Below are 68,078 nucleotides of genomic sequence, written 5' to 3'. Positions count from 1 at the left end.
TCGCATGCGCAAGGCTGGGCAAGATCCTTGGGTCTCATAAACTGCTTGAGAAGCAATAGTAGACTTCCCAGGCGACCAAGGCATCTCCCATGTCCTATAGTCCCAAGGCACCAGCACTGAGGAGGAGAGGGCCACTCCCAGGTGTCACTGCAACCCTGTTATTGGCCCCTGCAGCTTTGCCTTCCTTGTCTGAGATGATACACCCTAGAGGGAGACGACCTCTCCCTCTAGGGTCTGGTCTGAGATGATACACCCTAGAAGGAGAAGACCATATACTCTCAGACTCAGTTAAACCATATGGCCTGCCTTGTTGCGCCGTTTAGAAATAGTCATTTTCCATTCTAAAGTTTCGATGAATAAAACCAATTTTGCACAACGGAGATGCCTGCAGCCGGTTTTAGCTGGCGCTTGGTCCTCGCATTGACGATGAGTTTAGAGTGCCGCCTAGTGGGAACAATGAGAGGCAGCAGTGACAACATTTTGTAGAGGAAAAAACTATGAAGGGGGACGTCGGGAACGTTATAAATAGAAAGTCCCAAGGTCCTGGTGATGGGCGGCTGTTTTATGCGCTTGCTTGACCTAAATGAGCCATATCCCAAGGTGACTAGCTCATCTAAAAAGGCGTCCTAGCTGCATCAGGGTATTCACCTTATCTAGGTCTCAAACATCCTAAATAGTAGTGTATTTCATTTACTGTAGAATATTTCGGTAAATTTTCCCCTTTATTTTCATAAGGCAGAAATATGAAATTGACCTTTTCCTTAGAAATTTTCATATTCGAAATATTAAAGGTTATTACTGAGAATGTTGAATTTTAATAAACTTTCAGTTTATTCATTTCTATTGTTTTATCTGTTTTTCACTAGGAATCCAGCTACACACCATTGAGATATGTTTGTTTCAAACAGATTTTAATAATTCTATAGCAGAACTATTCCCTATATTACCCTTTTCTATTTTCTCGCATTCTGTTTAATTTCTGAAAATTTTCCTTATTCTTTAGCTCAATATTTTTTACTTCAACTAGTTTTCTGAAAGGGTTATATTTAATAACTTTTTGTCACCTTATTTTGGAAAAATAAAATCTCTCTTATTTACTCCGTACCTTTCTTTAGAGGAAGAGTATATTGAAAGAAGTGGTTTTGCTCAAAGAATTTTAAATATAGAAAGCTGCTACTTGACTAGCTGAAAACTGGACATTTTTCTATAATGTCAAAACACATCATAGAAACTGAGAAACTTGCTGGATTTTATACTATTTATCCAACTTCTCTTCCTTGGTTGCAATTTCCAGTAACTGGATGTTAGCCATCCCCCTCCACTCTATCCTCTTCTCTACACAGAAATAATTTGCTGACTCCAAACCCTGTCTGTTCTACAGATTATCCCCTGAGTGCCAGCCCTACATTAATAAACTGGCATTAAACATCTCCACTTCAATGTTGAAAACCAAACGGATCCTCTTCCTCCCACCTACATCTGCTCCTCCTATTAAAATCCTTTATCTCATAGAAAATGGTACCACCATCTGCTGCACCACCCAAGCCGGAATTGGGGGATAACTATAATTCCTCCCTCCGCATTGACCTCCCCCAAATCCTATTGCCACTCTCAGTTCACCCTTTCCTCATTTTCTGCCATGATGATTTCTACATCATGTTTCTCAGTGGTTCTCCCTGTTGTCCCTTTCCAGTAAATTCTGTTTTTCGGTGATAGATTGAGCTCTGTACAATGCAAATCGATCACTACCTAAAAATCCATCGTTGACTCCCCAGTGCTTTCAACCTCAATCCAAACTTCTACACGAGGATATCAAGACCTTTATCATCTGGCTCCTAGAACCTCCCGGCTTCATCTCTTCCCACTCGCCATTGTTCACCCAAGCTTCCAGCCATCCTAGACATCAACATTCCTTTCCACACCTCCCTGCCTTAGCTACTGCTCACCACTTCCTCAGGCTAGTTCCTTCAGTCCTCAGCTTAGGCAACAGGTCATCCAGGAGGTCAGCTTAAGGCATGCGGGCAACATTAGAACAGGGATTACATTGCATTCCATTGTCTTTATGTGTCTGCCTCTTCCCCTACTAGATTTCTTGAGGGCGGAAACTGTTGATGTTCATTTCTGAAAACCTAATGTCCTGCAGAGAGATTGTTATATTTGTTGGAGAAGTTGAGAAAATATGATAATGGAGAACACTTCTTACCCTCTGCTAAGCACTACAAAGATGTTACATGTATGGCTATATTTAATCTTCATAGCGACCCTGTGAAGATATTTTTAACGTTTGTTTTATAAATGAAGAAAATGAGGGCCAACAAAGTCAACAAAGGATCAACAAAGTTAAATTATCTGAGGTCACCATGGCGGAAGCTGTAACGTACCTTCCAAATCCTCCTTCAAGAAAAGACCAGACAGGCACGGTAGCTCACGCCCATTATCCCAGCAGTGTGGGAGGCCGAGGTGGACAGATCACATGAAGTCAGTAGTTTGAGGCAGCCTGGCCAACGTGGTGAAACCGCATTTCTACTAAAAATACCAAAATTAGCTGGGAGTTTGCTGGGCACCTGTAATCCTAGCTACTTGGGAGGCTGAGGCAGAAAAATTGCTTGACCCTGAGAGGCGGAGGTTGCAGTGACCCGAGATCACGCCATAGCACTCCAGCCTGGGCGACAAGAGCAAGACCTCATCTCACAGAAAGAAAGAAAGAAAGAAAGAAAGAAAGAAGGAAGGAAGGAAGGAAGGAAGGAAGGAAGGAAGGAAGGAAGGAAAGAAAGAAAGAAAGAAAGAAAGAAAGAAAAAGAAAGAAAGAAAGAAAGAAAGAAAGAAAGAAAGAGGGAAAGGGAAAGGGAAAGGAAAGGAAAGGAAAGGAACAGAAAGGAAAAGAAAAGAAAAGAAAAGAAGCCTTACTGCCTCATCTGTGTGGACTGTTGTCCATGGTACTCTTTACCCAAGGCTATGCCCTCTAGGCGAGTTCAATGACTGACCCCATGAGAGATTACCTCAATTGGGTTGTCAATTCAGAGCATCTCATGAAGTCAGCTCAGAGGCCTCCTTTGAGACACAACTTTTCCTCTATCCAGTCTCAGTTTCTTCTCTTTCTTTAAAAGATACCAATGCTAAAAGCACTCTTTAAGCTACTCCCAAGTAGCTAGGATTACTAGCTTTTATTTTAAGTTCAAGGGTACATGTGCAGGTTTGTTACATGGGTAAACATGTGTCATAGGGGTTTGTCATACAGATTATATCATCACCTAGGTATTAAGCCTAGTATCCATTAGTTATTTTTCCTAATCCTCTCCCTCCTCCAACCCTCTACCCTTCAATAGGCCCCACTGTGTGTTGTTCCCCTCTCTGTGCCCATGTGTTCTCATCATTTAGCTCACACTTATAAATGAGAACATACGGTATTTAGTTTTCTGTTCTTGTGTTAGTTTGCTAAGGATAATGGCCTCCAGCTTCATCCATGTGCCTGCAAAGGATATAATCTCACTCTTTTTTTATGTCTGCATAGTTTTCCATGGTATATATACCACATTTTCTTTATCATGTCTATCATTGATGGGCATTTATGTTGATTCTATATCTTTGCTATTGTGAATAGTGTTGCAATGAACACACACGTGTATGTATATTTATAACAGAATGATTTTTATTCCTTTGGGTATATACCCACTAATGGGATTTCTGGGTAAAATGGTATTTCTCTCTTTAGGTCTTTGAGGAATTGCCACATTGTCTTCCACAATGGTTGACCTAATTTACACTCCCACCAAGAGTGAATAAGCGTTCTTTTTTCTCCACAACCTCACCATCATCTGCTATTTTTTGACTTTTTAATAATAGTCATTCTGACTAGTGTAAGATAGTATCTCATTGTGGTTTTGATTTGCATTTTTCTAATGATCAGTGATGTCATGCTGTTTTTTCATATGATTATTGGCCACATGTATGTCTTCTTTTGAAAAGTGTCTGTTCATGTCCTTTTATCACTTTTTTATGGAGTTTTTTTTTTCTTGTAAATTTAAGTTCTTTTTTTTTTTTTTTTTGAGACGGAGTCTCGCTCTGTCGCCTGGGCTGGAGTGCAGTGGCCGGATCTCAGCTCACTGCAAGCTCCGCCTCCCGGGTTTACGCCATTCTCCTGCCTCAGCCTCCCGAGTAGCTGGGACTACAGGCGCCCACCACCTCGCCTGGCTAGTTTTTTGTATTTTTTAGTAGAGACGGGGTTTCACAGTGTTAGCCAGGATGGTCTCGATCTCCTGACCTCGTGATCCGCCCATCTCGGCCTCCCAAAGTGCTGGGATTACAGGCTTGAGCCACCGCACCCGGCCAAGTTCTTTATAGATGCTGGATATTAGACCTTTGCCAGATGCGTAGTTTGTGAAAATTTTCTCCCATCCTGTAGGCTGTTTACTCTGTTTACAATATCATTGCTAAACTTTTGGGTTTCTAAAAGTGTTGTTAAATAAAACAAAGCTTAAACTTAAAGAATGTTTGTGTCCTGTTTGAAGTAATTAACCTTAGATTTATTGACTTAATCTTAAAACCATGCACTTTAGAATATAATTTTCCTGCCTCTTCATGGCCAATAGACTAGATTGTGAGGTTTTTGAGGGCAGGTACTATAAAAAAAATGGCACCAACCAACTAAACAAAAAAACAGATGAAACAGTGACTTGACAAATATTTGTTGAGTGTCTGTGCTCAGTGCCTATGTTTTCCTAGCTGTGTGAGTGTCACAGGATTCCCTGGGGAGCAGAGTCTGAGATGGAGAGAAGAGTGCATGAGGCTTGTTAAGGAGTGCTTTTGCAATTGCAACAACAGCAAAAATTGACAAATGGGACCTAAATAAACATAAGAGCTTCTGCACAGCAAAAGAAACTATCAACATTCTGCATAGCAAAAGAAACTATCAACAGAGTAAACAGACAGCCTATAGAATAGGAGAAAATATTTGCAAACTACACACCTGACAAAGGTCTAATATCCAGCATCTATAAGCAACTTACACAAATTTAAAAGATAAAAACAAACAACCCCACTAAAAACTGATCAAAGAACATGAACAGACACTTTTAAAAAGAAGACATGCATGTGACCAACAAGCATATGAAGAAAAGCCCAATATCAATGATAATTAGAGAAATGCCAATCAAAACAACGGTAAGATACTATGTCACACCAGTCAGAATGGCTATTACTAAAAAGTAAAAAAAAAAAAAAAATGCTGATGTGGTTGTGGAGAAAAGGGAGCACTTATACACTGCTGGTGGAAATTAATTCAACCATTGTGGAAAGTAGTAAAGAACTAAAAGAACTTAAAGAACTAAAAGCAGAACTACCATTTGACCCAGCAATCCCATTACTAGGCATATACTCAGAAGAATATAAATCATTCTATCATATAGACACATGCAAGCAAATGTTCAATGCAACACTATTCACAATAGCAAAGACATGGAATCAACCTAAATGCCCATCAATGACAGATTGGATAAAAAAAATGTGGCACATATGCACCATGCTATACTATGAAGCCATAAAAAAGAATGAGATAATGTCTTTTGTGTAAACATGGATGGAGCTGGAGGCTATTATCCTTAGCAAACTAATGTAAGAACAGAAAACCAAATACTGCATCCTCTCACTTATAAGTGAGAGCTAAATGATAAGAACTTATGGGCCCATAGAGCAGAACAACAGACACTGGGGTCTACTTAAGGATAGAAGGCAGAAGGAAGTAAAGGATCAGAAAAGATAACTATTGGATACTGAGTGTAATACCTGGGTGATGAAATAATCTGTACAACAAACCCCCGTGATACTAGTTTACCTGTGTAACAAACCTCACATGTACCCCGGAAGGTAAATAAAAATTATATAAATGTACGTACATACATACATACAAACATACATAAATATTTCTGATCTTGAACTCTCAACTTTGATTAAGAACTAAGCTACAGAAGGGCTGACTTTTCAAATAGGTGCTACAGGGAGTATTCTTTACCAGTGTTTGAACTGTTAATGGCATAATTTTTTTGGTTGACTTTTGCTTTCTGTCTTTGCAAAATTGAGGAATGTTCTTTGAAAAAGTCTGTCAGAAAAATTAACTAGTTAATCAAAATGTCAAGAGCCTGTCAGTCTGACTCAGTGTCCTAGAAGCTTATTGCACAGTGTTAAACCTATATAATTTTTCATTGTACAAATTAAAATAAACTTCTAGGAGAAATGTTAGCAGAGAGACTAGAATCTAAGCTGACACTATGACGTACTCACTCTTTTCATATTCCACCTCTCTGCCATGCTGACCCTTCTGGCTTTCTGTTGTCCTCTGCAACCAAAGAAAGGCAAGAAAAGGTCTTTCTTTCCATAGGTTCTATGGAACTACTACTCTGGAACTATTACTTCCTTAAGAATTTTATGTTTGTGTCATTTTGTGAGGAAAGCACTCGTACCAACAAAAATGTAGGGAAGAGGTTAAGAATGTAGATATTGGACTCAAAGAGACTTGAATTCAAACTCTTAATCTTAATCTATCAGTTGCATGGCCTCAGGAAGTTGTTTAATGTCTTTGAGCCACTTTCACTCGTTCTTTTAATGACTACTTATGTTAATCAATTAATAACTATTATATTAACACCTACTTCATTGTTATTTTTAAATAAACTGAATAAAATATTGAATGAGACCCCTTGCACTCAGTTGGCATATAAATAACACATGACAGATGATGATAGTCGCTACTTAAAGTGCCTCTGTTGCATTGAGAATAGACAAGTGCAGGGAGAAAACATTTATTAAGCATTAACTTGATATTGGATGCAGCACTATCTTTACATACATATTCCCGTTGAATTCTCATAACAATCCAATGAGATTGACAATAATATTCCTACTATGTCATGGAAGGATTGAAGCCTCGGCGAGATTAAGGAACCTTCCCAGAGTCACACAACTAGATTGTGATCTGTCTAAGAGCAGGATCCGTGTCTTGTTTAAATTCACAACACCTGTCATCAAGTAGTATTTGTTGATGGATACATGAACAGCTGAATGCATAAATCAAATATAAGCTTTATTTCCCACGTAGTGCAGACTTTGTATGTCACATTCAAGGCAACAAGAGTCTCTCTGAAATGTTAAGGAATCATTTAGATTATCATTGGGAACTGATAAAAGGTGCAGAGAGTGTTACTCACCACTTTATACAGATTTTGTTTTATACAATATATTTTAGTTCCAGGTATTTAAGAAAATCTTTGTCAATTATTAGCTGATCACTAATGGAAGAGAGACTTCTGGGGAACATACAACAAAGAATACAGACATCATAAAACTAGTTCAGAAAATTTGCTGAACGAACAACTACAAAAGAAGCAACAAAAACAAGCACTAAGAGATAGGTTATAAAATTCAAATACATAATATTCAAAATATCCCCTTTTCAACAAAAAGTATGAGCCACACCAAGAAATAAGAAAGCATATGGTCCATACATATGAAAAAAAGCAATGAATAGAAACTGCTCCTGAGGAAGACCAGATGTTGGACATATTAGACAAAGATTTTAATTAATTGATTTCAAATATATTCAGAGCTAAAACGATTTCTAAAGAACTAAAGGAAAACGTGAGAAAAACTTCTTACCTAGCAGAAAATTCCAATGAAGAGAAAGAAATTTTTTGAAAAGCACTAAATAGAAATTCCAAAGTTGAAAAATATAATAAGTGAAATGAAAAATTTGCAGAGGGATTCAATGGAAAATTTGAGCCAGCAGAGAAAGAATCAGTGAATTTGAAGACAGGACAATTAAGATTTTCCAGTGTAAGGAGCATAAAGAAGGAAAATGAAGAAAAAGTGAACAGAGCCTAAGAGCCCCATGTGACACCATCAAGCTTACCAATGTATACATAATGAGAAACCCAAAAAGAGGGGAGAAAGGAACAGAAAGAAGAAATAATGATCACACTCCTTCCAAATTAAAGACATGAAAATAAATATCTCACATGCTCAACAAACTGTAAATAAGATGAACTCAAAGAGACTCAGATACATTGTAATCGAACAGTCAAAAGCCAATGACAAAGACAATCTTGAAAGCAGCAAGAGAAAAAAGACTCATCATGTACAAGAGATACTTAAAGATGAACCGATTACTCATCAGAAACTCATCAACCAAAACAGCAAAACTGTTCTTCAAAAAAATGAAGGAGAAATTAAGGCATTCCCAGATAAACAAAAGCTGAGGCAGTTTATTGCTAGCAGACTTTCCCTACAGGAAATGTTAAAGGGAGTTCTTCACCCTGAAATAAATGGACACTAGACAGTAATTTGAATCCATACAAAGTAATAAAGAACACTGGCAAAGGTAACTACGTAAGTAACTATAAAAGACAGTATTAATGCATTTTTTTGTTTATAACTCCTTTTAAAATTTTTTTTAAAAACAAGTGCATAATGTAGTAATTATAAATCTTAGTTGATGGGCACATAATGTATAAATCTGTAATTTACACAGCATAAAAGAGGGAAAGAATGGAGTTCTACAGGAATAAAATTTTTGTATGCTATTGAAATTATTTTTATTAATCTAAACTAGTGTTTTACAAATTAAGGTGTTAATTGTAATCTTCAAGGGAACCACTAAGAAAATAACCCAAAAATATGTAGTAAAGAAAAAAATTAAATAGTACTTTTACCTGTGGAATATATTTTCTGTGCCCAAGCCATATTTTCTTGGGTTTCTTTCTGTGTCTCATATTTTTTTGCTGAAAGCAATATTAGGAATAATATATATTTGAATATTATAACTCATTCCATAGTGTTTGTTGTTGCTTCTTGTTGTAGTTGTTTATTTAATTACTTTTCTAAACTAATTTTGTAAGTCTTTACTCTTCATTGTGTGTACCCCTTGAAGTCTCTGTTCCATTAGTGGTCAGCTAAATTAAATAAAAATTAAAATGTAATTTCAGAATATATTTAACACAAAAGAAGGAACAAATGGAGGAATTAATGAACAAAACAGACATATCACTCTAGTCCATTTCTGCTGCTATAACAAAAAAACTCAGACTGGATAATTTATAAACAATAGAAATTTATTTCTCACAATTCTGAGGGCTGGGAAGTCCAAGATCATGGCACCAGCAGATTCAGTGTCTGGGGAGGGCATCTACTCACAGTGTCCTCACATGGCAGAAGAACAAAAGAGGAAACTGGGACAAATGCTGTGTCATCACATGGCAGAAGAGTTGAAGAGCCAGGCAGCTCCTTGAAGCCTCTTCTATAAGGATATTAATCTCATTCACAAGGGCAGAGCCCTCACAACTTAATCACTTTCCAAAATACCATACGTCTTAATCATACCACAATGGGGATTAAATTTCAACATGAATTTTGGAGGAACTCAAACATTCAAACCACAGTAAGCACACAGAAAACAAAAAGGAAAATAGCAGATATAGTACTTTCATTAAATATCAGTGCATTAAACTCCCTAATTAAAAGGTAGAAATTGGCCAGGCAAAGTGGCTTACACCGCAATCCCAGCACTTTGAAAGGCTAAGGTGGGTGGATCATCTGAGGTAGGCAGTTCGAGATCAGCCTGGCCAACATGGTGAAACCCCATTTCTACTAAAAATACAAAAATTAGCCGGGTATGGTGGCAGGCGCCTGTAATCCCAGCTACTTGGGAGGCTGAGGCAGGATAATCACTTGAACCCAGGAGGCAGAGGTTGCAGTGAGCCGAGGTTGCGCCACTGCACTCCAGCCTGGGCAAAAAGAGTGAAACTGCATCTCACAAAAAAAAAAAAAAGAGAGAGAGAGAGAAAAAAGAAAATAAACGAAAAAGAAATTGATGAATAGATTAAAAAACCATGATACATTACAAGATGTGTACAAGATACTTAAGATTAAAGCACAGATATATGTTAAGAGTAAAAATATGAAAAAAGTTTTCATGCAAACTGTAACCAATAGAGAACTAAAGAAGCTCTACTAATATCAGACAAAATAGATTTTAAGACAAAGATACTGCTATTGAAGAGATGGTGGGAAAACTAGAAGATACCTCTAAGTTCTAAGTTCTAATTGACTGGAGCTTGAGACAGAGATCATGGCTATAAATATACATGATGACAGGGACCATGTTTTATTAAACTTTAATCCTCATACTTAGCTTGGATCTCAGGGTATAACAGATATTTAATAAATATTGATTGAGTGAATGAAATTATGTATGAACTCTAAATCATTCCCATAGAAGTGATAGTTTAAGCTATAATTTAAAATAAGATCTACAGAGACTATAGAAGGCAGAGACCACAAATAACTAAATCATGGAAAATGTGGGAAAGATTTGCATTTATGAGGAAAATGAAAGAAAAGCAAGTGTTGGAGTAAGGAAGTACAAGAAAACAATTGAAGACAAAGAGCAGCAGACTATCAAAAGACCACAGGACACATACATATTGTATCAATATATACAGAGTATATGAAATTTGCATCTAAGCATACATTACATACATACATATTTATGCATGTGTGTATATGTGTGTATTTATATAATGAAAATAATCAATTACATACATGTCACTCTTCCAGTGCACCACAGAGAAGCCTAAACTGGAGTGTTTTCTGACTTTTGAGAGGCAACACTTAATTCCTCTGATATCATAATTAAATAAGGTAGATATTGCCTCCAATAGACTGTGAGTACTAGACATGTTCAGAAGAATAGTTCGTAATCAGAAGCATTGCCTACTTGCTTATAGTTTGTACATCTCTCTTCTAAATAACAACTCTATTGCTTTGCCATCTGTACTCCTTTTATGTATACTGAGTGTTTTTCTTCTGAAAAAATAGCTCAAGTATCCTGTATATAGTGCAATAAAACTTCTGGTAAACAAATGATACAAAGTGAATTTGAAGTTAGAAGAGGATTTTAGCTATTTTAACAAACACTTTCTCCAATGGAAACATTAATGTCCATTTTAAATTCAGGAGATGGGAGAAAGGAAGTGGAGAGATGAACTAGAAATTGACTAACACTTTATCAATTTATTCCCTAAGGATGTAATGTAATGGTACTAAGATATCTTTATTAGTCCTAGCTTCTTTGGGTGTTTCCTTTTTTTCTTCTTTCTTTTTGCTAGGCTTGCTAACTTTAATACATTGTCCATCTTGTTTTAGTAAGACACATACAATTGCAGTGTATAAATTATCTGCTACCCCAGTTTCTGCTAAAGAAGTCTTTGCTCAGATTCTATGTTTGCCAAGAATGAGGAAACACTGCAATTCAGATGTAATTATTCTCCGTTATTGCATGGACACCTATTGTTGTAAGTGGTGTTTTTAGGTTTTAGGTGGCCAACACCATTCCCCTTTCTTCAGGTGGGATCATCTTCACTATACTTTAGTCACCCTCCTTCCTGCTTCTCAGTTTATAAGAGTTCAGATGACTGACTTCAGAGGCAGTTACATAAACCAAGCTTGGCCAACCAAATGTTCTGCATCTGGAATTTGACTCTTGAGTAGAACAGCTTACTCACAATGGTGATAGCTTACTTTCCCTACAGTTGAATACTCAAAAGAAGTAACTCCAGAGATACCCTGACCTCCAGAGCCTCCCTGGTTTGTGACCCTCCTCAGATTCGCATTTTAAACATTGTTTTCATTTCTGGAATATCCAAATCCCTTCCGATAAATGCAACTTTTTCTCTTAAGTTATATTGAATGCACTTCTACAACCAAAAAGGAAAAAAAACAAAACAAAAAACCTTCCTTATCAGAAAACATTTTATTTAAAAAGGCAGAATACCAACAGATTAGTTATCCAGCACTGCCCAAACTGAGGTCTACCACTGAGGTGCCCCTGTAAGAAGTAGGATCAGTTGTTAGCAAACATACCAGAATTTATAACTTCCAAACAAGTCTACCCATTCTAAGGATGCTTTACCAAAAATACTCTTAGATGTCTGATTAATATCTTTATTCTTTTTCATAACTTTCAGTCCAAAGATGATCTACTTTTACAACTTTCTCTCATGTTTCAATTCTTTCGTATTGTCAACAGAGGAGCAGCACTATGATTTATGTCAAAGTATTTTCATTCCATTTCATGGTAAAATATCATGTTTTATAAACATTTCTTTTTAATATTTTAGCATCTTAGTATTTCAAGTCACACATTATCTGTATACTCTCTGGTATCCAGGATTTTGTCTTGGCCAGGAATACTCAATAGAAAAATAATGTAAGCCACTTATGTAATTTTAAATTTCCCATGAGCCACATTAAAGTTTTAAAAACCAGGTGAAATAGATTTTAACAATATTTTTTTTAACCTAAAACATCTAAAATAATATTTTAACATGTAACCAATATAAAATTATTTGAGACATTTTATATTCTTTTTTATATATTAAGTCTTTGAAATCCAATATGTATTTCACACTTAGAGTGCATTTTAAATGAGATGCAAATTTCCATTTGAAGTATTTGGTTTGTATAAAGACTTCATAAATTTTACAGTTAACAAAGTAGATTTAGCCGGGCGCAGTGGCTCATGCCTGTAATCTCAGGACTTTGGGAGGCCAAGTCGGGCAGATCACAAAGTCAAGAGATCGAGACCATCCTGGCCAACATGGTGAAACCCCATCTCTACTAAAAATACAAAAATTAGCTGGGTGTGGTGGCATGCGCCTGTAGTCCCAGCTACGCAGGAGGCTGAGGCAAGAGAATCTCTTGAACCCAGAAGGCAGAGGCTGCAGTGAGCCGAGATCAGGCCACTGCACTCCAGCCTGGTAACAAAGCGAGACTCCATCTCAAAAAAAAAAAAAAAAGTAGATTCAATGGTACATGCCTATATTCTCAGCTACCTGGGAGGTTGAGGCTGGAAGATTGCTTGAGCCCAGGAGTTTGAGTTCAGCCTGGGCAATACAGTGAAACCTCATATCAAAAATTAAAAAAAAAAAAAAGAAAAGAAAAAAGAAAGAAAGAAAGAAAATAAAAAGTCAATTCACATACCCAAGGTGTTCTGAACATACTTAAAGTTTTTAAGAAATGAATCGTGTCAGTTTTTACATTTAAACTAATGAAAATTAAATGGAATTATAAATTCAGTTTCTTAATTGTACTAGCCTTGATTGAGTCTCATTTCACGTGGTTAATGGATTCTCTTTGGATCTCACGGGTCTAGCTAAACTGGGTAGGCATGTGTATTTTAACTAGAGTAAGGAGACACATTCAGACTTGTCCCAGACTTCACTCATGAGATCTGGACATTTTAAGATTCCACAATTACTTTTGTTATTGAAGGATACAGGGACTTCTGCTTGAGGTATGTTGAATTTCATTGGACTGTGGGTTTATAATTTTGAACATATTTGGAAATTTTTTGGCCATTATTTCTTCAAAGGTTTTTTTCTATTGTTTCCTCTGCCAAATCGCCCCTCATCCACCCAGCCCACCATCACCATTTCAGAACTCCAATTACCTGCATGTTAAGTTGATTGATATGGTCCCACAGTTCAATCTTGCTCTATTCTTCTCTGTTTTGTGTGTGTGTGTGTGTGAGTGTGTTTTTCTTTCTCTGTGTCTTAATTAGAATTGTTTCTGTTACTATGTCTTCAAGTTCACTCATCTTTTCTTCTGCAGTGTCCAATCTGCTGTTAATGCCGTCCATGATATTCTGCATTTTTCACTTCAGATCATGTATTCTTCATCTCCAGAACTTCAATTTGGGTGTTTTAAAATATTTTCCAGGTTTCTCTTCATCATGATCATATCTTTCCTCTCCTTTCTTGGACATATGGAGTATATTCATTACAGCTATCTTAATGAACATAAGGTGTATATTTGTAACAGCTGTTTTAAAATCTTGCCTTTTGTCAGTTCACAGTCTGTTCCTACTGTTTGTCTCCTAGTTCTGGATTGTGTTTCCCTGCTGCTTGGCATGTTTGAACACTGAACAAAGCAATGCTGGACTTTGTGAATTTTATGCTATTGGGTGCCGAGGTTTTATTCATTGTGTTACTGTTAATTGATAGTTTTTATATTTCTTTAAGTATTTAGGGGCTTTGTTCTGGGATGCAATTTAGTCAATTGGAATCATTTGATACTTTTGAGGTTTGCTTTCAGGCTTTGTGGGGTGTGCTCTTTAGTGTAGGGGTAATATGGCCCCACTACTGAAGCAATACCCTTCTGAGAAATGAATCTAATTCCTCCTGTATTAGGAGGTCTTTCCACTCTGGCTAATGGAGCTATTCCTGGACCTGTGTGTGCTCTGGAGATTGATCCGCCTGTCTTCCCAGCAGTTCTTCTTGATGTCAGTAGTTTCCTCACATATGTATGCAGATTGGTTCTCAGAGGAAGATTTGAAAGTGCTCTTCTGCTCAGTTCCAGAGTTCTGGCCTCTCCCTCTCTCTCTTCCCCCATCCCCCCACCACCACTTTGCCTCTTTGTCTCTCTCTCTCTCTTTGTCTCCCTCTCTCTCTCTCTCAGTCTGCTGGGATTGCCATAACAAAACACCATCAACTGGGTAGCTTATTAACAACAGATATTTATTTCTCATGGTTCTGGAGTTTGGGAAGTCCAAGATCAAGATATCAGCAAATTTGATGTCTTGTGAGGGCTCACTCTCTGGTTCATCGATGGCACCTTCTTTATTGTGTCCTACTGTGTCCTCACATGGAGGAAAATTATGAATAAGCTCTCTTGGGCCTACTTTATAAAAGCTCTAATCTCATTAATCATTCATAATATCAACTCCCAAAATGCCCCATACCTAATACTATCACTTTAGGGGTGAGAATTTCAATGCATGAATTTACGGGGTAGGGGCACAAACATTCAGACCATAGATACCTCATGCCCTCCAGCTTACAGCTTTCTCTCTCTCTTTCTCTCTCTCAATCTCAATCTCTGCAGAAACTTCCTTTCTTGCACTCTTCCCCACAAATTTTCTCAACTCAGCAAGACCACCAGGCTCTACTTGGCTTCCCTTTCCCTGTATAGGCAGGGGCTGGGGCCATGGAAGTGCTCACATTACTGGTTTCCCTTCCCAGGAAACATTGTCCAGTGCTGCCTGTTGTCCAAAGTCTGAAAAAATTTTGTTCCCTGTATTTTGTCCAGTTTTCCAGTTGTTTAAGAGTATAAGGTAAATCTAGATCCTGTTATTCTACCATGGCCCGAAAGATATAAACAGTTAATTGCCATTCATTTAATAAATACTGACTGATTGCCTGCTGATGAGAAACTGCAGAATGCTGGGAATCAACTATTGAACTAAAAGAAATGCAGTCCCTGCCCTCGTGGTTAGCACAGCTCAGCACGGAAGAGCAACAATAATTAAAGAATCATTCAAGTAAACATGTAATATAAACCATGGTAAGAAATAACAGAAGGCAGAGCACTGCAACAGCATATAATGGGAAAATCTGAGTTAGTCTGGGCAATCAAGCAAAGTTTCCCAAAACAAGGATATTTTTAACTAAGATTTAAGGAATAAGTAAGATTGGTACCTGCACTGTGCAGGGTAGGAAGACCGCCAAGGAGAACAGAATATGCAAAAGGTCTGTGGCAGGATGGAATCATTAGAAATCATCCAGTCCAATCCTTAGGTTTGCCAGTGAAGAAACAAAGACTCAGAGAGTCTATGGCTCATGTTAGTGTCAGAGCAGGGACTGAAACCCAGGACTCCTACCATCAGGTCTACTGCTCTTTCCATTCCACCATGTTGGCAAGCAAATGTAGAGAATACTAAAATATCTTATTAAATGATATTTGTCATTTGATGGTCCATGATCTATTATGGGTAATCCATAATTTTGTAATTTATTTTCATTTAAAAATAATAATGGCCAACATTTTGTTCAATATACACTTGTAATTGCCAATATTTTTATGTATTTACAAGGAATATTCTGTAAAGTGTAAATAAATATACAAGAGAGCATAAAACAGAACAGAAACAACACTCATGCATTTATACACTGAAGCCATAACAGCATCATAACGGCCTGGGAGTGTTCACGCAGATCCCTAAGTGGCTAAATTACACCCAGGAGATTCTCACTCAGCAATGTAAGCTGTTAGTGCTTTCAGACATTTTGGGAAATGCATCTATTGCCCCATTCCAAGCTTAATTGGTATAATAAATGTCAATTAAAGCTCCTTTAAGATTTCAAACTGCAAAACTCAAGTGAAACTACTTATGTAGAGACACTCATGAAAGACTCCTCTACTAGAAGTTGCTCCCAAAAGAGACACAGTATATTTACATTTACCATGGGTACATGGATACACATCATTTGCATAGGAAATAACGTTACTTTTCCCAGTTCTACTAAATGCATCTTTTTTTTTTTTTTTTTTTGAGACAGAGTCTCTCTCTGTTGCCCAGTCTGGAGTGCAGTGGCGTGATCTCAGCTCACTGCAACCTCCATCTCCTGGGCTCAAGCGATTTTCCTGCCTCAGCCTCCCAAGTAGCTGAGATTACAGGTGCCCACCACCATGTCCAGCTAATTTTTGTATTTTTAGTAGAGACGGGGGTTTCTTCATGTTGGTCAGGCTGGACTCGAACTCCTAGACTCAAGTGATCCACCTGCCTCACCCTCCCAAAGTGCTGGGATTACAGGCGTGAGACACCGTGCCCAGCCTCCATCACTGAGTACATGTATACAAATGACTCGTTTTTTACTTTTACTTAGGAGGCTTAAAACACAATTATTCATTCAGTATAATTATAAAACAGAGTCTTTGTTAACTTCTGAACTTGGCAAAAACATTTTTTGTATTTTATCTATAGCTCATTAATTTACGTATCAAAAAATGCATTTTAGTTTAGGTAGCCCAAGCTGCCAATTGTTTGATATCATCATCCTCTTCTTCTGCCCTCCGGGAAGATGCTGGAACATAAAATAGATAAAAATTAGTAATTGGTGACATTCACACTTTCAGCATAGAAAACAGGTATGAATTACATATAAAAATATGTTCAATATGAAATCAGAAACATGTGCTAAAAAGAATGGGCCTGGCTATCATTTTAGGCAACTATCTGACCACATGTAGTTGAGTTGGGTAACAGACCTGCTCGGGATCCACGTGCAGTGGAGGACATGCCTGGTTTTCTATCTGGCTGTGCTGGGAGAGAAGAGGAAGGCACATTTGGAAGGTGGATATTTGTCATCTTCTTATTTAATTCCTCCTGTTCCAATTCTTCAAGTTCTGCCATCAGCTCATCCTGAACACAGGAGAAAGGAAGAATTACGAAGTTAACGTTTCAAGACGTGGGTTTCCTCAAACACAATAACAAGAACATCTGCTACCCAATTGATATGTGAGAACCCAGTGAAATGGAATATTTATCTTAAAACTAAGTCTTTTTTGCAACACTGAACAATGATTAAAAAATGAATATTCTGAGTTGTGCAAAATTAGTAGTTAATCTTCTAATACTTCAGTAAACAGCCATTCAAGTAATTTGTGCTAGCTGAATATATAACCTCCCCACAGTTTCTGGGAAATTTACACCTTGCCTGTCATCTTTCCAATGTGTTCTTTTCTACTGTTTAGAATCCACAAAATGTTAATTGGTGGAAATAAATGTTTTTCTTCGGGCGAATGCTATAGAAAATAAAACAACAAGTATAGCAAAACCATAACTCACAGAAAGTAAAAAGAATCAAAGATACTATGGTTCTTCTATCAAATCACCAAAGCCAATATAAATTATGCTGTGCATTTGGGTTAAGAAAAGTTCAATTCAAGATAGGTATACTGTATTTCTTTCTTTTAGCAATAGTCTGAGAGAGTCTGATTTAATCTTAAATTATTCTGTGTTCCAAAAACTTTTGAGAGACAAGGCTAGTTTGAGACCTTAAAGATGTAAGTCACCTTATGCCAATTCTGAGATGACTCAGATAGTTCAGATCTCACTGGCTCCATAAGTCCTCAAGTGGAGTCCAACCCCTCTCAGAGAGCATTTGGGAGTCACAACTAAACTTGTCATTGACAGAATTATGAGGTCGTCACTATTAGAAATGACTGGGGACACCTTATATTCAAACAAGTAGATTTTTCTTTCATGGAAGAATAACAAATGAGAGAATCATTCATTCATTATTCAACAAATTTATTGAGCACTGACTCCTGGACAGGTTTTGAACTCAGTGCTGGGATGCAAAGTTGAATCAACCCTCCCTACATTCAAGAAGCCTACACTCAAATGTGGGAGGAAGGCACATAAACAAATAATTATCCAATATTAATGTGAGAGTATTGTGGGGAAAGAGTAAAGGGGAATGGGTAATATGGGGAAAGAGAGAAGATGTTTAAGCCAAACACAACATTTTATTAGGTCAGTGGGTATCAGAACTGCAGCAAACTAAAGATTGTCTGAGCTCTATTAAATTCGCCTCATAAAAAGAAAAGAAAATATGAAGGTGTATATAGCATTGGGCCGTATGAAATAGCACAGTCAATATAGTGGTGTACTTGATGGATCTCCACAGGCTATATGAACAAAATGGCATCAGAATGAATACCCTGGTGTCCTATTTCTGCTCACAAAACAATTAGGGACAAATACCATAAATATAGTAATGGCAAAACAAGCTATCCTATGCAGAATGTATGCCCAGAATTGCCAATAATACGTCATCATTATCAACAGCAGCAGAAACATATTAATATTTTCTTTAGTAATATATTAACAACAGAGCAATTGTCTCCTCCACCATTTTCATCTTTTAGGTACCAAACACTAAGACCATTGAGAAAAGAATTTTAGAACTTAAGATGTTTTGGAGATAATCCAGTGATCCAATAATCTTCATTATCATAGATAAGAAAACCAAGAGTCAGAAAAGTAAAAGGGACTTACACAAAGTTTTTAACAAATGATAGAGCCCAGGTGTCCACATAAGCCCAGAGTCCTTTCCACCATGTCATAATGTACTCATTAGATGCTTATTAGTCTATATCAGGAGTTGAAAAACTTTTTCTGTAAAGGCCCAAATAGTAATATTGCAGGCTTTGCAGGCTGCATGTTTTCTTCTGCCCCATGGTCTCCTTTGTTGTCATCGTTTTCTACAACACCTTAAAATTGTGAAGCCCATCCTGAGCTTATGGGATGTACAAAAACAGGTCATGGGAAGAATTTGGCCTGCAAGCCAAATTTTTGCCGACCCCTTGTCTACACCATGTTTAAAAGGTGTTGATACCCCATTCTCATTTCTGGGGATTCCACGGAACCAGGTCTTACTTGCTAAATGTATTATTTTTAATACCACATAGATGCAGGAAGCTGGATTCTTTGCCATGCTAATCCAAGCTTTGGAAATATTCCTAAATCTGTAGTAGTCCTACTTGTGTGTGCTTTGAGCAGAACAATTGAAATTCACAGTGCAGACATCATCATTATAATTATAGTCTGTCTGTATTATTGGACTGATTAATCTAAATGGAATGTGTGTGTTAATAATGCCACTCCATATTTATTTGGTTTCATAGTCTGAGTAATAAACAGAGGCAGCCTAACCTCTAATTTAACAGCTACAGAGCATGATACATCTGTTTCATGCAGAATGACAAAGTCTACTCTGTTTTACCCAGATGTGCGAGCACTCAGTTCCTCGTAATAGGGCTGTTTAGGCTTCAACCATTAAAAGTCACTAACTTTACATAATCACATGCTGTTCTTTCCTTAATAGCTGAAAACTTAACTAGGTGGCTGTTTGCCAAACTATATTAATCTTTCCTTTAAATCAGAGCTACTAACACTTTATTTTTCTCTTAAGAGAAGTACCTTTCTGACAAATATCACTTGTTCTTTCAGTAGGAAGGGAAGCTGCCTGCTGTATACGATGGGAACCTACTCTTTATAGCAGCCACAATCCTGCATTCTTCATATTGGCTTACGTACCTCATCAAAGTCATCACCAAATCCAACCCGTTGAGAAAATGCTTCTGAGATTTCTTGGGCGATATCCTGTTGCTCTGTGATCTCTTGCATCAAATCATCTATTTTGTTCAGATCCCTGGGAAATCATATTTTGTTGAACATTTTAGAATTTTAACTTATAATTATGAGTTTAGATATAATCCTATATAAAAAAGACAGTTTATTTAATATAAGTTCTTAGTTATTTGAGTAGGATATATATTCCTGATGATATCTATAAACTTTAAAGATAACTTATATTTTTAAAACTTAATAATCCATATATTACAAACATTAAGTTCCTATTACATTTGGAGCTCACTAAAAATAAAAGTATTTTATAACTATCAGTATTTATAGACCTATGTTGAAATTTTGTCTGGTAGGGCATATGACACATTTAAATACATGCTGCTGTGTATCAACTCTGCAGGAAACACTGCCACAGACCACCAGGACCACTGGAACCAAATGAGCTTTTGGCAGCTCTCAGGAGCCCCTATCTGACAGCAGCCCTTTGTTGAAGCTAAACGCTGGGTCTAGAGATCTATTTTCTGTAACACTTAGCAGCTCTGAGATCCTGGCTCCCTGAAGGTTTTCCCATAGCGGTGATGCCCTGAGACACTACTAAAGAGAGCAGGATTAAACTTATACAGCCCTCAGAAGAATTAGCAACTGCAGCAAATAAATCTAGGTGGCCACTGGCTCAGGATGAATAGCTGCTTTGAAGACATTTTCCAACACCTGAGCTTCACTGGCTGCTAAACACCCGCCTAAGCATCTCGGTGTCTACATGCCAGGTTCTGGAATGTTTCTATAGTAGCTTGTCTCTGAATAATTCCTCCAACTCTGAAACTAGGCCACACAGATTGGATATAAGAGAAGTGACAATGTCCCTCATTATTAAGTAGCCTAAATATCAAAAGTTTGATTCCCAGTGGAAGTAATTTTTTTGTGAGTTTCTCTGACTCCAGAAGAGCTATTTTGACATATTTTCATGCAATAATCCAAAAGAATACTTTTACCTCCCTATGACCACCCCTTATCTCTAAACCTTATTATCCTATTTATAATAAATATAAAACAAATATATTTATTTCTAAAAGGAGTATGAAAAAATGTATCGCTAAACTTTGGGCCTGGGAACACATTTTTCTCAAATGTAATACAATGGTATGATGCTGCCAAGCTGCCTGGAGAGAAAGGCTGATTTTGTAATACATTTTAGTATCCAAAAGCAATAGAGAATTTTGACTGTGATAATGAATCTAATGTCTCCCTGAAGCTGTCAAAATGAAGGCTGATTGTTAATGAATTATTCAGAAAAGAAAATGTTGGCAAGGTTGTCTTCACTGCCCCCAACTGCCACCTTTTTCACCTTTTGCCACTCTATGGAAATTTGTCTACATCTCTTAGGCACTCATTGCTCTTGTGCATCCTTGGCCCAGGTTCCACCATCATGTCCAGTATCAGGAAAGGATCAGGTCCCAGACAATTGCCCAGTGTGAATGTAAAGCAAATTGTGAATATTGATTATTGAGTGCTCACTTTGCGCCAGGAACTATACTAAGTGCATTACATTTAGTATCTCACCGAATCCCACAATAACCATGAGGTAAGTAAGTACTATTATCATCTCTAATTTACACATCAGGAAACTGAACAAGGTATGGTAATTTTCCCAAGGGATAGCCAGCAGCTGACCTGGGATTATAGCCCAGAAAATTTGACCCCAAAATCCATGCTCATGACTGTTCTTCTGTGTCAGTGGTTCTCAGACACTGGTTAGCATCAGAATCACATGGACCCAAACACTTTGCCAGTTCAAGGAGTCTGGGCATCTGTGTTCTCTTTATTTACTCTCCAGGTGATTCTGATTCCCTCCAAAGTTTGACAGCCACTATCCCATAGATCCAAAACCCTCACACAGGTTGAAATTGAAGCCTTTTTTAAACTGTAGAATTAAAATATTTACAGGTACAGTTTCCAGCAATCATAAAGTAACTGGGAAACATTACAGGCAAAAATGAATGCCCTTTTTTTTTTCATGGTCTTTCTTATTGTTGTTGCTATAACCTTTAATCTTTCTCTGAGACAGTATTTTATTCAACATGTCAAAGAGCCTCAGATGAGTAAACCCATTCCTGCCAAAATCATCATATGGTTCCAAAAGTTCTTTCCAACACTGAGGGAATTTATGATTCAGAGGAAGACTAGAGTTACTCACATGTTTTCATGAACTGATTTCATCGCTTTTGCTGCAAAGCCCATGTTCCTCAACACCTCAGTGTTGGTGTGTGAGTTCTCCAGGGCTTCTCTCTGGAACTCAATGGTAGACAGTGTGCCATCAATCTGAGTGAGCTGTTTCTCGAACCTCTTCTTTCTCTTTAGTGCCTGTAATGCAGCTAAATAAGAGAGAAGCTACATTTATTAGGAAAGAGAAAGAGACACTAACTCAAGAGATGTTTGCTTAGCACCACTATGGACTTAGACCTGCTTGTACCTAAGGCCAATGAATATACCAAAATAAACCTGAAAAATGAATGACTCACATTGTCCTCTCAATTACCTACACCAACTAGTACCGTCTCCAACATTTTATTATTCTTTTCTTCCAAAGATCTGGCAAGTGTAAGCAGATGAAAAGTCAGTTTTCCTATTCCAAAACATATGCCATAGAAATGTTTTGTCAATGTCAGATTTTAGAAAAAGGATAAAAATATGAGTAAAAATCAAACAATAGAAAAGCAAACCTTTAGAGAATGTAAAGACCTTAATGACGATTGATTCTAGCCCCATTTTCTTAAAGGCAAGTTCATTGAGACCAGAGAAGTGAAGTGACTTGCTTAAAGGAAGACAGTGGCAGCTGGAACAAGAACTTAGAATGCTGAGCTGTATGTCTTGGTCTGAAATGATTTTGAGATGGCTATTGAGGTTACTTCTAACTGTGAGCATCCATGAATTCAGCACTGCTAGAGTTGTATTCAAGGATCAGATGGCACAATGGTGAGAGAAAAGAGCAGGGCCTTCAGAGAAATGATAACCAAATAATCTTCCCATTAACATTAGTAAGATAACCTAACTTGCCTCACTCTGAAACCACAAAACAAGTAGAGCCCTCTTGACTGTGGCACCTTGGAAGGCAACCAAAAAAGGCCCTAAAATATCTGTTTTCATAATGCATTTAGGGAGAGAGTGCAAAAAGAGCAGCAGCAGAATGTTAATATGAAAATAAGTGATAATTAAATGGAATTGGCAAAAGAACTCAAACAGTTTTATGGTTTCAGTGTAAAGCAGGTAAGTTATCACAATAGAGACTTTGGAGAGAAGTCTCTCTTCTGTTTTGGCCCATTTATTCTTGTAATTGCAACAAATTTGATTGATTCATTCCAGTGCTTTTTCTACGGTGCACAAAGACTCATAGCCATTATGCTTTCTTGGTGAATTTTTACTGTAATCAAGTATTACTCGCTATCCCATTCATTCTTTTTTGCCTTGAATTCCATTTTGTTTTATTAAGTTAATATGCCAGTTTTTTATTACAATTTGTCTGTAAAAATCTTTACATAGACCACTATTTCAAAATTGTTTATATTCGATTTTATATACATATTAAAGACATCTATATTACTCTACATGGGTGTTTACTTTTAATGATTGTTTTTGACCCATTTAGATAGTCTCTGTTACTTAATGTAAGATTTTCACTCGGTCTTATTTATTGTAGTAACTGGTATGCTATCTAATACCGTCTCTTTATTGTCATCTTTTTTGTGTTTTCTGTTTGTTATGCTTTTTGTTCTCTTTCTGCTTTCTTGTATTTATATAGATTCATTAAATTTTTTGTTCATTGTTTCCCTTTAATTGTTGGACAATTATATATACTGAATTTATTCTCTTAATGGATACCTTTAAGACACATATAATTAAACAAGTGTTCTTCTATGTTGAAAATTAATCAGTATCTGTAATTTATTGTTCCCAAATAAGATTCCCTTCCCACTCCAAACTCTGGAAGGTTTGACTGAAATAATCTGCAATTTTATTAGTCCCTGATGATTCACAGAGTTTTTTTTATTATACTTTCCAATGTTAAGGAAATCTTTCTTAAACAATTGTCCTAAGCTTCGTAGACACAATTTTAACAATCATTTATAAATTTCTTACTATTGCTTCTTGTATTCTATATTGTCCTCTTTCTTGGATTGCTTCTTTATTTTACTGGAGTAAAACTTACAATATTACACTTTCCAGAAAAGGTGCATATATGTAAATTATTTGAATGCCTGTAAGTCTGAATATGTCTCTATTTTGCCTCAAACTTGAGTGACAGTTTGGATTTTTACAGAATGCTAGGTTCAAAATATTTCAAAAGATTATCTTTGAATAGCTAACTTTTCAAAAGCTTGATAATAAAATTATTCTCATCCCTTTGCAGATAATCTCTTTTCTTATTTCCTCTCCAAAAATGTTAAAGACTTTCTTTTAACTTTGGAGTTACAAAATTTAACCAGTATGCATCTAGGTATGTGTCTTTTGTTTTTTGCTTTTTCCAACTGAGCATTCAGTGAGTATTTTCAATCTGAAGACTCAAGTCTTCCTTCAGCTTGAAAAAATTGTATCCTATTTTTTTTAATCACTCCTTCCTCCCCTGTATTTCTGTCTACTCTCTTCTGAAATTTCGATTTATTTTTATTTAATTATATATACAATTACACACACACCCTGAAAACATTCTGTTTTCTCTCTTTTGAAATGCCATAATATAAGACGAACATCGTATTCTTTGGCTCTATCCTATATATTTTTTTGTTTTGACACAAGGAGTCACTCTGTCACTCGGGCTGGATGCAGTGGTACAATCACAGCTCACTGCAGCCTTGAACTCCTGGCTTAAGCAATCCTGCAACTACAGGCACATGTCACCGTACCCAGCTATTTTTTTAAATTTTTTTGTAGAGACAGGGTCTTGCTATACTGCCCAAGCTGGTCTCAAATTCCTGGCCTCAAGGAATCCTACTCCCCTTGGCCTCCCAAAGTGCTGAGATTGCAGGTGTGAGCCACCACACCCAGCCCTCCTTGTCTTTTTGATCTATGTTCTGGGAAAATTCCTTGACTTTATTTTCAGATCACTAATTTAGTCTTCAGCAATATTCATTCTACTTTTTTACCTTTTATTTAAAAAAATTATGTTTCTAACTTCTAAAAACTTGTTCTTTAGTTGCTCATTTTTTAATGGCAGCCTATTCTTGTTTTATAGATGTAATTGCCTCTTTAATCTCCCTGAAGATACTAACACTAGTTTTATTTGTAACATATTTTATTTCTGACATTACCTCTGTTCTCCTGGGTTCCATCGTTTGTGTTGCTTATCTTGATTCTTCTCTTTCATGCAATTACCTTTCCTCAAAATTCTTCTGATCTATTATAGGTTCGTATTTATAAATATTATGACAGACTGGAAGAGTTCATGTAAGTGGCTGTGCATCTTGTCGTTATGTGAGAGTGTTTCCCCACAAGGCCTCTCTCCTAAAGGGAAGGTTGCCCATAGCTCTGTGTAAGAAAAAGGTGGGGCAGGTACATAAGCAGAGGATTTCTATGGTTACCAAAGAAAGGCTTGCCTCTGGGTGTGGGACATCTTTATTTTTCTTATAAGTGGTGACAGTCCCTCCTCACCCCTTCCTGCCCACTGTGGAGGTTTGGGGATCTTCAAGCTCTGCTCCAACTCCCTCTCCAGGTACAACACCACAGTTTAAGTTCTTGATGAACAGCACTTACATTTTTTTCTTTCTTTTTTTTCATTTTTCCTTGTTATATACAAACTTTTTTATAGCAGAAAATTTGTTTAATCTGTCTTTTAGGAAATAACTGAAATAATTTTGTAAGTCAAATGGCTTAAAGTCCTTTTCACAACATCACACTCAACAGAAGCTTACCAACAAAAAGAATAAAATACTTAGGAATACAGCTAAACAGGGAGGTGAAAGATCACTACAAGAAGAATGTATTAGTCAATTCCCCTGCTGCTATAAAGACATACCTGAGATTGGGTAATTTATACAGGAAAGAGGTTTAATTGACTAGCAGTTCTGCAGGGCTGGGGAGGCCTCAGGAAACTTACAATCATGGTGGAAGGGGAAACAAACACGTCCTTCTTCACATGGCAGCCCAAAGGAGAAGAATGAGAGCCTAGCAAAGGGGGAAGCCCCTTATAAAACCATCAGATCTTGTGAGAACTAACTCACTATCATGAGAATAGGATGGGGGAAACCATTCCCATGATTCAGTTATCTCAACCTGGTCCCTCATGACACATGGGGATTGTGGGGACTAGAATTCAAGATGAGATTTGGGTGGGGACACAGCCAAACCATATCATTCCACCCCCGGCCCCTCCCAAATTTCACATCCTCACATTTCAAAACACAATCATGCCCTTCCAACAGACCCCAAAGTCTTAATTCATTCCAGCATTAACTTAAAAGTTCAAGTCCAAAGTCTCATCTGAGACAAGACAAGTCCCTTCTGCCTATGAGCCTCTAAAATCAAAAGCAAGTTCAATGGGTGTAGAAGCATTGTGTAAATACACCTGTTCCAAATGGGAGAAATTAGCCAAAACAAAGGGGCTACAGGCCCCATGCAAGTCCAAAATACAATAGTGCAGTCATTAAATCTTAAAGTTCCAAAATGACCTCTTTTGACTCCATGTCTCACATCAGGTTATGCTGATGCAAAAGGTGGTCTACCACAGCCTTGGGAAGCTCTACCCCTGGAGCTTTACAGGGTATAGCCCCATTTCTGGCTGCCTTCACACCTGGCATTGAGTGTCTGTGTCTTTTCCAGGCACACAGTGCAAGCTGTTGATGGATCTATCATTCTGGGGTGTGGAGAATGATAGCCCTGTTCTCACAGCTCCACTAGACAGTGCCCTAGTGGGGACTCTGTGTGGGAGCTCCAGCCCCACATTTCCCTTCTGCACTGCCATAGCAGAGGTTCTCCATGAGGGCTCTGCCCCTGCAGCAAACTTCTCCCTGGACATCAAGTGTTTCCATACATCCTCTGAAACCTAGGCAGAGGTTCCCAAACCTCAATTATTTACTACTATACACCTGCAGGCTCAACACCATGTGGAAGCTGCCAAGGCTTGGGGCTTGCACCCTCTGAAGCCATGGCCCAATCTGTACCTTGGGCCCTTTGATTCCCTTTCAGCCTCCTTGGCCCCTTTTAACTGGAGCAACTGGGATGCAGGGCACCAAGTCCCTAGGCTGCACACAGTAGGGGGCCCTGGGTCAGGCTCAGGAAACCATTTTTCCCTCCTAGGCCTCCAGGCCTGTGATGGGAGGGGCTGCCACAAAGGTGTCTGACATGCCCTGGAGACATTTTCACCATTGTCTTAGTGATTAACATGGGACTCCTCCTTACTTATGCACATCTCTGCAGCAAGCTTGAATTTCTCCTCAGAAAATGAGGTTTTCTTTTCTATTACATCATCAGGCTGCAAATTTTCCAAACTTTTATGCTCTGCTTCCCCTTGAACACTTTGCCACTTAGAAATTCCCTCCACCAGATACTCTAAATCATCTCTCTCAAGTTCAAAATTCCGCACATCTCTAGGGCAGGGGCAAAATGCCCCCAGTCTCTTTGCATAGCAATAGTGACCTTTACTCCAATATTCAACAAGTTCCTCATCTCCATCTGAGACCAACTCAGCCTGGACTTCATTGTCTATATCACCATCAGCATTTTGGTCAAAGCCATTCTACAAGTCTCTAGGAAGTTCCAAACTTTCCCACATTTTCTTGTCTTCTTCTGAGCCCTCCAAACTGTTCCAATCTCTCCCTGTTACCCAGTTCCAAAGACATGTCCACATTTTCAGGTATCTTTACAGCAGTGCCCTACTCCCTGTAGTACCAATTTACTGTATTAGCCCATTCTCCCACTGCTATAAGGACATACCCAAGACTGGGTAATTTATAAAGGAAAGAGGTTTAACGGACTCAGTTCTGCAGGGCTGGGGAGATCTCAGGAAGTCTCAGGAAACTTACAGTCATGGTGGAAGGGGAAGCAAACACATCGTTCTTCACATGGAGGCAGGAAGGAGAAGAATGAGAGCCCAGCAAAGAGGGAAATCCCTTATTAAACCATCAGATCTTGTGAGAACTAACTCACTATTGAGACAGGATGGGGGAACCACTCACATGATTCAATTATCTCAACCTAGTCCCTCCCATGACATGTGGAGATTATGGGAACTACAATTCAAGGTGAGATTTGGGTAGGGACGCAGCCAAACCATATCACAGAATTATGAAACACTGCTGAAAGAAATCAGAGATTCTACAAACAAATGGAAAAAATTCCATGTTCATGGATGGGAAGAATCAATATTGTTAAAAAAAATGGCCATACTGCCTAAAACAATGAACAGATTCAATACTATTCTTATTAAACTACCAACATCATTTTTCATAGAATTAGAAAAAAATATACTAAAATGCATAGGGAACCAAAAATGAGCCCAAATAGCCAAAGCAATGCTTAGCAAAAAGAACAAAGCTAAAGGTACCACACTGCCTGACTTTAAACTATATTACAAGGCTATAGTACCCAAACAGCATGGTACTGGTACAGAAACAAACACATAGACAAATGGAACAGAATAGAGAACGCAGAATTAAAAGTACACAGCTACAACCATTTGATCTTTAACAAAACCAACAATAACAAGCAATGGGAAAAGAACTCCATAATCAATAAATGATACTGTGATAACTGGCTAGTCATTCATGGAAGACTTAAACTGGACCGCTTCCTGTTATCATATACAAAAATCAACACAAAATGAATTAAAGAGTTAAATATAAGACCTAAAACTATAAAAATCCAAGAAGAAAACCTAGGAAATACCATTCTGGACATATGCCTCAGCAAAAAGCTTTCATAATAAAGTCTCCAAAACCAATTGCAACAAAAACAAAAACAGATAAGTGGGGTCTAATTAAACAGTTTCTGCATGGCAAAAGAAACCATCAACAGAGTAAGCAGAAACCTACAGAATGGGAGAAAATACTAACAAACTATGCATCTGGCAAAGGTCTAATATACAGAATCTATAAGGAATTTAAACAATTCAACAGGTAATAAACAAGTAATCTCATTTTAAAGTGGGCAAAGGACATGAACAGACACTTCTCAAAAGAAGGCATACGTGTGGCCAACAAGCATATTTAAAACAGTTCAACATCATTAATCGTAGAGAAATGTACATCAAAATCAAAATGTAAATCAAAATCATGAGAGATACCATCTCACACCAGTCAGTGACTACGATTAAAATGTCAAAAAAAAAAATCTGCCAACAGATTTTGGCAAGATTGTGGCAAAAACATAATGCTTATACGGAGCTGGTAGGAATATAAATCAATTCCTCCCCTGTGGAAAGTAGTTTGGAGGTTTCTCAAAAAACTTAAAATAGAACTACCATTCAACCCAGCACTCCCATTACTGGGTATATACCCAAAGGAATATAAATCACTCTACTAAAAGGACATATGCACCCTTATATTCATCACAGCATTATTCATAATAGCAAAGACATGGAATCAACCTAGATGCCCATCAACCATGAATTGGATAAATAAAATGTGGTATGTATATACCACAGAATACTACGCAGCCATTAAAAATGAAATTATAGTCTTTGCAGCAACATGGATACAGCTGGAGGCCATTATCCTAAGTGAAGTAATGTAGCGACAGAAAACCAAACACTGCACGTTCTCACTTATAAGTGGGAATGGTACCCGTGGACACAACGATGAGAACAGTAAACACCAGAGCTTAACTGAGAGGGCAGGGTGAGAGGAGGATAAGGATCCAAAAACTACCTATTGGGTACTATGATCACTACCTGGGTGACAAAATCATTTATACACCAAATACCAACAATGTGGATTACCCATGTAACAAACCTGCACATGTACCTACTGAACTTAAAAGCTGAAAAAAAAAAAAAGAGGCTTACCACATTAATAATCAGAGCTGTGTGAGGGTTTTCTCCACCACACAGGGAGAACGATCAACTGACCTGTGGATCCGTATCTGCTGGTGCATTTATCATACTATAGTAGAATTATTTCTAAAATCCATTCTGCCTCACCTCTCCTATGCCTAAGTATAAACTCTTGGAGAAAAGAGCATCTTATTTACCTGTTTCCCGAGCACCTTGTCCAGTTCCTGGCACCTGGCCAACAAAATACATAACAAAAATCAACACTTATGGAGCACTTGCCATATGTTAAATTGGTGATAACTGCTTTATGTGCATTATGTGATTTATCACATTTAATTCTCACAAGAGTCCCAAGAGTAGATATTGGCCATTTTACAGAAATAAAATGAATAGATAGTAAGTGAATAAATTTGATAATTTTGCACATAGGACAAGGACAGCATGGAATAATGGAAACAGTGTGGCCTTTCAACACCAGAGTGCAAATTCCTCTTCCATGACTTCACAGATGTGTGTTCTTGGGCAAGTCACATCCCTTCTCTGAGCTTTAGTTTGCTGTTCTGAAAATGGGGATTATATCAGGCTGGGTGATTACAAGAGCTAGTGATAATTTATGGAAAACATCTTATACAGTCCCTGTGAATGGCAGGGATGTAGTAAGTAAATAAATAGTAGCAATTTATGCAACATTCATAATTACTAAGGTTGCTTTTTTTTTTTTTTTAGACAGTCTCGCTCTGTCACCAGGCTAGAGTGCGGTGGTGCAATCTTGGCTCACTGCAACCTCTGACTCCCTGGTTCAAGCAATTCTCCTACCTCAGTCTCCCAAATAGCTGGGACTACAGGCATGTGCCACTATACCCAGCTACTTTTTTGTATTTTTAGTAGAGACAGGGTGTCACCGTGTTAGCCAGGATGGTCTCGATCTCCTGACCTCGTGATTCACCTGCCTCGGCCTCCCAAAGTGCTGGGATTACAGGCGTGATCCACTGTGCCCAGCCCTGAGCTTGCATATCTTATTTCTGAGACTACCACATAACAAATTACCCATTTGTTTTACCATACCTCATCACAACAGAAACATAATATTACAAAACATTTCTACATTTCAATAGGTACAGCCAACATTATTATTCAACAGAGTATCCTAAGAAGCTAAACTGCAAATATACATCTCCACCCAACATACCCGGAAGTGGAATGTTCAGAGTGCATGTCCTCCCTATCTTGTCAGGCTGGTTCAGTATCTATACATACTTGGAACCAAACTGGTACCCATCGACCCTGACATCATTTTTTCTTTTTTGAGCAATTTTTTAAGTTCTCCATTTAAAAATATGTCATATTTCTTAGTAAAAATTAATTTTAGATAACCTTCTGAAAATCTAGAAAAGCAATTTGGTGGGGGGTGGAGCTCTGAAGCTCTAGACCTATGTTTTAATTCTACCTAAACCACTTAATACCTGTGTGTAATAATCGTGATGCATGACCTGAACTCATCTTAAGTGACATTCTCTCACCTGCATGACAAGAACAATAGTACCTAGAAGACAATGATAGAACATCATGCGCTAGAGTTGTTTACCTTCAAATCTAGGCTCCCTCATTCACATGTAAGACTATGTGGCTTTACATAAGTTGCTTGCTGAAAAATGGAGATATAACTTATTTGGTTGTTGAGAAGTAAATGAAATAGCATTCATAAATTGTTTAGTGCAGTGGCACATAGTGAGTGATTACTAAATATTAGGGATCTTTATCATCATCATTTCCTTTGTAGGTTGTCAGAACCACATGGTGGGACTCTCATGGTATGACACTGAACCTCACAATTATTAGTCATTAGTACTAATAAGTTCTGATTTGGGCATAATTTTAAACACCTATGTTAGCATATGGTTTCTGCTTTTCAAAATATTTTGGAAAAATTTTAAAATTCACCAACACTTGGGATCTCAACTTACACTGTAATTCCCACATCACACACTACATATTGGCCCAACCAGAGTCCCAAACTCAGAGGGAACCAGGCAGGTAATGAAATTAAGTGAAGCATCTAGAAGGTCAGGGAAAAGGCCTTCTTTGTTTTTTTGCCAGTGAGAAAGAAAGAAAAAGACAGAAATGTTTCTCTTCTATAAAAATAAAAATTGATACAATGGTGGCAATACATAGCAACTGACACTGGCCTCAGTATAAGGGAGTCAAGAGGAAGAACTGGAGAACCCAGTGACCTGGGATCATAAACCTGATCTAATGGAAGCAGCACTGCTGGGATTCAGTGCCAGGCTGCCTTGTAGACCTGTAGTCCCAGCCTACCACATGTTCAAAAGAAGCAAGAAATCTGGATTTTCATGTAAAATTCCCCAATTTTTACATGCTATTTTAAATTTTTCTAAAAACCTGTGTGAATGAAACCAGTAACTTCTGCATGGCTGGATCAAAGCCTAGGATACTTGACATTTACTGTGATTTCTGCCTGGTACATTAAGCTTCTCCCAAACATTAAGACAGGAGGCTTTTGTTTCAAATAGCCAAGAATTATGAGTCTCTCAGTGAGCTGTTTCTTATATGAAATGATGATGCCACTGATACGTCATGAGCCGGACAGGACTTAACCTTGTTCCCTAATAAACAATTTGGGAAAGAAGCAACTGTATTTTTTCAAAGGCATGCAACAAGTGCTGCAGATCAAGCATTGTTCCTGATTTGGCCTAAAAGGACATTTTCAGAGCTGTGAAATTTAACCTGTGGAGAAGGTGTAATTCAATCTTCCAAACTCCTGTATATGCTTTTAGGCAGCTGGTGAGACCTGGACAACATTCTTTCTAAGACAAAGGAATCTACTGTACTCCTCTGTGGTAGAGAAACAGCCAGGGTTGTCTCCTTGCATCATAGTGATGTTCCTTCAGCAGTGGAGTTGCAAAACAATGTCCTTTATGTACTATTGCTAACAGGATACGTGAAGAGTCCTTACAGCAGCCCACTGGGGATTGGAACTAAAATGCAAAAATTACCCATTTGAACCAAAATTTAACTATTCCTATGCAACTCCACTATGCTGCCAAGGGAGGAAGGCTTTCAGTCACTTATGCCAAATAATTTCAACTAACAGAAAAGAGTTTCAGTTTCATTGCTCATGTAATGTATAGGGCATTTTGGTTTTAAAAGTCAACGTGTTCTTCATTCATTTGGGGTACATAAATGTGCGTACTGTTAATCCATTAGTCAGCACACAGGAAGAACCTTTTAGGAACCATTATATCCAGTGAACATAGACAAACCTGTTTTTGAAATATGAAACTGCATTATAATAGCTCTTCTCTGTCCCAGGAATGATCTCTAGAGAAGGGCTAAAAGATGAGGCTCTGAAGAGTAAGCCCAGATATGAGAATGTTTAAGAGACATGTCACACATAATTGCTTATGTTGTTTTTTGCTTTTAACTGGGAAGGCTCGTGATCATGTTTTATTTGAGGAACTTTAGTGTAAGCCCTGTTCTTACCCATACACAAATCACCTCATTAATTAAACAATACCTTCTATTTATGGCAATTGTTTTGGTTTTCAAAAAGCTCAGTCTGAAAAAGCATCATCATAAACATTTCCCAAATGGAATAAAAACAAAATATATCTGCTCAATGTTACAGGTTAGATTGAAAAGAACTGGGGGAATATTAGAAAATTTTAACACACATTTGGCCAGAGGCGTCCTATTATGAATTTCACTGAACTTCTTCACTTTTAAAAAATACTCTGTATTCATTTATTTCAGTCACTTAACAAGCATGTATTAAAGATCTATGACATGCCTGGTACTGTGTTAGGCACTGGAGGGACAAAGAAATAAGGCTACAGTCTGAGAGAGAGACAAAATATGAAATGGGCAATCACCTATTCATCATTCAGCAAGCATTTATCCAGCACCTATTATGCTATAGGCACTGTTCCTAGGGATACTAACATGTGTAAGTTACATTCTTCACCTCAAGTAGTAGAGAAGATGTAGAGGAGAATAAGAAGATAGATGTACAAGGTGCAACAGGTATGCAGAATAATTTACAGGCTCTCTTGGGAGGGTTAGGGAAGGCTTCACAGAAATCGCTGTAGCAGTAATCTTGTTCAACAGGCCTTACTTGGTGAGCAGTTCTATTTACATTACCGTTTCTTTTCATATATGGAAAGAAATATGGCTACATGTCTTCTATGTAGATAAAGTCCCCGGTGACTGTCTATATGTATACTCAACACATTGGTAAATAAAGAACATGAATGATAAAAAGGCATTACACAACAGGTTCCTTCCATCCCCCAACCCTTTCTCCTACTACAAATCTCATACCAATGAAAAGTTTCTGACTGAGATATATTAGAAATTAGGAACTATAAACCTTAAATATAGAGCACATCTTCGTTTTAAAGATTTGCACTCCAGCTTGCCACAGCAGCTGAATCTTATATGTAACCTCCATATTTCTGGAGGTCTCATCAATATTAAATGTCACATGGAGGGTAAATAGCAATCTAGAAGAAGACCAACACACAACAGTGATATATAGGATTATATAATGCTAAAGCAGATGCCTGAGAAAGCAGTAAAAAGGAATGAGATTTCAGAAAGTAAATAAGAGATATTATAAGGGCATTTGGAAGTTCAATATTGCTATAAGCAAGCTAGTAACTTTGGACTGAATTATGTGTTATAAAAAGGTGATTGATTAATACTATAAAGTATAAAAGAGGAGAAAAATAGGCTGGATGATCAGTGCCCTCTCTCTTCTCCAGAGAGATAGCAAATGGGCAAAAGAAATTAAGGTTATTTTCCAACAGAAATGATGCTCCTCATTCTAAAGAGCTTGAGGTTGTTTTTGAAGATGAGGCAATTCTCGCTACCAGGATATCACGCAAGAGAATATTAAAAAAGGTAAATCTGAGAAGGGAAGTTCATGATCTAAAAGTGCCTTGAGTTGTCAAAAAAGGAAGATATGCTTGCATAATAGACTTATTTTAAATACTCACTGAAATTCTCATCTCTTATAATTAATTGCTTCAGAAGTCAATTGCTGGGCAAGAGAAATTAACATATTCGACGAACATACCAATACATTAATTAAAATCTATTTGATATTCTTTGTAAAAACCCGATTGTTTGATACCAGTCAGAATACATAACTAATTGAATAAATGAGTTTTTTATTTGCTGCTAGTGTTATTAATAACCCCACAAATTGGTAAACTTTGTGGGCCTGTTATCATCTAGAATATTTTTTAAGTATAAATATGAAACCAGCAAATTTTAACAGAAAAAACTCAGAAATAGCTGATTATGCTTAATTTTACAAAGTAGATGTGTGTACCTATCGATGTAACTTATTATATATAATATATTATGTATATATTTAATATGGTTCTATTATCTACTTGCAAAAATGTATTCCTTAGTCATATGATGCAGCAGTATTTCATATACTGTGCCTGTGGCTTGCAGGTGCTCTACCACCTGAAGTTCAAGAACCAGAAAACTGTATTCCTTTAGCCCCTTTCAGGTCTCACTGTCTGTGGTTCTATGACTATTCCTTTGAGACCCTAAGGTCAAAAAATCTTTAAAAATATATAGCTCCTCAAGTTGACTGTTAGTATTTGAATTTCTTTAAGAATAGATTCACCTTGAAATTGATGATGAACTATACTATTCTTTAATGTTTTCAAATACAAGTAACACCAACAAATCAATATAGTTTTCATAAATAAACATTTTCAAACTGCTCACAAAATAATAAAGCACAGGCTCTTATATATGGGGTCTTTGAAATACTTGCAAATTGGTTGACCATGATCATAATTTTTTTCTACAGTTAACACAGTAGAAGTTTTGAGTTACAGTAATATCTTTGTTCAAATTCCAAGGTTATATTTGCTTTCACTTTGTGCATGTTAAATATATGGAAAGAAATGATAATGTGAACAGCACTGCTAAGCGAGCAAGGCCTATTGAACAACATTACCACTACAGCAAATGAGATGTGCCCAGTATGACTACGTAGCATATAACACCGTGTGATAGAGCCAAAAAGATTCACTAAGACTTCATATTGAAATAAAGAATAAAATGTCCAAAGTGCTTGTTAAATATTTAGTTGCATAATTTTACTCCTCCAAATTTCCATCTAGGCTAAACATACACATGTAAACTTTATTTCATTTAAGCTAGATAGTGGATATTGAATTTTAATTTTCAAATCAAGAATTTAACTTTTAATGCAAGGTTTCCCAACTGTTAACAGAAAATGACCTACTTTTCCTTGCCTGTAATTTTAAAATTACCATTCTCGTTTGCTTGCTTTTGGGGGCTTGTCTTGTTTGGCAAGTAGTGATTACAATGTTGGTATTTTAAGCCACTAGGTTCATAGATTGGGGAAGAGATGATGGAGGCTGTGCAGAGCAACAGTAGTGGGGGCTTCTAGCTACCTGGAAATTCCTACAAATTAGAAAAACCTGAAAAAAAGGGCTTAGCAGTGGTTAAAAGAACCATTGGTCTAGGTATAATAGCTCTTACTGCTTTAAACCATGATCTTAGAAGCTTTGGATAGGGTCCTAAATATTTCCAACAAGTAACTCCCTATCAGCACCAGCTGCTTGAAGTAAAGAATCAAAATGTCTAGTACCGGAAAAGTCAATTATTCAGAGTGGCATACTGTGTGTTTCACATTTAATCCAGACTTTTGTTTGTTTGGGTTTTTTAATTTTATTTTTTCTTCTTCTGCAAACTTTTAAACTAACTGTGTATTTGTTAAAACTTCTATCAAATGGCCGGCCGCGTGGCTCACACCTGTCATCCCAGCACTTTGGGAGGCCGAGGCGGGCAGATCATGAGGTCAGGAGATCGAGACCATCCTGGCTAACACGGTGAAACCCCATCTGTACTAAAAATACAAAAAATTAGCCGTGTGTGGTGGCGGGCGCCTGTAGTCCCAGCTACTCAGGAGGCTGAGGCAGGAGAATGGCGTGAACCGGGGAGGCGGAGCTTGCAGTGAGCTGAGATCACGCCCCTGCCCTCCAGCCTGGGTGACAGTGTGAGACTCCATCTCAAAAAAAAAAAAAAAAAAAAGGAACTAGTTAAGTTTACTAAAGCAGATTGAGAATGTGATATTTAAAAACAAATTGGCGGCCGGGCGCGGTGGCTCAAGCCTGTAATCCCAGCACTTTGGGAGGCCGAGACGGGCGGATCACGAGGTCAGGAGATCGAGACCATCCTGGCTAACACGGTGAAACCCCGTCTCTACTAAAAAATAGAAAAAACTAGCCGGGCGAGGTGGCAGGCGCCTGTAGTCCCAGCTACTCGGAGGCTGAGGCAGGAGAATGGCGTAAACCCGGGAGGCGGAGCTTGCAGTGAGCTGAGATCCGGCCACTGCACTCCAGCCCGGGAGACAGAGCGAGACTCCGTCTCAAAAAAAAAAAAAAAAAAAAAACAAACAAATTAACAACATCATCTGTATATTTTAAGTTTTGTGATAATTTTATTCCTTAAAAGTACAAATAGATTCACATGTACTTAGGCATAGTACAAAAAACGAATGCCAAAATGGATAATTCTTACCCATTCCAAAGCTGACCCCCAAAGCCAAACCTTATAATTTTTATTTAACTGAGTATTAGATCCCTTGTCTTATTTATCACTGGTTAGAGTATCTGGTATTTTCTGTTATCTTAAAAAATCACCTGAAATAAGTAGTCCCAAATATTGAGAAATAAACTAGTTGTACTAAGCACATGTCTAGGTAAGCTCACAGTACTCTCTTGTCGTAATTCCTTGAAACTGTGTAAATCCCATTACTTGGGCATAATCATGGTGTTAGTAATACCTTTTCTAACTTATTCTACCTTATTTTGGCTGACTTAATAAACTGCAAAATAGTATAAATGAAGGGAATTTTATTGTTTTCTTGATGTAAATATTTCCCCAAATGTGGTGCCTTTCATCCTTGTGGAATTTAAATAAGTAATAATAATAAATGTTTAAATATTTACAATACTGCTCCAAATTCATGAAAAAAAAAAACTAGATGCAATGTTATATAACATAAGGAACAGTAGCAATTGTTCTTCTAGAAGTTGCTACAATCCATCAGCGAACTGTGTCACACACACTAAAAGCAAAATTCTAGAACAAAAATACTCCAGTTTCTGAGGAGTTAGAAGATGATGATTACTCTAAGCCAATATGAGTTCACAGCTATGAAAAATACCAAAATAATTCCATAGGCTTCTTTTCTTTTGGTTGCTGGATACTGACTCAAGGAAAAACCGTAGACCATCCACTAGCCTCCAAACATTACACACTTCAAAATCACCCAATCTTTGAATACCAAGATCCTGAACCTTATTCCAGATCCCTTCAAACAGAATCTCCTGGTGTGGCATTTTTAAAAAGCTCTCCAGAGAATCTGATGAAGGTAACACATTCTCAGTTCAGAAGCCAACATTTGTGAACCCCAGGTGTGTAAATATAGTTCAGTTTTAAGAATATTATTCACAAGGAATATTGAGGGCATTGCTGAATAAAAGAGAAAAAGCTGGAGAAATAAGATGATAAGGACTAGAAATGTGGGTCAGGTGTATTTATAGCTAGATGAACACCTGAATTCCTTGAGTGTTGATCTGTCTAACTGGGATTACACCTTAGCTCTGGGGGTTCCCAAACCCCGGTTCATGTCCTATTGGGAACTGGGCTGCAAAGCAGGAAATGAGCGGCAGGGCAGCAAGCCTTACGGCCTGAGCTCCACGCTCTGTTACATGAGCAGCGGCATTACATTCTCAAAGGAACAGAACCCTATTGTGAACTGTGCATGCGAGCATCTAGATTGTGCACTTCTTATGATAATCCAATACCTGACGATCTGAGGTGGAACAGTTTAATTCCAAAACCATCTCCTCTATCCCCAAACAGCCATGGACGAATTGTCTTCCACGAAACTGGTCCCTGGTGCCAAAAGGGTTGGGGACTGCCGCCTCAGCTGATGAAACACGGTTGCTATCACGCAAAGGCCATCCTGAAATGCAGTCTCTGGTGGCATGCCAAGGTTCTGTCCTTGGTTCTGTTTTATTCAATGTTTTAACAACAACAATAGAGGCTGCAGATCAAATCTGTGGCTAACTTAACTCAAAGAAATAGCTTGCATATAAGACAATAAAATTGGAATTAAAATCTTAATTCTAAAACAACTAAAAATTAGAGGATATTTAATAGAAATAAATGTCAAATACGAAATGCAGCTGAACATAGTGATTTCCATGGGAGAGTAATTTGGCTGGGAGTTTTAACTCTTTCCACATCCAATGGGAAAAAAGCGAGTGAAATGGGTATCTGAAAAATCATATTCAAATTGAGACTGTATTAACAGAACAAAAGAAATAACAAGCCCAGGCCACTCTGTGCTGGCCAGTACCTAAGTGTGCAAGTGCAGTGTTGGTCTATATTGGATCCTTGCAATAGCTCAGAGAAGACAGGGAGGTAGTGGGGAAGCTCAAAGTTTAAACAACAGCTTAAGTGAAGACGGTCCCCAGGGCTAGGTGCCCATGTCTCAGGTTTCCCCACTGTGGGGTGAAAGCCCAAGTGGAGCCTCTGGTAAGGGAGGGAAATTAGGGATGAAGGTTGAGGGGAGGATCATGTTTCTACTGATCTATCTTTTCCAGGAGAGGGATAGTTGATTGGGGAGTAAGATCTGGCCTAGGTATTGGTTGTTAATGCCCCAGGGATAAGAGTTTTTTTCATTCGTTGGTTTTTGTTTTGTTTTGTTTTTTTCCCCAGGCCCTAGAATACTGAGTATGGTACAAAATAATCAGACAATCAAAGGCACACAAAACAAGGTATTTTAATGCCTGGTTCTAATTTGAATACTGGATAAGTCTGAGACAGGGTGAAAACCATCTCTACTAAAAATACAAAAAAAAATAGCTGGGCATGGTGGCATGCACCTGTATTCCCAGTTACTCGGGAGGCTGAGGCAGGACAATCACTTGAACCCAGTAGGCAGAGGTTGCAGTGAGCCGAGATCATGCCACTGTACTCCAGCCTGGTGATAGAATAAGACTCCATCTCAAAAAGAAAAAAAAAAAAAAAAAGAGTAAGCAGAGGGAAAGATGGAAAAATATTTCATCCAATTATCTGAGTGATGATGGAGGAAAGGAGAAACAATACGAATGGGTGAGGAAGAAAACAGAATAAATAGAGAGTAATCCCTTCCAGTTTAACAGCTCATTGAATAATACTTCATAGATTCTCAAACTGGGGAGCAGTCATTGAGTTAATTGTTCAAAGTCCAGATTTCTGGACCCTATAATTAACCTACTAAATTAGAATCTTTAGTGAATACTTATGAGTGAAATATAGAAGGAATTCTGATGCAGGTGATCTGAGTACCACATTTTGAGAGACTGTCTTAAGAATAGAGGTTACTAGGTAAGTTATATCTCCCAAGGGAACTTCCATCAATCTCTTGCAGTCTATGGCTGTGTTGTTTTACCTGAGCCATGGTTTTGTTATCACTAGTTTGACATTCAGCTAGCTGACTCTCTTTACACAGATGTCCTTCTGATCTGCAGTGTCTGAGGACTGCAGAGTTGAGTTCTATGACAACTACAATAAAAAGCAAAATTAAGAGACTGAAGAGGTTCTTCCCACGAGCTAAAAGTAGGATTGTGCACACTCCTCTCCAAGGAAGATCAAGTCCACATCACATTCTGAAAGCAAATTCATCCTTACCAATACAGCCCAGGCTTCAAAGTGAGAGCGCTTATTCAATAGAGGACTCTGTCCTGGAAACTCACTTCACCAAATGGACACCTGATGAAGAGATAGAACAGCCTCCGAACCCAATATTCACTGGAATTGTGTGTAATGACACTGAGTAGAGGTTTTAGCCAAATTTGCTTTCTCTCCATCTCAACCCTTAATCCTTATCAGCCCACAAATAACGCCAGACTAGATCCACTCATTTTCACATATTTACATATTTGGAGTTGCTGCTAAGCCTGGGATAAGGCAAGTAACAGAGCTAGGACTAGGATGAGAGGGAAAAAGAGGCATGTAGGGTGCAAACTGCAAGGAGGCACTCACTCTCAGGTCACACAATTGTGTCCTAGGCATCTCACCTGCCTCATCCTTGACCTGCCCCTAGTGAGAAAACCTCAGCACGGTAAGGGGTCATTGAGGAGGGTGGAAAAGGTAGGCAAGGAACAGGAGACTTGAAGAATTGATTTCTGTCATCAAATATGTGAAAGGCCTTCATAGGACAGATGAAGTAGATTTATTTGATGGTATTCCAGAAGACGAAATTTGGCCAAAAACTGGGCCAAGTACCCCTTTTTAAAATGTAATTAGTTTATACCAAGAGCTAATGTTTATAAAGCACTGCACTAAATGCTTTACCCAATAATGTCATTCATCCCCACAACTCCAAGGATTTATGTCATCGTTGCCATTATGCAGATAAGGAAACAGGATTAGACAAGCCAAATTATTGGTCTAGGGTCATTGAGCTACTAAGTGGCCAGGCAGGGATGGAAATCAAACGTAGGACTTTATTTGGCTGTATGCTTTGAAGCCCAGGCTCTTAACTACAACACCAAGATACTTTCTATTAAATGTGCAAAAAAATAGATAGGGATATTATATTTAAGCAATAAATAAATAAATAAATAAAGCTGGAATAGTGACCTGTAAGATGTGTATTGCCAGATCATTGTGGCAGGAGAGTTCTGCAGTGTGCTGAGATATTGATACCCTTTAGCCCCTGAGGTCAGAAGCACTGGTATAGCAACAGATCTTGTTTTTCCACCTCATTAACATTCCTATGGATTTAGGTTCCCCATCCTTAACCCTGGCCCACAGGTCAGAATCAGGTGGGGGCACTTTAAAAAAAAAAAATTTTTTTTTAAAGTGATCCCCACTCCAGTCAATTAGGTCAGAATAAACGGGGGTGGGCTCCATGCATCCAGGTGACTTTAAGATACAGTGCTCAGAAGTAGAACAAAAATTAAATAATATATTAAAAGTTTGCTTTTCCACAAAGTAGATTACTACCTATAAAGCAAGAGTTATAGCACAGTAATCTAAATAAACTGCATTCAAGAATCTCTGGCCTCCTAGAGTTTTTAACCAAATTATAACTCAAGCTCCAACTATTACTCTTTTGGATCAATAGAGCCTTGGATAGCAAGTGTTGCAAAATCAATTTGTTCATGTTTACTCAGGTTCTTTTTGGTAGATGATGATGGTAACTGCCAAATAAATTTGAAGGGAGGAGAATTAGCTACCCCGTACTACCTTGCTATGAGTTGTAATGAAAGCAAATTTCAGACTCAATTCTGCATATACATTATTAAACAAACATACACTGGCAAGCATATAACAATAATTTGCCAACCTGTCCCATGAGCTCAATGAAGTCCCAACTCTAGGTACTTTTTTCCCATTCACCCTGCATGAAAGGCTCACTGAGGAAGACAGCAACGTTCCATGGTAGGTGCTGTGCCCTGTTAGAGGTGCACTCCATTGGAAACCCACCTAAACTAAAGACTGAACACTGCACTGATTTGAGATCTAGTTTCAGGCACCATTCTAGTGTTAAGTTAATTATACACCTAGTAGATTCACATCCTGTTCATACCTGGGGGTGGGGTGGCAAGGGTATTGGAAGTGTCTCTAAACTGTTTTAGCAATCCACATATTTAAAATACCTAGAATTTCACTAGTGAGGCCAGGCCCAGTGGCTCTTGTCAGCAATTTGGGAGGCTGAGGCAGGAGAATCGTTTGAGCCCAGGAGTTTGAGACCAGCCTGGGCAACATAGGGAGACCTCACCTATACAAAAAAAAAAAAAATTAAATAGCTGGGTGTGGTAGTGGATGCCTGTGGTGCTAGCTACTCAGAAAGCTGAAGTGGAAGGATCAATTGGGTCCTGGAGGTCAAGGCTGCAGTGAGCCCTGATCACACCACTGCAGCCCACCCTAAGTGACAAAGCGAGACTCTGTCTCAAAAAAAATTCACCAGTGAGATCCCATTTCTAACATTTATCTATTTATTTATTATTTATTTATTTATTTACTGAGACATAGTCTGACTCTGCCGCCTAGGCTGGAGTGCAATGGCGCCATCTCTGCTCACTGCAACCTCCACCTCCCAGGTTCAAGCAATTCTTTTGCCTCAGACTCTCAAGTAGCTGGGCTTACAAACATGCGCAACCACATCCAGCTAATTTTGTACTTTTAGTAGAGATGGGGTTTCACCATGTTGGCCAATCTGGTCTCAAACTCCTGACCTCAAGTAATCTGCCCACCTCAGCCCCCCAGAGTGGTCAAATTACAGGAATGAGCCACCATGTCCCACCCCATTTCTAACATTTATTATGCCAATTAAAAGTTTTTCATTTTACCAGTCAAGCTCATTTTGACACTTAGAATGCTGTCAAAGCTTCTGTTGTTGTAGAGAAATTGATCTTTGAAGAATCTGAAGTGGCTAGGAGTGTGGCCTTTTCTAATATAATGCTAGCTGGCCATTCAGAGAATATATTAGCTGACCAGCTATCTCTAATAATAAAACTTCAATTGCACATAAATTATGTCACCCTGATTATCATATAAATTACAGCCATTCTAACAACGGCATTGTGTCACACAGGGACCATTTAGTACTAAGTATATCCGGCTTTATTTTACTATTTTAGATCACTTGGTGGCTAATAGAAGACAGTAACTGTGTATGCAAAGTTATGAAGTATATGAAGTTATCCGGTTTATTTGGAAGGTGCTGATACTGAGCATGTTACCAATGCATGGGCCTAAGATTGAATTCCTTCCATAGCTTAGATTACAGATGACCTCATGCTAACCAGCCTCTTCTTACTCCTAGAGTCACTCTAGGAGCTCTGGAAGTTTCCAGACACTAACACCAGTGAAGCTTTCGAGGACAAAGTTAATGACTTTTCTATTAAAAATTAGGGCTGGGCGCAGTGGCTCACACCTGTAATCCCAGCACTTTGGGAGACGGAGGCAGGAGAATCACTTGAGGTCCAGAGTTTGAGACCAGCTTGGCCAACATGGTGAAACCCCATCCCTATTAAAAATACAAAAATTAGCTGGGCGTGGTGGTGCACGCCTGTAATCCCAGCTCCTCGGGAAGCTGAGGCAGGAGAATCACTTGAACCTAGGAGGTAGAAGCTGCAGTGACTTGAGATCATGCCACTGTACTCCAGCCTGGGCGACACAGTAAGATCCTGTCTCAAAAAAAAAAAACAAAAAAAAAAAACAAAAAAAAAAAACAAGTTATTTGCTCTTCATACTTGCATCTATAACTTTCTTGATTTAAGGAAGTTAGATTGGTAGTCTTAATTAGCACTGTCTTTAAATTTTTTGTCTTTATTCATAAAGTCAAATTGAGATTCATTTTTTGTGCATTGCCAATTGAAGGGTACTTCTGAAAAAAAATCAGTAAAACCCACATTATTTTGCACTCTGTCTTTGAAAGCAAATTTACATTTTTACCAATTCCTAAAAGGAAATGGTCAATTTTCCAGATTTTTAAAATGAACGTCGGCCGGGCGCTGTAGCTCAAGCTTGTAATCCTAGCCCTTTGGGAGGCCAAGGCAGGTGGATCACCTGAGGTCGGGAGTTCGAGACCCATCTCACCAACATGGAGAAAATCCATCTCTACTAAACACATAAAATTAGCTGGGTGTGGTGGCACATGCCTGTAATCCCAGCTACTGGGAAGGATAAGGTGGGCGAATCCCTTGAACCTGGGAGGCAGAGGTTGCGGTGAGCCGAGATCGCGCCATTGCACTCCAGCCCGGGGAACAAGAGTTAAACCCTGTCTCAAAACAACCACCACCACCAATATTTGCTGAGCAACCATGGTAGACAAAGCTATACACAGATCCAAATAGATGGCAAAGGGAAGAAAACCCTTGAGAGACACTAAACAAATGTCAGAATGTGTATCAAACTGAAGAGGAAGGGCCAAGTTACAAAATGACCAACAACATTTTTAGCAAGCCATAATGACATGGTCTTTCTTTAGAAATTGCCATTGAATAACTTCCCAGAATATTTTCAGACACAAAGTAAAAGTAGAAATCAGTACTTACCTCTAAAACAGGCTATAATATGGGCAAAAGTTATACGCAATAAAACAGTCTTTTTATTGTTGGTAGTAAGTAGGCATAAATGCAGCTGTCACACTTTTACGGGAAGAGGCAGAGTTCTCAAGGTCAGCTCCTTGAGACATCCTTCCTTTCCTGCATTAAACAGTGACAGCATCCTGTAACCAAATCCTTGAGCCAAAATCTTCCCAAGGCTTCATTATGACTAAAGAAGCCCAACTTGAGGATGCAAATATTTGGGTTTGGTGGTAAGCAGAGTCCTATATTGCCACTTCCTTTTCTGGGTCTGCCATTTAACCTGTGTTACAAGAGCAAATCACTTCAACTTCTCACTGAGTTTTTATCTGTGCCACAGGTGCTGTTTAGTGGTATTCCTATAGAAGGAGGTGTATACTGAAGCAATCAGTTAACTCTGGCAAAGAACAGGTGTTCAAGGTGCAACAGGAACACCAAGAATTATTATTAACTCAAAGTCCCTTGTGTGTGCCAAAAGTCAGTGATAGGAAATTTAATATTTAATTCCTCTTTTTTTTTTTTAAGACTTCAACTGCCGAACATCCAGCTAAAGCTTTCCACAGCTGAGAAGCAAGGTAAACCACAATGCACTAGAATATGCTTTGCTGCAGATTTACCTGCAAGTTAAAATATGTAATTTAATATACAAATATACAGCAGAAAACTTGATACTTAGTGTTAGAGTCAGCAAGGCTGGCCTAGAAAAAGCTGAACCAGGAGCAAAATTTACAGGGGTGCAAAAACACTCAGTAATCAAGACAGATAATATTTTAATGCAATATTTTTAAAATTCAAAATTAATATTAAAAAATCCACGATGAACAAATCATTACATTATAAAAAATAATTTTAAATAAAGAAGTGCTGGATATAACAATATAAGACCTAGAGGCAAATAAAAAAAAAATACCAATCCTATCTTTATTTAAAATTTTGATATCTTCTTCATCATTTCTTTCTTGGCATTGGTTCTGAGTCCTTTAGGTATTGCATTAAAGTATTGTTCATCTTGATTACTGAGATTTTTAGCGGCCGCTTACATTTTGCGATAAGTGCCAGCGTCTAGCTCAGCTCACCCTAGTCAGGGCCCTAAAAGTCAGTACCAGTTCCTAGAAAAGACTGCAAGAGCAAACCTGGCTACCGGGTGACCTCAGTGGTGTGGGCCGATTGTCCCCAAGGGAAGGGCTAAAGGCAGATGGGCTCCTGCCTGTGGGCCAGATCCCAGCCTACCTCGCTTATTCTGCGTGCCGTGCTTCTTGGCCAGGGCGATTTCTCTTTGGATTCGATTTTCCAGGTACTCTTGTTTCTTGCCCAGCATCTCCTCAGTCTCCCGAAGTCGGGCCAGGGCCTCCTGGGGACTGGGAGCGGCTCGGCTCTTAGAAGAGCCGCCCCCTTTAAATAACTTGCCCAACTTGCTCATTGCTGTGGAGTTGGGAGGGAGACCGATTCCGGGGGCTTGTCGGGAGCTCCCTGGGGCCGTGCCGAGGGGACAGGTGAGCAAAGCAGTCCTTTCGGGGACCCAGACCGGAAAGGCGGCGCTCCTGGGAATCAACAAGTCGTCCTGGACAGGTGACACACACTCCAGGGCATTTCCTGGCTGCCAACTCGGCCCCGCCCCGCGGCACAGCGGCTGGGCGGGGAGGGCACCGCTGGGACGTCGGCTGGCCGGCGCCACCCGGCCCTCTGGGAGTTGAGGGAGAGCACAGAAAAGTTGAAAATACCGCAAAGACCGTGGGAAACTGGCTTAAACCACAGTAGGAACTCTCCCAGGAACGAGGAATTAGTTTGTGAACCGCTTAATGAAAAGCAAACCGATGTCCAGGGGTCTTGTGCAGAACCTGAAAGTGTAAGTGCGCAAGGCTGGATATGCAAAATGCTTTATTCCATGCGTGTCTTTTGTGTGTGCGTGAGCATAGTGTTCCTGTATTCAGGCCTCTGTTCTTGTGAATAAGAATATTCAGATCTTTTCCTCTAAGTGTATGTTATGTAGGTATGAGTGTGTGGACACAAAGGCTTCCAGGATATTTGAATGCCACTAGGATGCAGGTGTGTGGGCAATCTAGGAGCAGTTACTCCTACTGGGCTTGTTTCTGCATTTGGTAGTCTGGGCAGATTGATGTGTGCCTGGCTGCTAGTTAGCACAAAGTAGATTCTAGATCATCCTTACAGGACTGGAAGTGGGTTAAAGATGGTGGCCATCTCTTTTCCTAATGTCAGGACTTCTGGAGTGTGTTGGCGGTTGGATTCAATTCTATAACTAGGAATCTGAAGTTTTCTGAATGATCGTCAACGTATCAAAAACCTTAAATGAGGCTGCCTTTGTGTTTGGGTCTGTGTCAAATGCCATTACATAGAAACCTAAGGAACAAAATATAGAGAATATCCTGGAGAAGAGAAACATTCTTTTGTTCATGCTTGCTATCTCAGTCCCATCTATTAGGTCTGGTGGCAAAGAATTTGGTAAGATGAAACGACAGCCATATGTAATGCTTATAGATGATGCAATACAACTGCAAACCTGTGCCAAGCACACTACAAAGAAGTGGAATTGTCTGTTTTAGTTTTCAAGGATTGCCATGTGCTCTGCATAATACAGCCCTATTTGAGCAGTATTACCCAACATCATCAGAACCTATTTGTAATTGTTAGCCGGCCACTGTTTAGAAAAAAAAAACACCCATTCCTCTGACAAATTCACCTTGATACACAAGATCGATAACCCAATTTTGTCTGCATGCATACAAACACAAAGCTGCAAGTTAATCTATTTATCCAACATTGGCATAGATAGCATAAAATTTTGCCAAACAAATTGAACACTTTCATAGGAGGCTTACGGTATACGTCTTCTAACACACAAACATGTGAACTCATCATTTCACAGTAACTGCAGTCAGCCACTTCCTATCATTTCCTGGCTGGCCATGTAAAGCATGTATGGTCTATAACACACATTTTGCTCTAATTTCATGTGTATTATAAGTTGCAATAAGTATTGTTTTTCTTTATTATCTAAATATTTCATGAATATGTCTTGGAGTGTATTTTCTTGATTAGAATTTTAAGGGCCTTGAGAGTTGAGAAGTAGCACATATTCTGCTATGGTTCCCATTGCTAGTCCGTTTAACCAGCCTTTATTGAGTGTAAGGTACGGGGAATGCAAGTATAGTCTGCCCTCTAAGAGCTTATTTTCCAGTGACAGTAATAATAGCTGCCATCTTTTGAGCACTGACTATGTGTCAGGCTTGTCAATATACATATGCTTATCACTAATCCTTACACAAACCCTGCAAAATAGGTATTGCTATTTCTGTTTGACAGATGAAGAACCCAAGGCTCAGTTGATAACCAAATTTAACAGGCAGCAAAAGTGAAAGAGATCTTTCTGTTTGAAAACGCATGGTCTTTTCACTATTTACATGATGCTATTTCCCTCTGTGCAACTTGGACTAGAGGAAAAACTCATTAAGTATTTGTTTAATTAAATAGCATGGGGTGAAGAGGTAATTATTAGGCATTATCTTTAAGGGATCCTCCAAGCATTATTGAATTCATGGAGGAGTACATTGAAATAAGAACTTATCCAGAATACTAAGGCATTCTTTTGGGGTTCATTAATTACTTTTCTTGTTGTGAGAACATTGGACAGTAGAACAGAGAGACAAAGTTATAACTGAGGAGTTGCTTAATCCACACATCCATGGTTTCATTCAACTGATGCTTATTGAGTGTCTGTATGATCCAGGCATTGTGCTAGTGTTGGGGATACAGGTAAGAGTAAGAAACATTGTCTGTCCCAACAGAGCTTACAGCTTAGGGGAGAACACAGAAATTAAGCAAATTATCTCACAAATAATAAACTTTATAAGTTGGAGTTCTAATAAACTATATAGAAAAGTATAGGATCTATAAGAATAAATAACAGAGGAACTCGATCTTGTCTTAGGGTCATAGAAGAGTGGCCCTGAAAAAGTGACATTTAAGCTAGAATTTGAACGATGACTAGAAGTTACCTTGTTTTAGAGAAGGGAAGTTTTTATTCCATTATAAGGAATTCCTTATTCATTTATCAATTTATTCATTCATTTATGCATCACTTTTAGACGCAGAGATTCAGCAGTGAATAAAAAGACGAAAATACATTCATTTTTGGAGCCTACTTTCTAGCTAAGGGAAGATGGAGAATTAAGAAAGCAATGCACTATGTGTACTATATTTTTAATAAAGCAAAGAATGTTGAAGAATTAAAACTTTTAAATAATATGTGCAAAAATCTTGAGTCTGAAGTACTAGGGGTTGAGAAAAGGTCAGTGTCACTGGGGCTTAGAGACAGAAGAGGAGAGTAGGAGAGTGTGGTGAGGTCGCCTACAAAGGTAGACAGAGTCCAGATCACGTAAGGTCCACATGATGTGCTAAGGATCCTGTATTTTATTCAAAAAGCAAATGAAAATTGATCAGACATTAAAACAAAGAAGCTAGTCATTAATTTGTAATTCAATAGGAAAAAATAATCCATTTAACCAATTTAGTGTGTAGCTCTTTCAGAAACACATGTGGTGTGCAAAGCAAGATACATTTAAATTAAAAATCATTTCCTTCCATTAATACATAAGCTCAAAGAGGAAAAGATAATACTTGCAAGCAAGTAAACCAACCAAATATATATTAGTGTTTAATCCAGCAGTGGGATGTAGAAAATAAATTTTAAATCAGTTATTTAGAAGCCAAAAATAACACATTAATCTTCATTCAATACTCATCCTACAAATGTGGTTTCATAAAGAGTTCTTAGCATCTAGTGTATTTTTCATTTTCTAATCTCAATTGATCTCAGCTAATAAGGAGGCTGTTGTTCAAAAGAATGATCTTGTTCAGGATGATTTACCATGGTTAAGAGGGCAAAGGAAATTGGAAATTTATAGATCTGTTAAAAAGGCCTAGCTGTCAGGCTAATTGATACATTTTGGCCACCCCCTGAAATTACGTCCATTTTTAGAATGCCAAATGAACTCTCTAAAGCAACAGAAGAAGGATTGCCTTTAAACATACTGCAGAATCATCATCAAATAGTTATTTATTAAGCAGCTCAACAAGCATGTACACATTCTTTTTATCAGCAGTTCTGTTTCTTAGAACCAAATATCCATCGTATATAATACTCAGTCACATTTGAGTACACAAGTCGCTATGATTTAAAAAATTATAATTTTGCAAAATTAAAAGTTTGATTATCATAAGTCATAATGAAGGTAGATGGTGCCTATGACTGGGTTTTGCCTGCATAGCTCTTTATTCATGTGTTTCATACCTTTGTTCATCCTTGATCAGAAAGAAGTTAAAGATCCTAAGGCTCAGCTGGGCACGGTGGCTCACGCCTGTAATCCCAGCACTTTGGGAGGGAGGCCAAGGCAGGCGTATCACCTGAGGTCACGAATTCGAGACCAGCCTGGCCAACATGATGAAGCCCTGTCTCTACTAAAAATACAAAAATTAGCCGGGCATGGTGGTGGGCACCTGTAATCCCAGCTACTCGGGAAGCTGAGGCAGAGAAATGGTTGCACCTGGGAGGCGGAGGTTGCAGTGAACCAAGATCATGCCACTGTACTCCTGCCTGGGTGACAGAGCAAGACTCCATCTCAAAAAAAAAAAAAAAAAAAAAATCCTAAACTTCATTAGACTTAAATGTAAACCATTTAATGGATATAAAGTGAAATATAGCCCCCACCTCAATGTTACTGTTACTACATTACCTACTTAAAATTGATTTCTACGCTTTCCTTTACCTCTAGAGTTTCACTATACCTGAGTACAATCACATGAGATTTGTACCTAATCAAGAAATACACCTAATCTCTCCAATCCTGCTCCTCTACCTCTTAGGTAATAACTCCAGGCTTCCCTTTTCTCAGGCCAAAAACCTTGGAATCAACCTTGACCCACATCCCGTCCATCAACAGATCCCGTAAGTTCTAACTACGATGGAAACCTGCCCACTGGCCACCATCAATATAACCAGCACCATGCTTGAAACCACTGTCATCTCTCACCCAGATTATCCCACTAGACTTCTGACTCTCCTACAAATACCTTGACCCTATTATAGTCTCCCTACATAGCAAACAGATGGAGACGGAGACGAAAACTCCAGTGACTTCCCACCTCACTCCAGTTATAAGCAAAGGTCTTCACAAATGTCTTCAAGCCCCTACATGAAGTAATACTGATCCCTAAGTTTACTTCACCTGTGTCTCCCTATCCATACATCCCCATCTACTCTGCTCCAGCCACGCCGGTGTCCTCACTTTGGCTGGAGTACACCAAGCATACTGTCATTGCACAGGCCGCTCCTCTGCCTGGAAACCTGCCACCAGACACCTATTTCATTCCCTTCTTCACCTTCTTTAGATCTTTATCACATTTTTGTCCCACCATATCAGAAACTTCAACCCTATTGTCTCACTTCTGTACCCCAAAAGAACTCTAATCCTCTTTCTCAGCTTTATTTTTCTCCATAGTACTTACCACTATCTATCTTACACCGTTTTGCATTTTTAAATTTTTATTTTCCATTGCTTCCCCACCACCCCCAGAATCCTGGCCCTGAGAGCAGGAATTTTTATTTGTTTTATTTTCACCAGTATTTTCCCAATTCCTACAACAGAGCCTGGCACATTGTAGACACTCTATCAATATTTGTTGAATAAATGAATGCATAAAGAAATACAACATAAGTGATAAAATATCCAAATGATGGTACAGCATATGAAAATATTTGGAAACACATTTCCTAGATCCAAGAATCTGTGTTATCATTCTGATAATACAAAAAAGAATCAAAGCATCAAATCTCAGAACCAGTATGCAAAGACTCTCACAAAATGTCTGACCCATCTTAATTTGGGCAAAAAACAAAAAACTTTGGACAGATATTGCACCTAGCATTAGAGAAGGAGGCAATCACTTCCTCTTATAAGAAATATACTCTCTAGGCTGGGCGAGATGGCTCACACCTGTAATCCCAGCACTTTGGGAGGCCAAGGCAGGTGGATCACCTGAGGTCAGGAGTTTGAGAACAGCTTGGCCAACACGGAAAAACCCCGTCTCTACCAAAAATACAAAAAAAAATTAGCCGGGCATGGTGGCACAAGCCTGTAGTCCCAGCTACTCGAGAGGCTGAGGCAGGAGAAAGGAGGCTGAGGCAACAGAATCACCTGAACCCGGGAGGCAGAGGTTGCAGTGAGGCAAGATGGCGCCACTGCACTCCATCCTGGACAACAGAGTAAGACTCGGTCTTGGAAAAAAAAAAAAAAAAAGAAGAAGAAGAAGAAGAAGAAGGAAATATACTCTTGAGAAATTAGTTCATATTTTTAAATATTTGATTCTTTTCATTGGTGAGAATTTTAAGGAGTAAAGTTAATAGTAGGTGTTGTTGCAACATCAGAATTTTTTTTCTATAGTTAGATTAATTATTTTGAATATCCCATTAGTGCCAAAATGCAATTTAAGCCATCATTTCAAAATAATCTTATGTATGCTTATCAGGACTACTAAATTTATCTCTCTAAAGAATAATTACCTGAGAAAATGTTACAAAGTTACCTGCTAAGGCAAACTATTGTTTAAAAAAACCATGCTTTTCAAAACTCACACACATAACTGCTGCCATGATAATAGTAGGGATTGCAGTTTTTATGATAGGTTTTCCTTTGCTTGACACCCTTATTCATCTCTACTGCTTCAGCCCTAAACATTATAAACTCTCAGTTTTACATAATAGTTTTTAGTTCCTTCGCCATCCTGCTGTCCTCCTTTAAATATATGCCCCAATTTGCCTCTTTCACATTTGAAGTATGGTTCTCAGAACCAAGCAAAATATTCCCAGTGGTTTTGAGTGGCCAACCACAGTGAACAAACTACCATGTTCATGTTCTTTGTTCTGAATTTTATATTTTTATTAATACCAATTGAAAGTATAACCACATGGGAGGCAGTGTATATCAGTGTTGACTTGTTCATTCATTGATTCAGTGGACAGATATTTTTTGAGGTTTTACCATGTGTCAAGCATTGAGCAATCAGATAGAGATATAATAAATAAGACACAGTCTTTGTTCTCAGGTGACAAAGAGGAGACAGATATTAATCAATAATCATGCAAAAATAAACTCAGAAATTGTGATAAATGTTATGGAAATACTATGAGAAATTTGAGAATATATATTGAGGTAGTTAAAACAATGGCCCTCAAAGTTGTATACATTATAATCCATGAACCTGTGACTCTGTCACCTTACACGGCAAAAAGGACTCTGTAGGTGTGATTAAGTTAAGGCTTATCAAATGAGATTATCCTGAAATATCTAGGTGGGTCCAATGTGATCACGAGAGTCCTTAAGAGAGGAAGGCAGAAGGGTTAGAGATAGACATGGCAAAAGGAAAAAATGGGAAGGTTTGGTGAGGAAGAGGAAGAGATTTGAGGATGCCTCTTTCTGGTTTTGAAGACTGAGGAAGGAGTCATGAGTCAAGGAATTTGGGCAACCTTTAGAAGCTGGAAAAGACAAGGAATTGGATCCTTCCCAGAGCCTTCAGAAGGGATGCAGCCCTGTCAACACGCTGATTTTAGGACTTCTGACCTCCAGAATTTTAAGATAATATTTGTGGGTTTTGTTTTGTTTGTTTTTTGTTTTGAGTCTCGCTCTTTAGCCCAGGCTGGAGTGCAACGTCATGATCTTGGCTCACTGCAACCTCCACCTCCCGGGTTCAAGCGATTCTCCCACCTCAGCCTCCTGAGTAGCTGAGATTACAGGCACTTGCCATCATGCCCAGCTAATACTTTTGTACTTTAGTAGAGACAGGGTTTCACCATATTGGCCAGGCTGGTCTTGAACTCCTGACATCAGGTGATAAGCCCACCTTGGCCTCCCAAAGTGCTGGGATTAAAGGCATGAGCCACCGCACCCGGCCTAAATTTGTCTTGTTTTAAGCCACTAGGTAGATGCTAATTTGTTAAAGCAACAATACAAAATCAGTACATAGAACAAAAGACCTGATCCAACTTGGGGCAGGTCCTAGATGCCTCTTTTGAGAGCTGAAAGATGAGGAGAAGATAACCAGGCAAATGTGGGGAAAGAAGAAAGCATTCCAGACTATGAGACTGGTCCCTGAGGTTGGGCAGGAGGACAACTAGTAAGTCCAAATAGGTAAGAGGTCAGTGGAGACACGAAAAGAGAGAGTAGTTTTATATGTGGGAGAGAGGGAGGCAGGAGCTGAGTCATTTTTATAAGCTATTCTGTAGAATGGGGATAATAGTATCTAAAAGTGTTGTTGTGAAGATTAAATAAAATAATCCTTTTAAGTGCCTGGTACATAGTAAGAAATAATAATAATTGCAGCTGTTATTATTAAAGTTTGAATTTAGACTCTTCAAAATTTGATTTTGAACATGATGTGCAAGATAGACTGATATCCAGAAAGGAAAAATGATTCTGTCATGTGAACTATGGAATATCTCACTTTTTATTTGTTTTATTCATTGCTTGTATATTAGTCAGATATTGCCATGATGATGCTGTGTAACAAAACACCCCAAAACCTCAGGACATACAACAAAAGGATTTATACTCATGCTCACAGACCTGCAGGTCTAATGAGATCTCACTGGGCTGGAAAAAGACTTGGCTTGGTAGCTCTTCTTCAGTTTATGGATTGACTGAACTTGCTTCCAGTTTGTGGGCTGGGTTCAGGTATATTCCACATGTGTTCATTCTAGGGCCCAGATTGAAGGGGAGTAGCTACTTGCCCCATGTTCCTCTCATGGATGGACCACTAGAGCACAAGGGCCAAGCCAAACTTCATGTAAGGCGTCTAGCTGGGTCAAATCAGCCAATGTTCTGTAGGCCAAGGCAAGTTACATGGCCAAGTTCGAAATTAAGGAGGTGGTAAAGTACACCCTGTCCTCAGTGGGATGGAAAGAGGGATATTTTCTGACCTGTAATTCAAAGCCACACTTGCTAGTTTATAACACTTTGTAAATTTCATATTAAAGGATAATAACCTCAATTAACAACTATTCTATTTTATCCACATTTATTAATATTATATTTAGCAGAAATTTTTCATATGACAGATTTAAAATCTATACATAATAATGTAACTTACGGTAAATAATCACTATAATATGGAATTTTAATATAAACATCACTGCCTTCTTTTCAAATATATGACAACACATTAGGCATTTTCCCCTCTTAATTTTAATTTTCAAATGTTATTCTTCAGTAATCATAACTTTTTTTTAAAGGGTAGTCACTGAGGATAACTACAGAGACTAAGTTCTTTTTTTTGTTTTTTGAGATGGAGTTTCTCTCTCGTTGCCCAGGATGGAGTGCAATGGCTTGACCTCGGCTCATTGCAACCTCTTCTTCTCAGGTTCAAGCGATTCTCCTGCCTCAGCCTCCTGAGTAGCTGGGAATTCAGGTGCATGCCACCACGCCTGGCTAATTTTTGTATTTTTAGTAGAAACAGTGTTTCTCCATGTGGGTCAGGCTGATCTTGAACTCCCGACCTCAAGTGATCTGCCCGCCTCAGCCTCCCAATGTGCTGGGATTACAGGCATGAGCCACCGCGCCTGGCCTAAGAGACATTTCTGAGGGAGAACTGCTAGTGTTTAATGGCTACTTCCATGAGAAGTAAGAAAGGAGAGGTGGAGAATAAATCCAAGATTGACCGGTTGAATGAAACAAGTATGTGGTAGGCTGCCTTTGTTAGAAAGGGGATGATATGGTAGGAAAGTATCCCATTTTGGACTTAAGACACTGTGACAAATGACGACACATAGATAGATCTATCAGACAGTTGGAAATAGCTACTTCACGTTTGGTAAAATGTTCTCAGGACTGAGAATATGGGTATGAGAGGCTTTAATATGGAAGCCATGGGAATTTCACTTGTATGAGGATGTAAATTGATAAATGGACCAAAGACATAAACATAGTGAAATAGATGTGTTTAAGTAGCACCTAGAGAAGAAATCAGCAAAGGAGACTAAATAGAGAAAGCAGAGGCAGCAACTGCAATCTTGGCTACTCTAATCATCTGATGTTCTATAAGGTGTCCAAGAACTGGAAAAATAAAAATATATCCAGACTAATTGGACTGATAAAACATATATTTGCCACCTATCCAGAACATTCCAAACACCTAGTAAAATTCCAAGAAACCTGTTATTGATTGATCTGATCAACTTAAACATAAAATCTTTGTAAGCCACTGATCCCTAGATCCAAGAATACCAGAAGTCTTTAGTACTTGCATTTTTTGTCCTGGTTCATCCACTAAATTGAGCCAATCATTTAACGTCTATGAACTGGTTTTCTCATCTTAATAAAAGAAAAGCTATGGAGGCTGAGATAGCCAGATGACATCTTAGGTCACCTACAGCTCTAAAATTTAAAGTTTCTCCAGAGACTCAAGCAATTCTGAGATGGAAATCTTAAATAGATTGACTCAAGAGCAAATGCAGAAGTAATAATTACTCTTTCCTAGTGTCACCCTTCCCCCTTCCTCAATGATTAATGATTGGGAATCCCCAAAAGTATATATGAGGCATAGAATACTTTTCTAGTTCCCGTCAAAAGTGCAGGTGATTGTCACCCATCCACACTGAGTGGTGCCTGGCATCACACTGGTGGAATGGCATTCATATGTAACCCACCGAGAAGTACCTCTCCTTCAGTACCTTTGCAGTGGCTCACCGGACACCTGATACTCCCCTACCTCCCAGTGGAATCCCATAAGCTTTCTGCAGGTAGTTGTGCTAAATGAGTCTGAGTTCTCTGAGGAACTCTGTAAGGTTCAGTACACATTCAAGGTCTCAGGAGTTAAGATTTCTCCCCACCCCCCACCCACCCACCAACAGAATTTAAAAAAAAAAAAAGGACAAGATAAAGAAAAAGAAATATTAACTTTTAAAAACGCCTGATGACTGTTTTGCTAGGGTCATGTATGTCACACTATATAATCAAGTAACACTGGTTGAGGGGTGGCTCAGGAATTGAATAACCCGTGTCTGTCTCTTCTGCTTGATGACTGCAACACTGTGTGCCAGGCACTGTTCTGGTTCCTGAAGTTATATTAACTTTAAAAAAAATAAATAAAAGACAATTTCTGTGAAGCCGTTGCTGATTTTCGTGGTTGTACGCAGGGAACTGCGGTACGCAATCGTTCAGAAAGGCAGGTGGGCATATCTTTTTTTTCTTTTTTTTGAGACGGAATTTCGCTCTTCTTGCCCAGGTTGGAGTGCAGTGGTCCAATCTCGGCTCACTGCAACCTCCGCCTCCCAGGTTCAAGCGATTCTCCTGCCTCAGCCTCCCGAGTAGCTGGGATTACAGGCATGCGCCACCACGCCCGGCTAATTTTGTATGTTTAGTGGAGATGGGGGTTTCTGCACACTGGTCAGGCTGGTATCGAACTCCTGACCTCAGGTGATCCGCCCGCCTCGGCCTGACAAAGTGCCGGGATTACAGGCGTGAGCCACCGCGCCCGGCTACAGGTGGGTATTTCTTTAAGGACTGGGCGAGAGGCCTTCCGCTCCGAGAAGAACACTTACGGAAGAGTGGCCTTTCCTGGTCACTGCGAACGCACCTAGGACACAGCGAACAGCTGGCTTTCGGGCCCCGCCCCCACCTGTAGACTCCGCCTCTGGGTTCGCCACTTCCGTCAGGCGCCGCGCGCGCTCATTGCCCGGCCCCTCTGGCTGTGTCCCGCCCCTTGCGGCCCCAGAGAGATGGCGGAGTTGGACATCGGGCAGCATTGCCAGGTGGAGCACTGCCGGCGGCGAGGTGATCGGGGAGCCCCCAGCCCCCGTCCCAGGCCACGGGATACCGGGGCTCCGCTTTGGCTCCGCGGATGGTGGCGGCGGGTGAGGGGAGGCCACAAGGCTGGGCAGAGCCTGAGGAGCGGGGTGGGAGCGTTTCTTCTGGGGCTGCAGTGAGATCTGTTGGTGCGTGTTTTTGTTGGCCGTGAGGCTTTGAAATAACTTATGGTATCCTTGGAAGGAAGCCATTCAATTCCTGAAAACTTACCTTGCAGTGTTCATTTTGGTTTTCGAGTGTCCCGTGTCCGAGCAGTGCACGAAGCCCACTGCTGGGTCGCATGGCGCACACTTACCCTGCTGAGCGCGGGGATGGGACGCGTAGGATTGGTCTGAGAGTGTTGTCTTTTGGCTTTGCCACTGCGACCTACGGCCAGCCACTTTCCCAAACTTTTTGTTTACTTATCTGCTACTTAGCTGTCAGGAGGAGCCGGGCGAGATCAGCTCGCCCAACTGGTGTTCACGTGGATTTGTGTCCGGAAGAAGGTACTTCCTTAGCTTTTATCAAATTCTCAAAGGCATCCTGATCCTCAGATTATTCCACCAAATGGTCATCATGCTCTCCTAGCTCTGTCATTCCCTGATTCTCATTATTATTGTTTGAACAAACATTTACAGATTATTGATTTTGGTGCTTGGCCCACATACGGGTGTAAACTACAGTCATTTACACGGAAGACCTTTCCAACTAGTAAGCTGCGTGTTAGAGAGAATTAATAATATGGCGATGAGCTCTCCCCACTGTACTGAGAGACCTTGGGATATACCTAGTCCAAGGTAATGTGGCACTGGCTTCAGGATGCCATACACCTGGAAAAGGCAAGTTTTTGAAGCATTAGAACCACACAGACTGCTCAGTCGTTGTTACTAGGTTTCACACACTACATAAGGTAGCAAACAGGTTTAATCTCCCCTTGCAACTTCAGTCATTGGTATCAAGTGCCTGAATACGGTGTCAGGGACTCTGAGATTTAGCCCAGTTTCAGTGGAGTTCCATAATTGATTAGTGATTTCTACTGTGGGTGTGCGTGATAAGACAGGTGACAATCCCTTCTAGGTTCTTGTTACTTACAGCCCTCTATGTATCTTTCACCACTGGCTGTAATAACAAGACAGTGTGACTTTTTTTCATGTGGAAGCTTAGCCATTTGGGTTTTGACTGTAAATTGTGTGTGTCTATGCCTGATCCCCCGCTAGTGAGTCCAAAACACATTATATGCCATTCATGACATAGTTCATTTTCCTTTCCAGCTATTTATCTCTTTAGTGTCAATAACTGAGATGAGGCGAGGCCTATCTGTTTGGGACTAGTGGAAAGCAGTTAAGATTTAGACTATGTCAAGTGTATATCCTAAATTTTATCTCCCTTCTGGAGGGATTGAAGGATGGTATCAGGTGCTGGGAAATTGTCTTGACTTAACTCTTTCCCCTGGGTCCTTCTGGTTTGCATTTAATACTTCATTATTAAAAGTCTCAAAATATTAAGCATCTCCACCCAGTCACTGCGGTATTGTTCTTTTTTGTTTGTCTGTTTGTTTGTTTTGTTTTGAGATGGAGTCTGGCTCTGTGGCCCAGGATAGAGTGCAGTGGCACCATCTCGGCTCTCTGCAACCTCGCTTTGGCGATATATATATATGTTGTTCACACACAGATATATATTAGTACACAGATATATATATATAAATATATATTGGATTTGTATAAATATATATATATATCCAAAGCTTTACTATCCAAAGCATTGTTAGATTAGTAAGCAGTGGAATCAGAATTGAATCCCAGGTTTTTAACTCCAAATGCGGAATTTTTGCAGTATACAGTCATCAAAAACAACACCTAGTAAATCTGGGAAACAAAACAAAAAACAAAAAGAAAACCACTAGAACTTATTTTTTTCTGACTTAGTAAAGTTACAAGCAACATCTATTAATACCTTCTGTTAATCCAATTGCTTTCTGTCACAGTTACTGAAGTTATGATTACTTTTGTTAGAGTGGTTACATAGTGCTTGCTACACTAGGATATTAATCAAAATGGGAAATTTTTCCATAGAGGTTGCTTTCTTGCTTAAGAAAACTAAATCAAAATCAGATACTAACCAGTATATACATTTTCTCTCAATTTTAGATTTTCTTCCATTTGTGTGTGATGATTGTTCAGGAATATTTTGGTAAGTTAAGTTTTTATGCAGGATTTGGGAATAATTTTAATGTTTATTAATATGAGATTATTTCAGAAAAGTAGAATGATTTAAAGTAATTGTTACTTTAGCCATTGATTATTGATATTCTGTATAGTTATAGGCTGTGATTACTTCTTCATATATGTGACTAATTTTTAAACTTCCAAAAGTGGGGTTATGTATGTGAATTTTATATAAAAGTTATATTTTTGTCTTTTAATTACAAGGAGAAAATAATATTCACAATATAAAGAATATGGTAAAAATCTAGTTATAATTATTACTCTTTATTTTAATTAATAAAATGAAAAGAGCCCAACCTATAAATGCCTTAAAATAGGAATCACAGCATTTGACTACATTACATGCCAAGTAAAACCTAAGAATTAATCAAGAATTTTGGAAAATGGATTTTCCTTACAGTTAAACTTTAAAATGTCAAGCATTTGTTTTACAAAATAAAGCACTGAAAGAATGATTTTTTTCAGAATGTAATTCAGAATGATTTGTTGGAAGTAAATAAAAGTAATGTATATTTTTAAATTATTTGGAATTAGAACACTCTTCACATTTTACTACTGATGATCTTTTAGAAATAAAAAGAGCTGAAGGATACATTTATATTTTCATGTACCCTAAAGTATTCAAAGTAAACGTAATTTAGGGTGGTGAATTGTTTTTACTCATTGAAATTGAACATTTGTGTTTTAAAACTTTTGAGACTATAGATGCTCCATCTTTAATTTATCTGACATTTCAGTTTTTTCTCATATTCAAAGTTATTAATATAGTATGAGCATAATATATCTTAAGAATACTGAACACTAAAATATCGCAAATTACTGCAGTTATCTTTAAGTATGTTATTTAAATAAACACTACTATTATTATTTAAGCCTTGAACACAGAAGCAGGGAGTCTCATGGTTGTCCTGAGGTATGTTAATATTTTTCCGATCTGATAAAATGTATTTGTATTTATGTACTTTTATTCCGAATTTGATCAGAGTTAAAGCCAGTCAGTGTCACAGAGATTAAAGTTTGGCACACTAAACTGATTAGGTAAACAGGCTTTTGCTTCATTTACATTATTTTTCTCTGTTTGAAAGAAAAATTGTTTTACTTGTTATTTGTAAATTTTTATCCTCATAATTCTTATTCCTTAACATTTGTTTAGGTAGCCCACTTATAGCGTAAGGCTATGTATTTATTTCTTTGTTTTGTTTTGTTTTGTTTGAGGTGGAGTTTTGCTCTTGTTGCCCGGGCTGGAGTGCAGTGGCGCGATCTCGGCTCACTACAACCTCTACCTCCTGGGTTCAAGTGATTCTCCTGGCTCAGCCTCCCAAGTAGCTGGGATTATATACATGCGCCACCATGCCCGAGTGATTTTTGTATTTTTAGTAGAGATGGGGTTTCACCGTGTTGGCCAGGCTGGTCTGAAACTCCTGACCTCAGGTGATCTACCTGCCTTGGCCTCCCAAAATGGTGGGATTACAGGCATTGGCCACCGCACCTATCTAAGGCTATATATTTATAAATATACACTTAAGTTAATGTCCTCCTTGTATATTCCCTCCAGTTCACTGTGTCCTTCACTGTTGTGTTCATTTTCGCTGATGCCTGCTGATAGGATCTGTGGTAGTAAATCATTCTGGCTCAGTCGGCCTAAGACAACCAGGAAGAAACCTATAGTCATAAAATTCCTACCCTAATTTTGCACAAATCATAAGTTAAGAAAGGTCTGACATACTGAGGTCAAAATATTACCCTTATTACTGGTAAAGATAAGTTGAATGATGAAGCTCAGCATAGAGCCAAATGGGTTTGCAAAGAAAATCCAGAATTAGGGAGACTTGCCCAGCAATCACAGCAGTACTGGACCATGTTAGGCTTTCTCCTGAAGGCAGTTCAATTCCAAGAGGAAGAGAGAAAACTAAATCCACCATGTTCAATGTGTTCTAACACTTTGCAGTGGACATTTATTCCTGCCCACCATTTACCAAGTGCTTTACCAAATAGTTTCACATCCGTTTTCTCAGTTATAGAAAGTTATTAAAGTTACATGAGATTCAGTTGAAATCTGATTCTTTCGAGTTTAAATAATCAGTCAAAATTTGATTCTTTGAAGTTTACTTGATCTATTTGAGGAAAATTAAAATTACCTAGCATGCTGATTTTATGCAGCATTAATTGGAGGAAATATTCAGTCATACAATAAAACTTACTGATGTTTCTTGCAGTTTATAAATCTATCCTGTGTTTTCTTTTTTCTTAGGATATAATTTGATTTCCCTGACTGTCTCTCAGATAATTAGATTCTATTAATTAAATACTGAAACATCATTAGGCCATTGCAACAAGTTCAAAAAGATACTTAAGTTAATTCCAATAAGATATAACTATTATTTATAAAAAGAAATTCCCTTTGGTTGTAGTTTTCAAGCAATTATTTCCCTAAGTTTACTCATCTTTAGAAACCTGGTTTGTTAATGCTCAGAATAGCCTGGCTGATCTAGACTTTTTTTTTTTTTTAGTCTTATAAAATCTTTTCTTCCTGTGGTGGAGTATTTGCTGGTAATAAAAATATGAAATAGGGCATAAATATAATATATGATTACGAAAACTGTCTTTAACCTTTTATCTCACGAATAAATAAATATTTTTAAGTGTTTTATTCTCTGAGTTAAGTGTTTCATCTCCTAAAATTAGTGTGGAAATTAGGTTGACTTGCCATTTGAGGGTTGATGAGATAATTACCTGAGCATACCATGGGGGCATCTTTGTATGAGACTGTTACAAAGCAGGTTAAAATTATAGAGCGTAATTAAATAGTCATTTCAACTTGACTTAGAAGACAAATATACCACAGTAGGAAAATTATGAAAATGTGAAACAGTCAGCATAGTAATCACTTGTCACACAAAACATTCATTATAATCTTTATGTGAGAGTAAATAACTTGCTCTAATAAGTTTAAGCAAAAATAATATGAATGCTGCCTTCTAGAATAGACACATTGATTTGGTTTAGGTCTGAAATGTAATACATTTCGTCCTTTTTGCATTTTCAGGTGACTGTAATCAATGAGAGACTGAAGACAGATCAACATACATCTTACCCATGCTCATTCAAAGACTGTGCTGAGAGAGAACTTGTGGCAGTTGTATGTCCTCATTGTGAGAAGAATTTTTGCCTGAGGTGATTGATCACTTAGGCTGTTCACACTTTGTATATCTGTTTAAGTCCTATACAAACACATGAACTAGTGTCACTCTTCTGTTGCTCATAGACACCGTCATCAGTCAGATCATGAGTGTGAAAAACTGGAAATCCCAAAGCCTCGAATGGCTGCCACTCAGAAGCTTGTTAAAGACATTATTGGTAAGTATCTAGAAAGTGTGTTTTGTTGCTTTCCTAGTTCCAGAGCTCCTGCTTCTTATGTCTACTTTCCAGTTACGGGAGGCATCATTAATAGCCCTAGTGGTATTTGTATTAACTTGTATTTTGATGATATTCTTGTGACAGTATATCTTACGAGGTCTACCTGAACAATGAAAATTTGGAAATTATTTGGAAAGTACTCCACCATAAGTACTTATCTCTTTTGCTGAGCCACTTAGATTAGCTAGTTAACCATCGGGCTAGAAATTGTATTCATGAGATTGAAGTAGTCAGCTGCGTTCTCTACAGACTAAACTCTAAATCTAGTCAACTGTGCTGTGAATACAGCTGATAATAAGAGATACCAGAAACTAATGTATCTGTGACTTAAATCAGTCTTTCTGCCAGTATGTTAGCTCAGAATTTTTCTTCCATATTAAGGATAGTACCTTTATTAAAATCTTGCATATGCAAATCTTAAGGTTGTCTGTAGAAGCATTAATGACTGCTTTAGGTTGAATAGGCTTAAATTGGAAAGAAGCACACTATAGTGAATTTTTTGATGTGGAGATTGCTTAGATCAATCTCAATGATATTTTTCCATTGTAAATATAGTACCTATACAATGAATGTGGTCTCTGTATATCTCTCTTGTGTGTAATTTATATATGTATCAGGGCCATAATTAATAAGTGTTTTATAATGAAACTCTATTTGTAATGTGAAAGTTTTATGTTGATTACATGCTTACACTTCTTAGATTCCAAGACAGGAGAAACAGCAAGTAAACGACGGAAAGGTGCCAAAAATAGTGAAACAGCTGCAAAGGTTGCATTGATGAAATTAAAGATGCATGCTGATGGCGATAAGTCATTACCACAGGTTGGTCTTAGAGATTTTTTAAAACACAAAAATTTCAAATATAGTTGAAGTCCTCTTTGTGTTCCTCCTTCCCATCAATTAACAACTACCTAGACCTAGTATGTATCACTCTTAATGTTGCATGGTATATGTCAGCATAAATAATACATAGTTTTATGAGTCTTTTCACTTTATAGACATGACAGTGAACCATATGTATCCTTCTTCATGTTGGTTTTTTTTCCCACTTGGGATGTGCTATTAACATTTATCCATGCTGAGACGTTTAGTCAACAAAATTCAGATTTTTTTCAATTTTTTGCTGTAATAAACTGTCTGTGGTGACCATCCTTGTATATATGTAGAAGAGTTTCTCTAGGACTGTTCCTTTAAAACTTCACAATATCAGTTATAACAACCCAATATACATATGCATACCTTAACACAGTTCAGTTGAGTGGTACTTACCCTTAATATGTGTTATATTATGATATTTGTTATTCTATTTTAAAGATTGTTAGTCAGAACCTATTAGGTTGATTTTCCAACCTCTGATGGTTTGAGACTACCAGTTTCAAAAATGCTACTTTAGGGAATATACCTGGAAATAGAAAACCTGGATTATGGGCTTTGCTGATCTTCAGCTTTACTATTAGGTCAACTTCCTGTTGTCAGTGGTTGTACTCATTTGACTCTTTCTATTAGTGCTTTCAACCATGTCCATTTTTGGCCATTTATTCCTTCATAAAAATTTTAGGATCACTTTGCCCTGTTCTGTGAAATTATGATTTTGATGGGAATTATGCTGAATTTTAGATTAGAGATAGTTGACGTCTTTAGAATTTTGACTCTTCTCATCTATGTCTGTGGTATATCTTTCCAACTTTTCTTTAGGTTTTCTTTTATGTGTAATTGTAGAAGTAACATTCTATAATGCTTACCAGAAATATTTATGTACCTTTTCTTAGTTTTATTCTTAGGCTCTTTATAATTTTTGCTGTCATTATAAAAAATACCTTTTTAAAAAAAATTACATTTTCCTAACTATTGTTGGTTAATGTTATGTTGCCCTTCTATCTGGCAAATAAATTCTTAATAGTTCTCATATTTTGTAGATTTTTCTGAGCTATTTTCTTTGGAGTTATATCTTCTCCAAATACCAATTTTTGTGGATTTTTTCTGCAGATTTTTCTCTTCTCTTTTGCCTTGTCTTAATGTTGAGATCTTCAGAACAATGTTAAATAATATGGGCAATAGAAGGAATCATCATGTTTCTGACTTTAATGCAAATGTATCTAACATTTCCTCAAGTATTATATATACTGTAAGTTAGTGTAAGTAGCCTTTTTCTTGATATTATCATTTCTTTCTATTCCTAGTTTGCTAGGAATTTACATTATGAATGGATATTAAACTTTATTGTAAATTTTTTTCTTACATCTAGTAAGATCATTGTTTCCTCATCAATGTAATAAATTTTATCAATCAGGTTTCTGTCATTAGATCATCAAATATTCCAGGATAAATCACTTGACTCTGGTATATAATTCTTTTAAAATGCACTGATAAATTGATTTACTAACATATTATTTAGTGTGTGTTCGTGACATTAATAGCAAGATTATGCTCAAAAATTAGTTGAGCAGCTTTCTCTCTTCTATTCTTTGAGGTAGTTGTAGAGGGTGGGAATCATTTGTTCTCGAAGGTTTCATAACACTCAGTTGTAGTAACTCTTGGGGAATTTCGAATACTATTCCAATGTGTCACATCTTTCTTTATCTGGATAATCTATTTCTTCTGAAGTCAATTTTGGTAAATATTTTTCCAAAAAATTATTTGATGTAGATTTTTCAGTTTATCGTTATCAAGTTGTTCAAGTTATTCTGTTATACTTCAGAATCTCTGTGTGTCTTTAGTCATTCTACTTCTTTCTTAATATTTTTCATTTGTACTTTTCCTTCTTTCCCCTTTAGACAGAATAGCTACAAGTTTATCCTTATTTTTCCTTAGTGTTTTCAAAGAACCATGATTTGGATTTAAAGACCTCTGTGTTTTGTTTTCTGTTTCACTAATTGTTGCTTTTTTATTATTTCCTTCTGCTTTGTTTAGCTTTTTCTCTAATGTCCTTTTTCCAGCCTTTCACATAGAATGGTAATTTATTTATTTTATTTTTGTTTTGTTTTGTTTTGAGACAGAGTCTCATTCTGTCGCCCAGGCTGGAGTGCAGTGGGGCAATCTCAGCTCACTGCAACCTCCGCCTCCTGGTTTCAAGTGATTCTCCTGCCTCAGCCTCATGAGTAGCTGGGATTACAGGTGTGCACTGCCACACCGGCTAATTTTTGTATTTTTAGTAGAGACAGGATTTCACCATGTTGGTCAGGCTGGTCTTGAACTCCTGACCTCATGATCCGCCCTCCTTGGCCTCCCAAAATGGTGGGATTACAGGTGTGAGCCACTGCGCCTGGCAAGTTTGTTTATTTTTTTTTTTTTGAGATGGAGTCTCACTCTGTCTCCCGGGCTGGAGTGCAGTGGCCAGATCTCAGCTCACTGCAAGCTCCACCTCCTGGGTTTATGCCATTCTCCTGCCTCAGCCTCCCGAGTAGCTGGGACTACAGGCGCCCGCCACCTCACCCGGCTAGGTTTTTTTTTTTGTATTTTTTAGTAGAGACGGGATTTCACCGTGTTAGCCAGGATGGTCTCGATCTCCTGACCTCGTGATCCGCCTGTCTCGGCCTCCCAAAGTGCTGGCATTACAGGCTTGAGTATTTTTAATATACTTGTTTAGGTGTAACAATATACTTTTTTGGTGTCTTTATTTTGATACCATTTCAAACACAGGCAAGTTACAAACATAGTACAAATAACTTTTCCATATTCTTTACCTAAATGTACCAATTATTTATATTTTGCCATTTGCTTTATCATCTGCTGTCTCTCTCTGTCTATATGTACCATATGTATGTGTGTGTACTTAATTTTTGATCCACTTGATTTATCACTTTCTCAGGTTAAAATCTACTATGGATGTGGTTTTGCTAATTTTTTTATATAACTCTAACGGTTTGTAGAGTTATATATTATCAAGTGCATAGAATTTCTTCATTGTTATATGTTCTTTATGAATTTTGCCTTTAATCCTATTTTGAATTATAATATTGTTTCACTAGCTTTCTTTTGGTAAATATTTAACAAGTACGTAATTTTTTCATCCCTTTATATTTCAACTTTTTTTGTTGTTTCATTTTTGGGTGTCTCTTGTAAGCAGCATATAGCTGGACTTTGTTTTTTTAAAACCAGTTTGCTAGTGTCTCTCTTTTGTAGGTGAGTTGAATCCTTTCTTGTTTATAGTGGTCATTGGTGTGTTTGAACATATTTCTTCCATCATATATTTTCTTCTCATCGCCCTTTTTCTTTGACTCTTTCTCTTTCCTTTTGTATTGAATTTATTCTGATGGCTTAGAAATGATTGATTACAGTTTTCTTATTTTATTGACTACCCCTGATATTTTCCTTTTTTGAAATTTTATTTGATTTTTTTAAATTGCAAAGGTAGTACAAGCTTTTAACAAGTGTAACTATCCAAAGATGCATATGGAGAAAAAGCATACATACTCCTGTGTCTCTCATCCATTTCCATCCCATAAAGCAGCAGTTCTTAAC

The 68,078-nt window shown here is 38.1% G+C and overlaps 2 protein-coding genes across 5 annotated transcripts in view; one reads left to right on the top strand and one right to left on the bottom strand.

Annotated features, from left to right (window-relative positions):
- Positions 1 to 14,544: 14,544 nt before the first annotated feature.
- Positions 14,545 to 46,732, bottom strand: CHMP4C (charged multivesicular body protein 4C). Its single transcript, XM_033203581.1, has 5 exons — positions 46,355 to 46,732; positions 22,173 to 22,350; positions 19,928 to 20,042; positions 17,092 to 17,245; positions 14,545 to 16,907 (listed from the first exon to the last, which is right to left on the bottom strand). Exons 1-5 carry the CDS (start codon positions 46,542 to 46,544, stop codon positions 16,843 to 16,845), a joined length of 702 nt encoding a protein of 233 aa, XP_033059472.1. The 5' UTR covers positions 46,545 to 46,732; the 3' UTR covers positions 14,545 to 16,842.
- Positions 46,733 to 57,840: 11,108 nt separating this feature from the next.
- ZFAND1 (zinc finger AN1-type containing 1) overlaps positions 57,841 to 68,078 on the top strand; it is an 18,888-nt gene continuing 8,650 nt past the window's right edge. Inside the window, exons 1-6 of one of the 4 annotated variants that reach the window (XM_033203578.1) lie at positions 57,841 to 57,963; positions 60,123 to 60,165; positions 61,074 to 61,113; positions 63,247 to 63,374; positions 63,466 to 63,557; positions 64,318 to 64,439. In XM_033203578.1, the coding sequence (XP_033059469.1) occupies positions 57,909 to 57,963; positions 60,123 to 60,165; positions 61,074 to 61,113; positions 63,247 to 63,374; positions 63,466 to 63,557; positions 64,318 to 64,439 (480 nt within the window). In that variant the 5' untranslated portion in view covers positions 57,841 to 57,908. The other 3 variants (XM_033203580.1, XM_033203579.1, XM_033203577.1) reach the window with 3 other exon arrangements.

Source organism: Trachypithecus francoisi, unplaced genomic scaffold (assembly GCF_009764315.1).
Source record: "Trachypithecus francoisi isolate TF-2019V2 unplaced genomic scaffold, Tfra_2.0 Lachesis_group7, whole genome shotgun sequence".
NCBI classification, from domain to species: domain Eukaryota; kingdom Metazoa; phylum Chordata; class Mammalia; order Primates; family Cercopithecidae; genus Trachypithecus; species Trachypithecus francoisi.
The sequence above is the reverse complement of the archived record's forward strand: the minus strand, read 5'-3'. Positions and strand labels throughout refer to the sequence as shown.

Excerpts from the sequence above, each read along its gene's own strand:
- CHMP4C (XM_033203581.1), bottom strand. The coding sequence starts at position 46,544 with ATGAGCAAGTTGGGCAAGTTATTTAAAGGGGGCGGCTCTTCTAAGAGC. Across the intron at positions 20,043-22,172 it reads AAATCAGTTCATGAAAACAT|GGATCTGAACAAAATAGATG; the intron begins GTGAGTAACTCT and ends ATGATTTCCCAG. Across the intron at positions 16,908-17,091 it reads TGCACGTGGATCCCGAGCAG|CATCTTCCCGGAGGGCAGAA; the intron begins GTCTGTTACCCA and ends TTTATGTTCCAG.